The following is a 72089-nucleotide window of genomic DNA, read 5'->3' as shown; positions in this document are numbered from 1 at the left end:
TTTCAAAGTTTAAATGTTTTTAATGTAAATGACTATTGGATGTGAATTATCACTTTTGGAACTAAAATAAGTTTGTTTAGAGTCATTTTAATGCCTGAAATTGGTCCAAATAGAAGCTTCTGAGTAGAAGAAAAAGTCTGTAAAATTGGCAATTTTGGTCACATTGAGGATTTAAAAATTAGTTTTTCAACATGAGGCACAATCCAAATGACATTTTGAATCATTATTTCTACAGTCCTAAAAATCCATTTTCTGATGAAAAACGATGACCCGTGACCTGTCGAACTTTCTCCAGACGGTCAGAAATGGTAATTTTTTAATGTTTAATTTTTTTTACTGTAAATGACTATTGGATGTGAATTATCACTTTTGGAACTAAAATAAGTTTGTTTAGAGTCATTTTAATGACTGAAATTGGTCGAATTAGAAGCTTCTGAGTAGGAGAAAAAGTCTGTAAAAATGGCAATTTTGATTACTTTGAGGGTTTAAAAAGCAGTTTTTCAACATGAGGCACAAACGAAATGACATTTTGAACCAATTTTTCTACAGTCCAAAAAATCCATTTTCTGATGAAAAACGATGACCCGTGACCTATCGAACTTTCTCCAGACGGTCACAAATGGTAATTTTTTAAAGTTTAATTTTTTTTAATGTAAATGACTATTGGCTGTGAATTATCACTTTTGGAACTAAAATAAGTTTGTTTAGAGTCATTTTAATGACTGAAATTGGTCGAAATAGAAGCTTCTGAGTAGAAGAAAAAGTCTGTATAAATGGCAATTTTGGTCACATTGAGGATTTAAAAATTAGTTATTCAACATGAGGCACAATCCAAATGACATTTTGAATCATTATTTCTACAGTCCTAAAAATCCATTTTCTGATGAAAAACGATGACCCGTGACCTGTCGAACTTTCTCCAGACAGTCAGACATGGTAATTTTTTAATGTTTAATTTTTTGACTGTAAATGACTATTGTATGTGAATTATCACTTTTGGAACTAAAATAAGTTTGTTTAGAGTAATTTTAATGACTGATATTGGTCAAAATAGAAGCTTCTGAGTAATGAAAAAAGTCTGTAAAAATGGCAATTTTGGGCACATTGAGGCTTTAAAAAGTAGTTATTCAGCATGAGGCACAATCAAAATGACGTTTTGATTCATTTTTTCTACAGTCCAAAAAATCAATTTTCTGATGAAAAAGGATGACCCGTGACCTGTCGAACTTTCTCCAGACGGTCAAAAATGGTAATTTTTAATGTTTAATGTTTTTGACAGTAAATGACTATTGCATGTGAATTATCACTTTTGGAACTAACATAAGTGTGATTAGAGTCATTTTAATGCCTGAAATTGGTCGAAATAGAAGCTTCTGAGTAGGAGAAAAAGTCTGTAAAAATTGCAATTTTGGTCGCATTAAGGCTTTAAAAAGTCGTTATGAAACATGAGGCACAATCCAAATGACATTTTGAATCAATTTTTCTACAGTCCAAAAAATCCATTTTCTGATGAAAAACGATGACCCGTGACCTGTCGAACTTTTTTCAGACGGTCAGAAATGGTAATTTTTTAATGTTTAATTTTTTTACTATAAATGTCTATTGCATGTGAATTATCACTTTTGGAACTAAAATAGGTGTGTTTAGAGTCATTTTAATGCCTGAAATTGGTCGAATTAGAAGCTTCTGAGTAGGAGAAAAAGTCTGTAAAAATGGCAATTTTGATTACTTTGAGGGTTTAAAAAGTAGTTTTTCAACATGAGGCACAATCCAAATGACATTTTGAATCATTATTTCTACAGTCCTAAAAATCCATTTTCTGATGAAAAACGATGACCCGTGACCTGTCGAACTTTCTCCAGACGGTCAGAAATGGTAATTTTTTAATGTTTAATTTTTTGACTGTAAATGTCTATTGCATGTGAATAATCACTTTTGGAACTAAAATTGGTGTGTTTAGAGTCATTTTAATGCCTGAAATTGGTCGAAATAGAAGCTTCTGAGTAGAAGAAAAAGTCTGTAAAATTGGCAATTTTGGTCACATTGAGGATTTAAAAATTAGTTATTCAACATGAGGCACAATCCAAATGACATTTTGAATCATTATTTCTACAGTCCTAAAAATCCATTTTCTGATGAAAAACGATGACCCGTGACCAGTCGAACTTTCTCCAGACGGTCAGAAATGGTAATTTTTTAATGTTTAATTTTTTTTACTGTAAATGACTATTGGATGTGAATTATCACTTTTGGAACTAAAATAAGTTTGTTTAGAGTCATTTTAATGACTGAAATTGGTCGAATTAGAAGCTTCTGAGTAGGAGAAAAAGTCTGTAAAAATGGCAATTTTGATTACTTTGAGGGTTTAAAAAGCAGTTTTTCAACATGAGGCACAAACGAAATGACATTTTGAACCAATTTTTCTACAGTCCAAAAAATCCATTTTCTGATGAAAAACGATGACCCGTGACCTATCGAACTTTCTCCAGACGGTCACAAATGGTAATTTTTTAAAGTTTAAATTTTTTTAATGTAAATGACTATTGGATGTGAATTATCACTTTTGGAACTAAAATAAGTTTGTTTAGAGTCATTTTAATGCCTGAAATTGGTCGAAATAGAAGCTTCTGAGTAGAAGAAAAAGTCTGTATAAATGGCAATTTTGGTCACATTGAGGATTTAAAAATTAGTTATTCAACATGAGGCACAATCCAAATGACATTTTGAATCATTATTTCTACAGTCCTAAAAATCCATTTTCTGATGAAAAACGATGACCCGTGACCTGTCGAACTTTCTCCAGACAGTCAGACATGGTAATTTTTTAATGTTTAATTTTTTGACTGTAAATGACTATTGTATGTGAATTATCACTTTTGGAACTAAAATAAGTTTGTTTAGAGTAATTTTAATGACTGATATTGGTCGAAATAGAAGCTTCTGAGTAATGAAAAAAGTCTGTAAAAATGGCAATTTTGGGCACATTGAGGCTTTAAAAAGTAGTTATTCAGCATGAGGCACAATCAAAATGACGTTTTGATTCATTTTTTCTACAGTCCAAAAAACTCAATTTTCTGATGAAAAACGATGACCCGTGACCTGTCGAACTTTCTCCAGACGGTCAAAAATGGTAATTTTTAATGTTTAATGTTTTTGACAGTAAATGACTATTGCATGTGAATTATCACTTTTGGAACTAACATAAGTGTGATTAGAGTCATTTTAATGCCTGAAATTGGTCGAAATAGAAGCTTCTGAGAAGGAGAAAAAGTCTGTAAAAATTGCAATTTTGGTCGCATTAAGGCTTTAAAAAGTCGTTATGAAACATGAGGCACAATCCAAATGACATTTTGAATCAATTTTTCTACAGTCCAAAAAATCCATTTTCTGATGAAAAACGATGACCCGTGACCTGTCGAACTTTTTTCAGACGGTCAGAAATGGTAATTTTTTAATGTTTAATTTTTTTACTATAAATGTCTATTGCATGTGAATTATCACTTTTGGAACTAAAATAGGTGTTTAGAGTCATTTTAATGCCTGAAATTGGTCGAATTAGAAGCTTCTGAGTAGGAGAAAAAGTCTGTAAAAATGGCAATTTTGATTACTTTGAGGGTTTAAAAAGTAGTTTTTCAACATGAGGCACAATCCAAATGACATTTTGAATCATTATTTCTACAGTCCTAAAAATCCATTTTCTGATGAAAAACGATGACCCGTGACCTGTCGAACTTTCTTCAGACGGTCAGAAATGGTAATTTTTTAATGTTTAATTTTTTGACTGTAAATGACTATTGTATGTGAATTATCACTTTTGGAACTAAAATACGTTTGTTTAGAGTCATTTTAATGACTGATATTGGTCGAAATAGAAGCTTCTGAGTAATGAAAAAAGTCTGTAAAAATGGCAATTTTGGGCACATTGAGGCTTTAAAAAGTAGTTATTCAGCATGAGGCACAATCAAAATGACGTTTTGATTCATTTTTTCTACAGTCCAAAAAATCAATTTTCTGATGAAAAACGATGACCCGTGACCTGTCGAACTTTCTCCAGACGGTCAAAAATGGTAATTTTTAATGTTTAATGTTTTTGACAGTAAATGACTATTGCATGTGAATTATCACTTTTGGAACTAACATAAGTGTGATTAGAGTCATTTTAATGCCTGAAATTGGTCGAAATAGAAGCTTCTGAGTAGGAGAAAAAGTCTGTAAAAATTGCAATTTTGGTCGCATTAAGGCTTTAAAAAGTCGTTATGAAACATGAGGCACAATCCAAATGACATTTTGAATCAATTTTTCTACAGTCCAAAAAATCCATTTTCTGATGAAAAACGATGACCCGTGACCTGTCGAACTTTTTTCAGACGGTCAGAAATGGTAATTTTTTAATGTTTAATTTTTTTACTATAAATGTCTATTGCATGTGAATTATCACTTTTGGAACTAAAATAGGTGTGTTTAGAGTCATTTTAATGCCTGAAATTGGTCGAATTAGAAGCTTCTGAGTAGGAGAAAAAGTCTGTAAAAATGGCAATTTTGATTACTTTGAGGGTTTAAAAAGTAGTTTTTCAACATGAGGCACAATCCAAATGACATTTTGAATCATTATTTCTACAGTCCTAAAAATCCATTTTCTGATGAAAAACGATGACCCGTGACCTGTCGAACTTTCTCCAGACGGTCAGAAATGGTAATTTTTTAATGTTTAATTTTTTGACTGTAAATGTCTATTGCATGTGAATAATTACTTTTGGAACTAAAATTGGTGTGTTTAGAGTCATTTTAATGCCTGAAATTGGTCGAAATAGAAGCTTCTGAGTAGAAGAAAAAGTCTGTAAAATTGTCAATTTTGGTCACATTGAGGATTTAAAAATTAGTTATTCAACATGAGGAACAATCCAAATGACATTTTGAATCATTATTTCTACAGTCCTAAAAATCCATTTTCTGATGAAAAACGATGACCCGTGACCTGTCGAACTTTCTCCAGACGGTCAGAAATGGTAATTTTTTAATGTTTAATTTTTTTTACTGTAAATGACTATTGGATGTGAATTATCACTTTTGGAACTAAAATAAGTTTGTTTAGAGTCATTTTAATGACTGAAATTGGTCGAATTAGAAGCTTCTGAGTAGGAGAAAAAGTCTGTAAAAATGGCAATTTTGATTACTTTGAGGGTTTAAAAAGCAGTTTTTCAACATGAGGCACAAACGAAATGACATTTTGAACCAATTTTTCTACAGTCCAAAAAATCCATTTTCTGATGAAAAACGATGACCCGTGACCTATCGAACTTTCTCCAGACGGTCACAAATGGTAATTTTTTAAAGTTTAAATTTTTTTAATGTAAATGACTATTGGATGTGAATTATCACTTTTGGAACTAAAATAAGTTTGTTTAGAGTCATTTTAATGCCTGAAATTGGTCGAAATAGAAGCTTCTGAGTAGAAGAAAAAGTCTGTATAAATGGCAATTTTGGTCACATTGAGGATTTAAAAATTAGTTATTCAACATGAGGCACAATCCAAATGACATTTTGAATCATTATTTCTACAGTCCTAAAAATCCATTTTCTGATGAAAAACGATGACCCGTGACCTGTCGAACTTTCTCCAGACAGTCAGACATGGTAATTTTTTAATGTTTAATTTTTTGACTGTAAATGACTATTGTATGTGAATTATCACTTTTGGAACTAAAATAAGTTTGTTTAGAGTAATTTTAATGACTGATATTGGTCGAAATAGAAGCTTCTGAGTAATGAAAAAAGTCTGTAAAAATGGCAATTTTGGGCACATTGAGGCTTTAAAAAGTAGTTATTCAGCATGAGGCACAATCAAAATGACGTTTTGATTCATTTTTTCTACAGTCCAAAAAATCAATTTTCTGATGAAAAACGATGACCCGTGACCTGTCGAACTTTCTCCAGACGGTCAAAAATGGTAATTTTTAATGTTTAATGTTTTTGACAGTAAATGACTATTGCATGTGAATTATCACTTTTGGAACTAACATAAGTGTGATTAGAGTCATTTTAATGCCTGAAATTGGTCGAAATAGAAGCTTCTGAGTAGGAGAAAAAGTCTGTAAAAATTGCAATTTTGGTCGCATTAAGGCTTTAAAAAGTCGTTATGAAACATGAGGCACAATCCAAATGACATTTTGAATCAATTTTTCTACAGTCCAAAAAATCCATTTTCTGATGAAAAACGATGACCCGTGACCTGTCGAACTTTTTTCAGACGGTCAGAAATGGTAATTTTTTAATGTTTAATTTTTTTACTATAAATGTCTATTGCATGTGAATTATCACTTTTGGAACTAAAATAGGTGTGTTTAGAGTCATTTTAATGCCTGAAATTGGTCGAATTAGAAGCTTCTGAGTAGGAGAAAAAGTCTGTAAAAATGGCAATTTTGATTACTTTGAGGGTTTAAAAAGTAGTTTTTCAACATGAGGCACAATCCAAATGACATTTTGAATCATTATTTCTACAGTCCTAAAAATCCATTTTCTGATGAAAAACGATGACCCGTGACCTGTCGAACTTTCTCCAGACGGTCAGAAATGGTAATTTTTTAATGTTTAATTTTTTGACTGTAAATGTCTATTGCATGTGAATTATCACTTTTGGAACTAAAATTGGTGTGTTTAGAGTCATTTTAATGCCTGAAATTGGTCGAAATAGAAGCTTCTGAGTAGAAGAAAAAGTCTGTAAAAATGGCAATTTTGGTCACATTGAGGATTTAAAAATTAGTTATTCAACATGAGGCACAATCCAAATGACATTTTGAATCAATTTTTCTACAGTCCTAAAAATCCATTTTCTGATGAAAAACGATGACCCGTGACCTGTCGAACTTTCTCCAGACGGTCAGAAATGGTAATTTTTTAATGTTTAATTTTTTTTACTGTAAATGACTATTGGATGTGAATTATCACTTTTGGAACTAAAATAAGTTTGTTTAGAGTCATTTTAATGACTGAAATTGGTCGAATTAGAAGCTTCTGAGTAGGAGAAAAAGTCTGTAAAAATGGCAATTTTGATTACTTTGAGGGTTTAAAAAGCAGTTTTTCAACATGAGGCACAAACGAAATGACATTTTGAACCAATTTTTCTACAGTCCAAAAAATCCATTTTCTGATGAAAAACGATGACCCGTGACCTATCGAACTTTCTCCAGACGGTCACAAATGGTAATTTTTTAAAGTTTAAATTTTTTTAATGTAAATGACTATTGGATGTAAATTATCACTTTTGGAACTAAAATAAGTTTGTTTAGAGTCATTTTAATGACTGAAATTGGTCGAAATAGAAGCTTCTGAGTAGAAGAAAAAGTCTGTATAAATGGCAATTTTGGTCACATTGAGGATTTAAAAATTAGTTATTCAACATGAGGCACAATCCAAATGACATTTTGAATCATTATTTCTACAGTCCTAAAAATCCATTTTCTGATGAAAAACGATGACCCGTGACCTTTCGAACTTTCTCCAGACGGTCAGAAATGGTAATTTTTTAATGTTTAATTTTTTGACTGTAAATGACTATTGTATGTGAATTATCACTTTTGGAACTAAAATAAGTTTGTTTAGAGTCATTTTAATGACTGATATTGGTCGAAATAGAAGCTTCTGAGTAATGAAAAAAGTCTGTAAAAATGGCAATTTTGGGCACATTGAGGCTTTAAAAAGTAGTTATTCAGCATGAGGCACAATCGAAATGACGTTTTGAATCATTTTTTCTACAGTCCAAAAAATCAATTTTCTGATGAAAAACGATGACCCGTGACCTGTCGAACTTTCTCCAGACGGTCAAAAATGGTAATGTTTAATTTTTAATGTTTTTGACAGTAAATGACTATTGCATGTGAATTATCACTTTTGGAACTAACATAAGTGTGTTTAGAGTCATTTTAATGCCAGAAATTGGTCGAAATAGAAGCTTCTGAGTAGGAGAAAAAGTCTATAAAAATTGCAATTTTGGTCGCATTAAGGCTTTAAAAAGTCGTTATGAAACATGAGGCACAATCCAAATGACATTTTGAATCAATTTTTCTACAGTCCAAAAAATCCATTTTCTGATGAAAAACGATGACCCGTGACCTGTCGAACTTTTTTCAGACGGTCAGAAATGGTAATTTTTTAATGTTTAATTTTTTGACTGTAAATGTCTATTGCATGTGAATTATCACTTTTGGAACTAAAATAAGTGTGTTTAGAGTCATTTTAATGCCTGAAATTGGTCGAATTAGAAGCTTCTGAGTAGGAGAAAAAGTCTGTAAAAATGGCAATTTTGATTACTTTGAGGGTTTAAAAAGCAGTTTTTCAACATGAGGCACAAACCAAATGACATTTTGAACCAATTTTTCTACAGTCCAAAAAATCCATTTTCTGATGAAAAACGATGACCCGTGACCTATCGAACTTTCTCCAGACGGTCACAAATGGTAATTTTTTAAAGTTTAAATGTTTTTAATGTAAATGACTATTGGATGTGAATTATCACTTTTGGAACTAAAATAAGTTTGTTTAGAGTCATTTTAATGACTGAAATTGGTCGAAATAGAAGCTTCTGAGTAGAAGAAAAAGTCTGTAAAAATGGCAATTTTGGTCACATTGAGGATTTAAAAATTAGTTATTCAACATGAGGCACAATCCAAATGACATTTTGAATCAATTTTTCTACAGTCCAAAAAATAAATTTTCTGATGAAAAACGATGACCCGTGACCTGTCCAACTTTTTTCAGACGGTCAGAAATGGTAATTTTTTAATGTTTAATTTTTTTACTGTAAATTTCAATTGCATGTGAATTATCACTTTTGGAACTAAATTAGGTGTGTTTAGAGTCATTTTAATGCCTGAAATTGGTCGAATTAGAAGCTTCTGAGTAGGAGAAAAAGTCTGTAAAAATGGCAATTTTGATTACTTTGAGACTTTAAAAAGTAGTTTTTCAACATGAGGCACAATCCAAATGACATTTTGAATCAATTTTTCTACAGTCCAAAAAATCAATTTTCTGATGAAAAACGATGACCCGTGACATGTCAAACTTTCTCCAGACGGTCAGAAATGGTAATTTTTTAATGTTTGCATTTTTTTACTGTAAATGACTATTGGATGTGAATTATCACTTTTGGAACTAAAATAAGTTTGTTTAGAGTCATTTTAATGACTGAAATTGGTCGAAATAGAAGCTTCTGAGTAGAAGAAAAAGTCTGTAAAAATGGCAATTTTGGTCACATTGAGGATTTAAAAATTAGTTATTCAACATGAGGCACAACCCAAATGACATTTTGAATCATTATTTCTACAGTCCTAAAAATCCATTTTCTGATGAAAAACGATGACCCGTGACCTGTCGAACTTTCTCCAGACGGTCAGAAATGGTAATTTTTTAATGTTTAATTTTTTGACTGTAAATGACTATTGTATGTGAATTATCACTTTTGGAACTAAAATAAGTTTGTTTAGAGTCATTTTAATGACTGATATTGGTCGAAATAGAAGCTTCTGAGTAATGAAAAAAGTCTGTAAAAATGGCAATTTTGGGCACATTGAGGCTTTAAAAAGTAGTTATTCAGCATGAGGCACAATCGAAATGACGTTTTGAATCATTTTTTCTACAGTCCAAAAAATCAATTTTCTGATGAAAAACGATGACCCGTGACCTGTCGAACTTTCTCCAGACGGTCAAAAATTGTAATTTTTAAATTTTAATGTTTTTGACAGTAAATGACTATTGCATGTGAATTATCACTTTTGGAACTAACATAAGTGTGTTTAGAGTCATTTTAATGCCAGAAATTGGTCGAAATAGAAGCTTCTGAGTAGGAGAAAAAGTCTATAAAAATTGCAATTTTGGTCGCATTAAGGCTTTAAAAAGTCGTTATGAAACCTGAGGCACAATCCAAATGACATTTTGAATCAATTTTTCTACAGTCCAAAAAATCCATTTTCTGATGAAAAACGATGACCCGTGACCTGTCGAACTTTTTTCAGACGGTCAGAAATGGTAATTTTTTAATGTTTAATTTTTTGACTGTAAATGTCTATTGCATGTGAATTATCACTTTTGGAACTAAAATAGGTGTGTTTAGAGTCATTTTAATGCCTGAAATTGGTCGAATTAGAAGCTTCTGAGTAGGAGAAAAAGTCTGTAAAAATGGCAATTTTGATTACTTTGAGGGTTTAAAAAGCAGTTTTTCAACATGAGGCACAAACCAAATGACATTTTGAACCAATTTTTCTACAGTCCAAAAAATCCATTTTCTGATGAAAAACGATGACCCGTGACCTATCGAACTTTCTCCAGACGGTCACAAATGGTAATTTTTTAAAGTTTAAATGTTTTTAATGTAAATGACTATTGGATGTGAATTATCACTTTTGGAACTAAAATAAGTTTGTTTAGAGTCATTTTAATGCCTGAAATTGGTCGAAATAGAAGCTTCTGAGTAGAAGAAAAAGTCTGTAAAATTGGCAATTTTGGTCACATTGAGGATTTAAAAATTAGTTATTCAACATGAGGCACAATCCAAATGACATTTTGAATCATTATTTCTACAGTCCTAAAAACCAATTTTCTGATGAAAAACGATGACCCGTGACCTGTCGAACTTTCTCCAGACGGTCAGAAATGGTAATTTTTTAATGTTTAATTTTTTTTACTGTAAATGACTATTGGATGTGAATTATCACTTTTGGAACTAAAATAAGTTTGTTTAGAGTCATTTTACTGACTGAAATTGGTCGAATTAGAAGCTTCTGAGTAGGAGAAAAAGTCTGTAAAAATGGCAATTTTGATTACTTTGAGGGTTTAAAAAGCAGTTTTTCAACATGAGGCACAAACGAAATGACATTTTGAACCAATTTTTCTACAGTCCAAAAAATCCATTTTCTGATGAAAAACGATGACCCGTGACCTATCGAACTTTCTCCAGACGGTCACAAATGGTAATTTTTTAAAGTTTACATTTTTTTAATGTAAATGACTATTGGATGTGAATTATCACTTTTGGAACTAAAATAAGTTTGTTTAGAGTCATTTTAATGACTGAAATTGGTCGAAATAGAAGCTTCTGAGTAGAAGAAAAAGTCTGTATAAATGGCAATTTTGGTCACATTGAGGATTTAAAAATTAGTTATTCAACATGAGGCACAATCCAAATGACATTTTGAATCATTATTTCTACAGTCCTAAAAATCCATTTTCTGATGAAAAACGATGACCCGTGACCTGTCGAACTTTCTCCAGACAGTCAGACATGGTAATTTTTTAATGTTTAATTTTTTGACTGTAAATGACTATTGTATGTGAATTATCACTTTTGGAACTAAAATAAGTTTGTTTAGAGTAATTTTAATGACTGATATTGGTCGAAATAGAAGCTTCTGAGTAATGAAAAAAGTCTGTAAAAATGGCAATTTTGGGCACATTGAGGCTTTAAAAAGTAGTTATTCAGCATGAGGCACAATCAAAATGACGTTTTGATTCATTTTTTCTACAGTCCAAAAAATCAATTTTCTGATGAAAAACGATGACCCGTGACCTGTCGAACTTTCTCCAGACGGTCAAAAATGGTAATTTTTAATGTTTAATGTTTTTGACAGTAAATGACTATTGCATGTGAATTATCACTTTTGGAACTAACATAAGTGTGATTAGAGTCATTTTAATGCCTGAAATTGGTCGAAATAGAAGCTTCTGAGTAGGAGAAAAAGTCTGTAAAAATTGCAATTTTGGTCGCATTAAGGCTTTAAAAAGTCGTTATGAAACATGAGGCACAATCCAAATGACATTTTGAATCAATTTTTCTACAGTCCAAAAAATCCATTTTCTGATTAAAAACGATGACCCGTGACCTGTCGAACTTTTTTCAGACGGTCAGAAATGGTAATTTTTTAATGTTTAATTTTTTTACTATAAATGTCTATTGCATGTGAATTATCACTTTTGGAACTAAAATAGGTGTGTTTAGAGTCATTTTAATGCCTGAAATTGGTCGAATTAGAAGCTTCTGAGTAGGAGAAAAAGTCTGTAAAAATGGCAATTTTGATTACTTTGAGGGTTTAAAAAGTAGTTTTTCAACATGAGGCACAATCCAAATGACATTTTGAATCATTATTTCTACAGTCCTAAAAATCCATTTTCTGATGAAAAACGATGACCCGTGACCTGTCGAACTTTCTCCAGACGGTCAGAAATGGTAATTTTTTAATGTTTAATTTTTTGACTGTAAATGTCTATTGCATGTGAATTATCACTTTTGGAACTAAAATTGGTGTGTTTAGAGTCATTTTAATGCCTGAAATTGGTCGAAATAGAAGCTTCTGAGTAGAAGAAAAAGTCTGTAAAAATGGCAATTTTGGTCACATTGAGGATTTAAAAATTAGTTATTCAACATGAGGCACAATCCAAATGACATTTTGAATCATTATTTCTACAGTCCTAAAAATCCATTTTCTGATGAAAAACGATGACCCGTGACCTGTCGAACTTTCTCCAGACGGTCAGAAATGGTAATTTTTTAATGTTTAAATTTTTTTACTGTAAATGACTATTGGATGTGAATTATCACTTTTGGAACTAAAATAAGTTTGTTTAGAGTCATTTTAATGACTGAAATTGGTCGAATTAGAAGCTTCTGAGTAGGAGAAAAAGTCTGTAAAAATGGCAATTTTGATTACTTTGAGGGTTTAAAAAGCAGTTTTTCAACATGAGGCACAAACGAAATGACATTTTGAACCAATTTTTCTACAGTCCAAAAAATCCATTTTCTGATGAAAAACGATGACCCGTGACCTATCGAACTTTCTCCAGACGGTCACAAATGGTAATTTTTTAAAGTTTAAATTTTTTTAATGTAAATGACTATTGGATGTGAATTATCACTTTTGGAACTAAAATAAGTTTGTTTAGAGTCATTTTAATGACTGAAATTGGTCGAAATAGAAGCTTCTGAGTAGAAGAAAAAGTCTGTATAAATGGCAATTTTGGTCACATTGAGGATTTAAAAATTAGTTATTCAACATGAGGCACAATCCAAATGACATTTTGAATCATTATTTCTACAGTCCTAAAAATCCATTTTCTGATGAAAAACGATGACCCGTGACCTTTCGAACTTTCTCCAGACGGTCAGAAATGGTAATTTTTTAATGTTTAATTTTTTGACTGTAAATGACTATTGTATGTGAATTATCACTTTTGGAACTAAAATAAGTTTGTTTAGAGTCATTTTAATGACTGATATTGGTCGAAATAGAAGCTTCTGAGTAATGAAAAAAGTCTGTAAAAATGGCAATTTTGGGCACATTGAGGCTTTAAAAAGTAGTTATTCAGCATGAGGCACAATCGAAATGACGTTTTGAATCATTTTTTCTACAGTCCAAAAAATCAATTTTCTGATGAAAAACGATGACCCGTGACCTGTCGAACTTTCTCCAGACGGTCAAAAATGGTAATGTTTAATTTTTAATGTTTTTGACAGTAAATGACTATTGCATGTGAATTATCACTTTTGGAACTAACATAAGTGTGTTTAGAGTCATTTTAATGCCAGAAATTGGTCGAAATAGAAGCTTCTGAGTAGGAGAAAAAGTCTATAAAAATTGCAATTTTGGTCGCATTAAGGCTTTAAAAAGTCGTTATGAAACATGAGGCACAATCCAAATGACATTTTGAATCAATTTTTCTACAGTCCAAAAAATCCATTTTCTGATGAAAAACGATGACCCGTGACCTGTCGAACTTTTTTCAGACGGTCAGAAATGGTAATTTTTTAATGTTTAATTTTTTGACTGTAAATGTCTATTGCATGTGAATTATCACTTTTGGAACTAAAATAAGTGTGTTTAGAGTCATTTTAATGCCTGAAATTGGTCGAATTAGAAGCTTCTGAGTAGGAGAAAAAGTCTGTAAAAATGGCAATTTTGATTACTTTGAGGGTTTAAAAAGCAGTTTTTCAACATGAGGCACAAACCAAATGACATTTTGAACCAATTTTTCTACAGTCCAAAAAATCCATTTTCTGATGAAAAACGATGACCCGTGACCTATCGAACTTTCTCCAGACGGTCACAAATGGTAATTTTTTAAAGTTTAAATGTTTTTAATGTAAATGACTATTGGATGTGAATTATCACTTTTGGAACTAAAATAAGTTTGTTTAGAGTCATTTTAATGACTGAAATTGGTCGAAATAGAAGCTTCTGAGTAGAAGAAAAAGTCTGTAAAAATGGCAATTTTGGTCACATTGAGGATTTAAAAATTAGTTATTCAACATGAGGCACAATCCAAATGACATTTTGAATCAATTTTTCTACAGTCCAAAAAATAAATTTTCTGATGAAAAACGATGACCCGTGACCTGTCCAACTTTTTTCAGACGGTCAGAAATGGTAATTTTTTAATGTTTAATTTTTTTACTGTAAATTTCAATTGCATGTGAATTATCACTTTTGGAACTAAATTAGGTGTGTTTAGAGTCATTTTAATGCCTGAAATTGGTCGAATTAGAAGCTTCTGAGTAGGAGAAAAAGTCTGTAAAAATGGCAATTTTGATTACTTTGAGACTTTAAAAAGTAGTTTTTCAACATGAGGCACAATCCAAATGACATTTTGAATCAATTTTTCTACAGTCCAAAAAATCAATTTTCTGATGAAAAACGATGACCCGTGACATGTCAAACTTTCTCCAGACGGTCAGAAATGGTAATTTTTTAATGTTTGCATTTTTTTACTGTAAATGACTATTGGATGTGAATTATCACTTTTGGAACTAAAATAAGTTTGTTTAGAGTCATTTTAATGACTGAAATTGGTCGAAATAGAAGCTTCTGAGTAGAAGAAAAAGTCTGTAAAAATGGCAATTTTGGTCACATTGAGGATTTAAAAATTAGTTATTCAACATGAGGCACAATCCAAATGACATTTTGAATCATTATTTCTACAGTCCTAAAAATCCATTTTCTGATGAAAAACGATGACCCGTGACCTGTCGAACTTTCTCCAGACGGTCAGAAATGGTAATTTTTTAATGTTTAATTTTTTGACTGTAAATGACTATTGTATGTGAATTATCACTTTTGGAACTAAAATAAGTTTGTTTAGAGTCATTTTAATGACTGATATTGGTCGAAATAGAAGCTTCTGAGTAATGAAAAAAGTCTGTAAAAATGGCAATTTTGGGCACATTGAGGCTTTAAAAAGTAGTTATTCAGCATGAGGCACAATCGAAATGACGTTTTGAATCATTTTTTCTACAGTCCAAAAAATCAATTTTCTGATGAAAAACGATGACCCGTGACCTGTCGAACTTTCTCCAGACGGTCAAAAATTGTAATTTTTAAATTTTAATGTTTTTGACAGTAAATGACTATTGCATGTGAATTATCACTTTTGGAACTAACATAAGTGTGTTTAGAGTCATTTTAATGCCAGAAATTGGTCGAAATAGAAGCTTCTGAGTAGGAGAAAAAGTCTATAAAAATTGCAATTTTGGTCGCATTAAGGCTTTAAAAAGTCGTTATGAAACCTGAGGCACAATCCAAATGACATTTTGAATCAATTTTTCTACAGTCCAAAAAATCCATTTTCTGATGAAAAACGATGACCCGTGACCTGTCGAACTTTTTTCAGACGGTCAGAAATGGTAATTTTTTAATGTTTAATTTTTTGACTGTAAATGTCTATTGCATGTGAATTATCACTTTTGGAACTAAAATAGGTGTGTTTAGAGTCATTTTAATGCCTGAAATTGGTCGAATTAGAAGCTTCTGAGTAGGAGAAAAAGTCTGTAAAAATGGCAATTTTGATTACTTTGAGGGTTTAAAAAGCAGTTTTTCAACATGAGGCACAAACCAAATGACATTTTGAACCAATTTTTCTACAGTCCAAAAAATCCATTTTCTGATGAAAAACGATGACCCGTGACCTATCGAACTTTCTCCAGACGGTCACAAATGGTAATTTTTTAAAGTTTAAATGTTTTTAATGTAAATGACTATTGGATGTGAATTATCACTTTTGGAACTAAAATAAGTTTGTTTAGAGTCATTTTAATGCCTGAAATTGGTCGAAATAGAAGCTTCTGAGTAGAAGAAAAAGTCTGTAAAATTGGCAATTTTGGTCACATTGAGGATTTAAAAATTAGTTATTCAACATGAGGCACAATCCAAATGACATTTTGAATCATTATTTCTACAGTCCTAAAAATCAATTTTCTGATGAAAAACGATGACCCGTGACCTGTCGAACTTTCTCCAGACGGTCAGAAATGGTAATTTTTTAATGTTTAATTTTTTTTACTGTAAATGACTATTGGATGTGAATTATCACTTTTGGAACTAAAATAAGTTTGTTTAGAGTCATTTTACTGACTGAAATTGGTCGAATTAGAAGCTTCTGAGTAGGAGAAAAAGTCTGTAAAAATGGCAATTTTGATTACTTTGAGGGTTTAAAAAGCAGTTTTTCAACATGAGGCACAAACGAAATGACATTTTGAACCAATTTTTCTACAGTCCAAAAAATCCATTTTCTGATGAAAAACGATGACCCGTGACCTATCGAACTTTCTCCAGACGGTCACAAATGGTAATTTTTTAAAGTTTACATTTTTTTAATGTAAATGACTATTGGATGTGAATTATCACTTTTGGAACTAAAATAAGTTTGTTTAGAGTCATTTTAATGACTGAAATTGGTCGAAATAGAAGCTTCTGAGTAGAAGAAAAAGTCTGTATAAATGGCAATTTTGGTCACATTGAGGATTTAAAAATTAGTTATTCAACATGAGGCACAATCCAAATGACATTTTGAATCATTATTTCTACAGTCCTAAAAATCAATTTTCTGATGAAAAACGATGACCCGTGACCTGTCGAACTTTCTCCAGACAGTCAGACATGGTAATTTTTTAATGTTTAATTTTTTGACTGTAAATGACTATTGTATGTGAATTATCACTTTTGGAACTAAAATAAGTTTGTTTAGAGTAATTTTAATGACTGATATTGGTCGAAATAGAAGCTTCTGAGTAATGAAAAAAGTCTGTAAAAATGGCAATTTTGGGCACATTGAGGCTTTAAAAAGTAGTTATTCAGCATGAGGCACAATCAAAATGACGTTTTGATTCATTTTTTCTACAGTCCAAAAAATCAATTTTCTGATGAAAAACGATGACCCGTGACCTGTCGAACTTTCTCCAGACGGTCAAAAATGGTAATTTTTAATGTTTAATGTTTTTGACAGTAAATGACTATTGCATGTGAATTATCACTTTTGGAACTAACATAAGTGTGATTAGAGTCATTTTAATGCCTGAAATTGGTCGAAATAGAAGCTTCTGAGTAGGAGAAAAAGTCTGTAAAAATTGCAATTTTGGTCGCATTAAGGCTTTAAAAAGTCGTTATGAAACATGAGGCACAATCCAAATGACATTTTGAATCAATTTTTCTACAGTCCAAAAAATCCATTTTCTGATTAAAAACGATGACCCGTGACCTGTCGAACTTTTTTCAGACGGTCAGAAATGGTAATTTTTTAATGTTTAATTTTTTTACTATAAATGTCTATTGCATGTGAATTATCACTTTTGGAACTAAAATAGGTGTGTTTAGAGTCATTTTAATGCCTGAAATTGGTCGAATTAGAAGCTTCTGAGTAGGAGAAAAAGTCTGTAAAAATGGCAATTTTGATTACTTTGAGGGTTTAAAAAGTAGTTTTTCAACATGAGGCACAATCCAAATGACATTTTGAATCATTATTTCTACAGTCCTAAAAATCCATTTTCTGATGAAAAACGATGACCCGTGACCTGTCGAACTTTCTCCAGACGGTCAGAAATGGTAATTTTTTAATGTTTAATTTTTTGACTGTAAATGTCTATTGCATGTGAATAATCACTTTTGGAACTAAAATTGGTGTGTTTAGAGTCATTTTAATGCCTGAAATTGGTCGAAATAGAAGCTTCTGAGTAGAAGAAAAAGTCTGTAAAATTGGCAATTTTGGTCACATTGAGGATTTAAAAATTAGTTATTCAACATGAGGCACAATCCAAATGACATTTTGAATCATTATTTCTACAGTCCTAAAAATCCATTTTCTGATGAAAAACGATGACCCGTGACCTGTCGAACTTTCTCCAGACGGTCAGAAATGGTAATTTTTTAATGTTTAATTTTTTTTACTGTAAATGACTATTGGATGTGAATTATCACTTTTGGAACTAAAATAAGTTTGTTTAGAGTCATTTTAATGACTGAAATTGGTCGAATTAGAAGCTTCTGAGTAGGAGAAAAAGTCTGTAAAAATGGCAATTTTGATTACTTTGAGGGTTTAAAAAGCAGTTTTTCAACATGAGGCACAAACGAAATGACATTTTGAACCAATTTTTCTACAGTCCAAAAAATCCATTTTCTGATGAAAAACGATGACCCGTGACCTATCGAACTTTCTCCAGACGGTCACAAATGGTAATTTTTTAAAGTTTAAATTTTTTTAATGTAAATGACTATTGGATGTGAATTATCACTTTTGGAACTAAAATAAGTTTGTTTAGAGTCATTTTAATGACTGAAATTGGTCGAAATAGAAGCTTCTGAGTAGAAGAAAAAGTCTGTATAAATGGCAATTTTGGTCACATTGAGGATTTAAAAATTAGTTATTCAACATGAGGCACAATCCAAATGACATTTTGAATCATTATTTCTACAGTCCTAAAAATCCATTTTCTGATGAAAAACGATGACCCGTGACCTGTCGAACTTTCTCCAGACGGTCAGAAATGGTAATTTTTTAATGTTTAATTTTTTGACTGTAAATGACTATTGTATGTGAATTATCACTTTTGGAACTAAAATAAGTTTGTTTAGAGTCATTTTAATGACTGATATTGGTCGAAATAGAAGATTCTGAGTAATGAAAAAAGTCTGTAAAAATGGCAATTTTGGGCACATTGAGGCTTTAAAAAGTAGTTATTCAGCATGAGGCACAATCGAAATGACGTTTTGAATCATTTTTTCTACAGTCCAAAAAATCAATTTTCTGATGAAAAACGATGACCCGTGACCTGTCGAACTTTCTCCAGACGGTCAAAAATGGTAATGTTTAATTTTTAATGTTTTTGACAGTAAATGACTATTGCATGTGAATTATCACTTTTGGAACTAACATAAGTGTGTTTAGAGTCATTTTAATGCCAGAAATTGGTCGAAATAGAAGCTTCTGAGTAGGAGAAAAAGTCTATAAAAATTGCAATTTTGGTCGCATTAAGGCTTTAAAAAGTCGTTATGAAACATGAGGCACAATCCAAATGACATTTTGAATCAATTTTTCTACAGTCCAAAAAATCCATTTTCTGATGAAAAACGATGACCCGTGACCTGTCGAACTTTTTTCAGACGGTCAGAAATGGTAATTTTTTAATGTTTAATTTTTTGACTGTAAATGTCTATTGCATGTGAATTATCACTTTTGGAACTAAAATAAGTGTGTTTAGAGTCATTTTAATGCCTGAAATTGGTCGAATTAGAAGCTTCTGAGTAGGAGAAAAAGTCTGTAAAAATGGCAATTTTGATTACTTTGAGGGTTTAAAAAGTAGTTTTTCAACATGAGGCACAAACCAAATGACATTTTGAACCAATTTTTCTACAGTCCAAAAAATCCATTTTCTGATGAAAAACGATGACCCGTGACCTATCGAACTTTCTCCAGACGGTCACAAATGGTAATTTTTTAAAGTTTAAATGTTTTTAATGTAAATGACTATTGGATGTGAATTATCACTTTTGGAACTAAAATAAGTTTGTTTAGAGTCATTTTAATGACTGAAATTGGTCGAAATAGAAGCTTCTGAGTAGAAGAAAAAGTCTGTAAAAATGGCAATTTTGGTCACATTGAGGATTTAAAAATTAGTTATTCAACATGAGGCACAATCCAAATGACATTTTGAATCAATTTTTCTACAGTCCAAAAAATAAATTTTCTGATGAAAAACGATGACCCGTGACCTGTCCAACTTTTTTCAGACGGTCAGAAATGGTAATTTTTTAATGTTTAATTTTTTTACTGTAAATTTCAATTGCGTGTGAATTATCACTTTTGGAACTAAATTAGGTGTGTTTAGAGTCATTTTAATGCCTGAAATTGGTCGAATTAGAAGCTTCTGAGTAGGAGAAAAAGTCTGTAAAAATGGCAATTTTGATTACTTTGAGACTTTAAAAAGTAGTTTTTCAACATGAGGCACAATCCAAATGACATTTTGAATCAATTTTTCTACAGTCCAAAAAATCAATTTTCTGATGAAAAACGATGACCCGTGACATGTCAAACTTTCTCCAGACGGTCAGAAATGGTAATTTTTTAATGTTTGCATTTTTTTACTGTAAATGACTATTGGATGTGAATTATCACTTTTGGAACTAAAATAAGTTTGTTTAGAGTCATTTTAATGACTGAAATTGGTCGAAATAGAAGCTTCTGAGTAGAAGAAAAAGTCTGTAAAAATGGCAATTTTGGTCACATTGAGGATTTAAAAATTAGTTATTCAACATGAGGCACAATCCAAATGACATTTTGAATCATTATTTCTACAGTCCTAAAAATCAATTTTCTGATGAAAAACGATGACCCGTGACCTGTCGAACTTTCTCCAGACGGTCAGAAATGGTAATTTTTTAATGTTTAATTTTTTGACTGTAAATGACTATTGTATGTGAATTATCACTTTTGGAACTAAAATAAGTTTGTTTAGAGTCATTTTAATGACTGATATTGGTCGAAATAGAAGCTTCTGAGTAATGAAAAAAGTCTGTAAAAATGGCAATTTTGGGCACATTGAGGCTTTAAAAAGTAGTTATTCAGCATGAGGCACAATCGAAATGACGTTTTGAATCATTTTTTCTACAGTCCAAAAAATCAATTTTCTGATGAAAAACGATGACCCGTGACCTGTCGAACTTTCTCCAGACGGTCAAAAATTGTAATTTTTAAATTTTAATGTTTTTGACAGTAAATGACTATTGCATGTGAATTATCACTTTTGGAACTAACATAAGTGTGTTTAGAGTCATTTTAATGCCAGAAATTGGTCGAAATAGAAGCTTCTGAGTAGGAGAAAAAGTCTATAAAAATTGCAATTTTGGTCGCATTAAGGCTTTAAAAAGTCGTTATGAAACATGAGGCACAATCCAAATGACATTTTGAATCAATTTTTCTACAGTCCAAAAAATCCATTTTCTGATGAAAAACGATGACCCGTGACCTGTCGAACTTTTTTCAGACGGTCAGAAATGGTAATTTTTTAATGTTTAATTTTTTGACTGTAAATGTCTATTGCATGTGAATTATCACTTTTGGAACTAAAATAGGTGTGTTTAGAGTCATTTTAATGCCTGAAATTGGTCGAATTAGAAGCTTCTGAGTAGGAGAAAAAGTCTGTAAAAATGGCAATTTTGATTACTTTGAGGGTTTAAAAAGCAGTTTTTCAACATGAGGCACAAACCAAATGACATTTTGAACCAATTTTTCTACAGTCCAAAAAATCCATTTTCTGATGAAAAACGATGACCCGTGACCTATCGAACTTTCTCCAGACGGTCACAAATGGTAATTTTTTAAAGTTTAAATGTTTTTAATGTAAATGACTATTGGATGTGAATTATCACTTTTGGAACTAAAATAAGTTTGTTTAGAGTCATTTTAATGACTGAAATTGGTCGAAATAGAAGCTTCTGAGTAGAAGAAAAAGTCTGTAAAAATGGCAATTTTGGTCACATTGAGGATTTAAAAATTAGATATTCAACATGAGGCACAATCCAAATGACATTTTGAATCATTATTTCTACAGTCCTAAAAATCCATTTTCTGATGAAAAACGATGACCCCGTGACCTGTCGAACTTTCTCCAGACGGTCAAATGGTAATTTTTTAATGTTTAATTTTTTGACTGTAAATGACTATTGTATGTGAATTATCACTTTTGGAACTAAAATAAGTTTGTTTAGAGTCATTTTAATGACTGATATTGGTCGAAATAGAAGCTTCTGAGTAATGAAAAAAGTCTGTAAAAATGGCAATTTTGGGCACATTGAGGCTTTAAAAAGTAGTTATTCAGCATGAGGCACAATCGAAATGACATTTTGAATCATTATTTCTACAGTCCTAAAAATCCATTTTCTGATGAAAAACGATGACCCGTGACATGTCAAACTTTCTCCAGACGGTCAGAAATGGTAATTTTTTAATGTTTACATTTTTTTACTGTAAATGACTATTGTATGTGAATTATCACTTTTGGAACTAAAATAAGTTTGTTTAGAGTCATTTTAATGACTGATATTGGTCGAAATAGAAGCTTCTGAGTAATGAAAAAAGTCTGTAAAAATGGCAATTTTGGGCACATTGAGGCTTTAAAAAGTAGTTATTCAGCATGAGGCACAATCGAAATGACGTTTTGAATCATTTTTTCTACAGTCCAAAAAATCAATTTTCTGATGAAAAACGATGACCCGTGACCTGTCGAACTTTCTCCAGACGGTCAAAAATGGTAATTTTTAATGTTTAATGTTTTTGACAGTAAATGACTATTGCATGTGAATTATCACTTTTGGAACTAACATAAGTGTGTTTAGAGTCATTTTAATGCCAGAAATTGGTCGAAATAGAAGCTTCTGAGTAGGAGAAAAAGTCTGTAAAAATTGCAATTTTGGTCGCATTAAGGCTTTAAAAAGTCGTTATGAAACATGAGGCACAATCCAAATGAAATTTTGAATCAAATTTTCTACAGTCCAAAAAATCCATTTTCTGATGAAAAACGATGACCCGTGACCTGTCGAACTTTTTTCAGACGGTCAGAAATGGTAATTTTTTAATGTTTAATTTTTTGACTGTAAATGTCTATTGCATGTGAATTATCACTTTTGGAACTAAAATAGGTGTGTTTAGAGTCATTTTAATGCCTGAAATTGGTCGAATTAGAAGCTTCTGAGTAGGAGAAAAAGTCTGTAAAAATGGCAATTTTGATTACTTTGAGGGTTTAAAAAGCAGTTTTTCAACATGAGGCACAAACCAAATGACATATTGAACCAATTTTTCTACAGTCCAAAAAATCCATTTTCTGATGAAAAACGATGACCCGTGACCTATCGAACTTTCTCCAGACGGTCACAAATGGTAATTTTTTAAAGTTTAATTTTTTGACTGTAAATGACTATTGCATGTGAATTATCACTTTTGGAACTAAAATAGGTGTGTTTAGAGTCATTTTAATGCCTGAAATTGTTCGAAATAGAAGCTTCTGAGTAGGAGAAAAAGTCTGTAAAAATGGCAATTTTGGTCACATTGAGGCTTTAAAAAGTAGTTATTCAGCATGAAGCACAATCGAAATGACGATTTGAATCATTTTTTCTACAGTCCCAAAAATCGATTTTCTGATGAAAAACGATGACCCGTGACATGTCAAACTTTCTCCAGACGGTCAGAAATGGTAATATTTTAATGTTTAATTTTTTCACTGTAAATGAATATTGTATGTGAATTATCACTTTTGGAACTAAAATAAGTTTGTTTAGAGTCATTTTAATGACTGAAATTGGTGGAAATAGAAGCTTCTGAGTAATGAAAAAAGTCTGTAAAAATGGCAATTTTGGTCACATTGAGGATTTAAAAATTAGTTATTCAACATGAGGCACAATCCAAATGACATTTTGAATCATTTTTTCTACAGTCCAAAAAATCAATTTTCTGATGAAAAACGATGACTCGTGTGACCTGTCGAACTTTCTCCAGACGGTCAGAAATGATCATTTTTAATGTTTAATTTTTTGACAGTAAATGACTATTGTATGTGAATTATCACTTTTTGAACTAAAATAAGTGTGTTTAGAGTAATTTTAATGCCTGAAATTGGTCGAAATAGAAGCTTCTGAGTAGGAGAAAAAGTCTGCACAAATGGCAATTTTGGTCACATTGAGGCTTTAAAAAGTAGTTATTCAACATGAGGCACAATCCAAATGACATTTTGAATCAATTTTTCTACAGTCCAAAAAATCAATTTTCTGATGAAAAACGATGACCCGTGACCTGTCGAACTTTTTTCAGACGGTCAGAAATGGTAATTTTTTAAAGTTTAATTTTTTGACTGTAAATGACTATTGCATGTGAATTATCACTTTTGGAACTAAAATAAGTGTTTTTAGAGTCATTTTAATGCCTGAAATTGGTCGAAATAGAAGCTTCTGAGTAGAAGAAAAAGTCTGTAAAAATGGCAATTTTGGTCAAATTGAGGATTTAAAAATTAGTTATTCAACATGAGGCACAATCGAAATGACATTTTGAATCATTATTTCTACAGTCCTAAAAATCCATTTTCTGATGAAAAACGATGACCCGTGACCTGTCGAACTTTCTTCAGACGGTCAGAAATGGTAATTTTTTAATGTTTAATTTTTTGACTGTAAATGACTATTGTATGTGAATTATCACTTTTGGAACTAAAATACGTTTGTTTAGAGTCATTTTAATGACTGATATTGGTCGAAATAGAAGCTTCTGAGTAATGAAAAAAGTCTGTAAAAATGGCAATTTTGGGCACATTGAGGCTTTAAAAAGTAGTTATTCAGCATGAGGCACAATCAAAATGACGTATTGATTCATTTTTGCTACAGTCCAAAAAATCAATTTTCTGATGAAAAACGATGACCCGTGACCTGTCGAACTTTCTCCAGACGGTCAAAAATGGTCATTTTTAATGGTTAATGTTTTTGACAGTAAATGACTATTGCATGTGAATTATCACTTTTGGAACTAACATAAGTGTGATTAGAGTCATTTTAATGACTGAAATTGGTCGAAATAGAAGCTTCTGAGTAGGAGAAAAAGTCTGTAAAAATGGCAATTTTGGTCAAATTGAGGATTTAAAAATTAGTTATTCAACATGAGGCACAATCGAAATGACATTTTGAATCATTATTTCTACAGTCCTAAAAATCCATTTTCTGATGAAAAACGATGACCCGTGACCTGTCGAACTTTCTTCAGACGGTCAGAAATGGTAATTTTTTAATGTTTAATTTTTTGACTGTAAATGACTATTGTATGTGAATTATCACTTTTGGAACTAAAATAAGTTTGTTTAGAGTCATTTTAATGACTGATATTGGTCGAAATAGAAGCTTCTGAGTAATGAAAAAAGTCTGTAAAAATGGCAATTTTGGGCACATTGAGGCTTTAAAAAGTAGTTATTCAGCATGAGGCACAATCGAAATGACGTTTTGAATCATTTTTTCTACAGTCCAAAAAATCAATTTTCTGATGAAAAACGATGACCCGTGACCTGTCGAACTTTCTCCAGACGGTCAAAAATTGTAATTTTTAAATTTTAATGTTTTTGACAGTAAATGACTATTGCATGTGAATTATCACTTTTGGAACTAACATAAGTGTGTTTAGAGTCATTTTAATGCCAGAAATTGGTCGAAATAGAAGCTTCTGAGTAGGAGAAAAAGTCTATAAAAATTGCAATTTTGGTCGCATTAAGGCTTTAAAAAGTCGTTATGAAACCTGAGGCACAATCCAAATGACATTTTGAATCAATTTTTCTACAGTCCAAAAAATCCATTTTCTGATGAAAAACGATGACCCGTGACCTGTCGAACTTTTTTCAGACGGTCAGAAATGGTAATTTTTTAATGTTTAATTTTTTGACTGTAAATGTCTATTGCATGTGAATTATCACTTTTGGAACTAAAATAGGTGTGTTTAGAGTCATTTTAATGCCTGAAATTGGTCGAATTAGAAGCTTCTGAGTAGGAGAAAAAGTCTGTAAAAATGGCAATTTTGATTACTTTGAGGGTTTAAAAAGCAGTTTTTCAACATGAGGCACAAACCAAATGACATTTTGAACCAATTTTTCTACAGTCCAAAAAATCCATTTTCTGATGAAAAACGATGACCCGTGACCTATCGAACTTTCTCCAGACGGTCACAAATGGTAATTTTTTAAAGTTTAAATGTTTTTAATGTAAATGACTATTGGATGTGAATTATCACTTTTGGAACTAAAATAAGTTTGTTTAGAGTCATTTTAATGCCTGAAATTGGTCGAAATAGAAGCTTCTGAGTAGAAGAAAAAGTCTGTAAAATTGGCAATTTTGGTCACATTGAGGATTTAAAAATTAGTTATTCAACATGAGGCACAATCCAAATGACATTTTGAATCATTATTTCTACAGTCCTAAAAATCAATTTTCTGATGAAAAACGATGACCCGTGACCTGTCGAACTTTCTCCAGACGGTCAGAAATGGTAATTTTTTAATGTTTAATTTTTTTTACTGTAAATGACTATTGGATGTGAATTATCACTTTTGGAACTAAAATAAGTTTGTTTAGAGTCATTTTACTGACTGAAATTGGTCGAATTAGAAGCTTCTGAGTAGGAGAAAAAGTCTGTAAAAATGGCAATTTTGATTACTTTGAGGGTTTAAAAAGCAGTTTTTCAACATGAGGCACAAACGAAATGACATTTTGAACCAATTTTTCTACAGTCCAAAAAATCCATTTTCTGATGAAAAACGATGACCCGTGACCTATCGAACTTTCTCCAGACGGTCACAAATGGTAATTTTTTAAAGTTTACATTTTTTTAATGTAAATGACTATTGGATGTGAATTATCACTTTTGGAACTAAAATAAGTGTGATTAGAGTCATTTTAATGCCTGAAATTGGTCGAAATAGAAGCTTCTGAGTAGGAGAAAAAGTCTGTAAAAATTGCAATTTTGGTCGCATTAAGGCTTTAAAAAGTCGTTATGAAACATGAGGCACAATCCAAATGACATTTTGAATCAATTTTTCTACAGTCCAAAAAATCCATTTTCTGATTAAAAACGATGACCCGTGACCTGTCGAACTTTTTTCAGACGGTCAGAAATGGTAATTTTTTAATGTTTAATTTTTTTACTATAAATGTCTATTGCATGTGAATTATCACTTTTGGAACTAAAATAGGTGTGTTTAGAGTCATTTTAATGCCTGAAATTGGTCGAATTAGAAGCTTCTGAGTAGGAGAAAAAGTCTGTAAAAATGGCAATTTTGATTACTTTGAGGGTTTAAAAAGTAGTTTTTCAACATGAGGCACAATCCAAATGACATTTTGAATCATTATTTCTACAGTCCTAAAAATCCATTTTCTGATGAAAAACGATGACCCGTGACCTGTCGAACTTTCTCCAGACGGTCAGAAATGGTAATTTTTTAATGTTTAATTTTTTGACTGTAAATGTCTATTGCATGTGAATAATCACTTTTGGAACTAAAATTGGTGTGTTTAGAGTCATTTTAATGCCTGAAATTGGTCGAAATAGAAGCTTCTGAGTAGAAGAAAAAGTCTGTAAAATTGGCAATTTTGGTCACATTGAGGATTTAAAAATTAGTTATTCAACATGAGGCACAATCCAAATGACATTTTGAATCATTATTTCTACAGTCCTAAAAATCCATTTTCTGATGAAAAACGATGACCCGTGACCTGTCGAACTTTCTCCAGACGGTCAGAAATGGTAATTTTTTAATGTTTAATTTTTTTTACTGTAAATGACTATTGGATGTGAATTATCACTTTTGGAACTAAAATAAGTTTGTTTAGAGTCATTTTAATGACTGAAATTGGTCGAATTAGAAGCTTCTGAGTAGGAGAAAAAGTCTGTAAAAATGGCAATTTTGATTACTTTGAGGGTTTAAAAAGCAGTTTTTCAACATGAGGCACAAACGAAATGACATTTTGAACCAATTTTTCTACAGTCCAAAAAATCCATTTTCTGATGAAAAACGATGACCCGTGACCTATCGAACTTTCTCCAGACGGTCACAAATGGTAATTTTTTAAAGTTTAAATTTTTTTAATGTAAATGACTATTGGATGTGAATTATCACTTTTGGAACTAAAATAAGTTTGTTTAGAGTCATTTTAATGACTGAAATTGGTCGAAATAGAAGCTTCTGAGTAGAAGAAAAAGTCTGTATAAATGGCAATTTTGGTCACATTGAGGATTTAAAAATTAGTTATTCAACATGAGGCACAATCCAAATGACATTTTGAATCATTATTTCTACAGTCCTAAAAATCCATTTTCTGATGAAAAACGATGACCCGTGACCTGTCGAACTTTCTCCAGACGGTCAGAAATGGTAATTTTTTAATGTTTAATTTTTTGACTGTAAATGACTATTGTATGTGAATTATCACTTTTGGAACTAAAATAAGTTTGTTTAGAGTCATTTTAATGACTGATATTGGTCGAAATAGAAGCTTCTGAGTAATGAAAAAAGTCTGTAAAAATGGCAATTTTGGGCACATTGAGGCTTTAAAAAGTAGTTATTCAGCATGAGGCACAATCGAAATGACGTTTTGAATCATTTTTTCTACAGTCCAAAAAATCAATTTTCTGATGAAAAACGATGACCCGTGACCTGTCGAACTTTCTCCAGACGGTCAAAAATGGTAATGTTTAATTTTTAATGTTTTTGACAGTAAATGACTATTGCATGTGAATTATCACTTTTGGAACTAACATAAGTGTGTTTAGAGTCATTTTAATGCCAGAAATTGGTCGAAATAGAAGCTTCTGAGTAGGAGAAAAAGTCTATAAAAATTGCAATTTTGGTCGCATTAAGGCTTTAAAAAGTCGTTATGAAACATGAGGCACAATCCAAATGACATTTTGAATCAATTTTTCTACAGTCCAAAAAATCCATTTTCTGATGAAAAACGATGACCCGTGACCTGTCGAACTTTTTTCAGACGGTCAGAAATGGTAATTTTTTAATGTTTAATTTTTTGACTGTAAATGTCTATTGCATGTGAATTATCACTTTTGGAACTAAAATAAGTGTGTTTAGAGTCATTTTAATGCCTGAAATTGGTCGAATTAGAAGCTTCTGAGTAGGAGAAAAAGTCTGTAAAAATGGCAATTTTGATTACTTTGAGGGTTTAAAAAGTAGTTTTTCAACATGAGGCACAAACCAAATGACATTTTGAACCAATTTTTCTACAGTCCAAAAAATCCATTTTCTGATGAAAAACGATGACCCGTGACCTATCGAACTTTCTCCAGACGGTCACAAATGGTAATTTTTTAAAGTTTAAATGTTTTTAATGTAAATGACTATTGGATGTGAATTATCACTTTTGGAACTAAAATAAGTTTGTTTAGAGTCATTTTAATGACTGAAATTGGTCGAAATAGAAGCTTCTGAGTAGAAGAAAAAGTCTGTAAAAATGGCAATTTTGGTCACATTGAGGATTTAAAAATTAGTTATTCAACATGAGGCACAATCCAAATGACATTTTGAATCAATTTTTCTACAGTCCAAAAAATAAATTTTCTGATGAAAAACGATGACCCGTGACCTGTCCAACTTTTTTCAGACGGTCAGAAATGGTAATTTTTTAATGTTTAATTTTTTTACTGTAAATTTCAATTGCGTGTGAATTATCACTTTTGGAACTAAATTAGGTGTGTTTAGAGTCATTTTAATGCCTGAAATTGGTCGAATTAGAAGCTTCTGAGTAGGAGAAAAAGTCTGTAAAAATGGCAATTTTGATTACTTTGAGACTTTAAAAAGTAGTTTTTCAACATGAGGCACAATCCAAATGACATTTTGAATCAATTTTTCTACAGTCCAAAAAATCAATTTTCTGATGAAAAACGATGACCCGTGACATGTCAAACTTTCTCCAGACGGTCAGAAATGGTAATTTTTTAATGTTTGCATTTTTTTACTGTAAATGACTATTGGATGTGAATTATCACTTTTGGAACTAAAATAAGTTTGTTTAGAGTCATTTTAATGACTGAAATTGGTCGAAATAGAAGCTTCTGAGTAGAAGAAAAAGTCTGTAAAAATGGCAATTTTGGTCACATTGAGGATTTAAAAATTAGTTATTCAACATGAGGCACAATCCAAATGACATTTTGAATCATTATTTCTACAGTCCTAAAAATCAATTTTCTGATGAAAAACGATGACCCGTGACCTGTCGAACTTTCTCCAGACGGTCAGAAATGGTAATTTTTTAATGTTTAATTTTTTGACTGTAAATGACTATTGTATGTGAATTATCACTTTTGGAACTAAAATAAGTTTGTTTAGAGTCATTTTAATGACTGATATTGGTCGAAATAGAAGCTTCTGAGTAATGAAAAAAGTCTGTAAAAATGGCAATTTTGGGCACATTGAGGCTTTAAAAAGTAGTTATTCAGCATGAGGCACAATCGAAATGACGTTTTGAATCATTTTTTCTACAGTCCAAAAAATCAATTTTCTGATGAAAAACGATGACCCGTGACCTGTCGAACTTTCTCCAGACGGTCAAAAATTGTAATTTTTAAATTTTAATGTTTTTGACAGTAAATGACTATTGCATGTGAATTATCACTTTTGGAACTAACATAAGTGTGTTTAGAGTCATTTTAATGCCAGAAATTGGTCGAAATAGAAGCTTCTGAGTAGGAGAAAAAGTCTATAAAAATTGCAATTTTGGTCGCATTAAGGCTTTAAAAAGTCGTTATGAAACATGAGGCACAATCCAAATGACATTTTGAATCAATTTTTCTACAGTCCAAAAAATCCATTTTCTGATGAAAAACGATGACCCGTGACCTGTCGAACTTTTTTCAGACGGTCAGAAATGGTAATTTTTTAATGTTTAATTTTTTGACTGTAAATGTCTATTGCATGTGAATTATCACTTTTGGAACTAAAATAGGTGTGTTTAGAGTCATTTTAATGCCTGAAATTGGTCGAATTAGAAGCTTCTGAGTAGGAGAAAAAGTCTGTAAAAATGGCAATTTTGATTACTTTGAGGGTTTAAAAAGCAGTTTTTCAACATGAGGCACAAACCAAATGACATTTTGAACCAATTTTTCTACAGTCCAAAAAATCCATTTTCTGATGAAAAACGATGACCCGTGACCTATCGAACTTTCTCCAGACGGTCACAAATGGTAATTTTTTAAAGTTTAAATGTTTTTAATGTAAATGACTATTGGATGTGAATTATCACTTTTGGAACTAAAATAAGTTTGTTTAGAGTCATTTTAATGACTGAAATTGGTCGAAATAGAAGCTTCTGAGTAGAAGAAAAAGTCTGTAAAAATGGCAATTTTGGTCACATTGAGGATTTAAAAATTAGATATTCAACATGAGGCACAATCCAAATGACATTTTGAATCATTATTTCTACAGTCCTAAAAATCCATTTTCTGATGAAAAACGATGACCCCGTGACCTGTCGAACTTTCTCCAGACGGTCAAATGGTAATTTTTTAATGTTTAATTTTTTGACTGTAAATGACTATTGTATGTGAATTATCACTTTTGGAACTAAAATAAGTTTGTTTAGAGTCATTTTAATGACTGATATTGGTCGAAATAGAAGCTTCTGAGTAATGAAAAAAGTCTGTAAAAATGGCAATTTTGGGCACATTGAGGCTTTAAAAAGTAGTTATTCAGCATGAGGCACAATCGAAATGACATTTTGAATCATTATTTCTACAGTCCTAAAAATCCATTTTCTGATGAAAAACGATGACCCGTGACATGTCAAACTTTCTCCAGACGGTCAGAAATGGTAATTTTTTAATGTTTACATTTTTTTACTGTAAATGACTATTGTATGTGAATTATCACTTTTGGAACTAAAATAAGTTTGTTTAGAGTCATTTTAATGACTGATATTGGTCGAAATAGAAGCTTCTGAGTAATGAAAAAAGTCTGTAAAAATGGCAATTTTGGGCACATTGAGGCTTTAAAAAGTAGTTATTCAGCATGAGGCACAATCGAAATGACGTTTTGAATCATTTTTTCTACAGTCCAAAAAATCAATTTTCTGATGAAAAACGATGACCCGTGACCTGTCGAACTTTCTCCAGACGGTCAAAAATGGTAATTTTTAATGTTTAATGTTTTTGACAGTAAATGACTATTGCATGTGAATTATCACTTTTGGAACTAACATAAGTGTGTTTAGAGTCATTTTAATGCCAGAAATTGGTCGAAATAGAAGCTTCTGAGTAGGAGAAAAAGTCTGTAAAAATTGCAATTTTGGTCGCATTAAGGCTTTAAAAAGTCGTTATGAAACATGAGGCACAATCCAAATGAAATTTTGAATCAAATTTTCTACAGTCCAAAAAATCCATTTTCTGATGAAAAACGATGACCCGTGACCTGTCGAACTTTTTTCAGACGGTCAGAAATGGTAATTTTTTAATGTTTAATTTTTTGACTGTAAATGTCTATTGCATGTGAATTATCACTTTTGGAACTAAAATAGGTGTGTTTAGAGTCATTTTAATGCCTGAAATTGGTCGAATTAGAAGCTTCTGAGTAGGAGAAAAAGTCTGTAAAAATGGCAATTTTGATTACTTTGAGGGTTTAAAAAGCAGTTTTTCAACATGAGGCACAAACCAAATGACATATTGAACCAATTTTTCTACAGTCCAAAAAATCCATTTTCTGATGAAAAACGATGACCCGTGACCTATCGAACTTTCTCCAGACGGTCACAAATGGTAATTTTTTAAAGTTTAATTTTTTGACTGTAAATGACTATTGCATGTGAATTATCACTTTTGGAACTAAAATAGGTGTGTTTAGAGTCATTTTAATGCCTGAAATTGTTCGAAATAGAAGCTTCTGAGTAGGAGAAAAAGTCTGTAAAAATGGCAATTTTGGTCACATTGAGGCTTTAAAAAGTAGTTATTCAGCATGAAGCACAATCGAAATGACGATTTGAATCATTTTTTCTACAGTCCCAAAAATCGATTTTCTGATGAAAAACGATGACCCGTGACCTGTCGAACTTTCTCCAGACGGTCAGAAATGGTAATATTTTAATGTTTAATTTTTTCACTGTAAATGAATATTGTATGTGAATTATCACTTTTGGAACTAAAATAAGTTTGTTTAGAGTCATTTTAATGACTGAAATTGGTGGAAATAGAAGCTTCTGAGTAATGAAAAAAGTCTGTAAAAATGGCAATTTTGGTCACATTGAGGATTTAAAAATTAGTTATTCAACATGAGGCACAATCCAAATGACATTTTGAATCATTTTTTCTACAGTCCAAAAAATCAATTTTCTGATGAAAAACGATGACTCGTGTGACCTGTCGAACTTTCTCCAGACGGTCAGAAATGATCATTTTTAATGTTTAATTTTTTGACAGTAAATGACTATTGTATGTGAATTATCACTTTTTGAACTAAAATAAGTGTGTTTAGAGTAATTTTAATGCCTGAAATTGGTCGAAATAGAAGCTTCTGAGTAGGAGAAAAAGTCTGCACAAATGGCAATTTTGGTCACATTGAGGCTTTAAAAAGTAGTTATTCAACATGAGGCACAATCCAAATGACATTTTGAATCAATTTTTCTACAGTCCAAAAAATCAATTTTCTGATGAAAAACGATGACCCGTGACCTGTCGAACTTTTTTCAGACGGTCAGAAATGGTAATTTTTTAAAGTTTAATTTTTTGACTGTAAATGACTATTGCATGTGAATTATCACTTTTGGAACTAAAATAAGTGTGTTTAGAGTCATTTTAATGCCTGAAATTGGTCGAAATAGAAGCTTCTGAGTAGAAGAAAAAGTCTGTAAAAATGGCAATTTTGGTCAAATTGAGGATTTAAAAATTAGTTATTCAACATGAGGCACAATCGAAATGACATTTTGAATCATTATTTCTACAGTCCTAAAAATCCATTTTCTGATGAAAAACGATGACCCGTGACCTGTCGAACTTTCTTCAGACGGTCAGAAATGGTAATTTTTTAATGTTTAATTTTTTGACTGTAAATGACTATTGTATGTGAATTATCACTTTTGGAACTAAAATACGTTTGTTTAGAGTCATTTTAATGACTGATATTGGTCGAAATAGAAGCTTCTGAGTAATGAAAAAAGTCTGTAAAAATGGCAATTTTGGGCACATTGAGGCTTTAAAAAGTAGTTATTCAGCATGAGGCACAATCAAAATGACGTATTGATTCATTTTTGCTACAGTCCAAAAAATCAATTTTCTGATGAAAAACGATGACCCGTGACCTGTCGAACTTTCTCCAGACGGTCAAAAATGGTCATTTTTAATGGTTAATGTTTTTGACAGTAAATGACTATTGCATGTGAATTATCACTTTTGGAACTAACATAAGTGTGATTAGAGTCATTTTAATGCCTGAAATTGGTCGAAATAGAAGCTTCTGAGTAGGAGAAAAAGTCTGTAAAAATTGCAATTTTGGTCGCATTAAGGCTTTAAAAAGTCGTTATGAAACATGAGGCACAATCCAAATGACATTTTGAATCAATTTTTCTACAGTCCAAAAAATCCATTTTCTGATGAAAAACGATGACCCGTGACCTGTCGAACTTTTTTCAGACGGTCAGAAATGGTAATTTTTTAATGTTTAATTTTTTTACTATAAATGTCTATTGCATGTGAATTATCACTTTTGGAACTAAAATAGGTGTGTTTAGAGTCATTTTAATGCCTGAAATTGGTCGAATTAGAAGCTTCTGAGTAGGAGAAAAAGTCTGTAAAAATGGCAATTTTGATTACTTTGAGGGTTTAAAAAGTAGTTTTTCAACATGAGGCACAATCCAAATGACATTTTGAATCATTATTTCTACAGTCCTAAAAATCCATTTTCTGATGAAAAACGATGACCCGTGACCTGTCGAACTTTCTCCAGACGGTCAGAAATGGTAATTTTTTAATGGTTAATTTTTTGACTGTAAATGTCTATTGCATGTGAATTATCACTTTTGGAACTAAAATTGGTGTGTTTAAAGTCATTTTAATGCCTTAAATTGGTCGAAATAGAAGCTTCTGAGTAGAAGAAAAAGTCTGTAAAAATGGCAATTTTGGTCACATTGAGGATTTAAAAATTAGTTATTCAACATGAGGCACAATCCAAATGACATTTTGAATCATTATTTCTACAGTCCTAAAAATCCATTTTCTGATGAAAAACGATGACCCGTGACCTGTCGAACTTTCTCCAGACGGTCAGAAATGGTAATTTTTTAATGTTTAATTTTTTTTACTGTAAATGACTATTGGATGTGAATTATCACTTTTGGAACTAAAATAAGTTTGTTTAGAGTCATTTTAATGACTGAAATTGGTCGAATTAGAAGCTTCTGAGTAGGAGAAAAAGTCTGTAAAAATGGCAATTTTGATTACTTTGAGGGTTTAAAAAGCAGTTTTTCAACATGAGGCACAAACGAAATGACATTTTGAACCAATTTTTCTACAGTCCAAAAAATCCATTTTCTGATGAAAAACGATGACCCGTGACCTATCGAACTTTCTCCAGACGGTCACAAATGGTAATTTTTTAAAGTTTAAATTTTTTTAATGTAAATGACTATTGGATGTAAATTATCACTTTTGGAACTAAAATAAGTTTGTTTAGAGTCATTTTAATGACTGAAATTGGTCGAAATAGAAGCTTCTGAGTAGAAGAAAAAGTCTGTATAAATGGCAATTTTGGTCACATTGAGGATTTAAAAATTAGTTATTCAACATGAGGCACAATCCAAATGACATTTTGAATCATTATTTCTACAGTCCTAAAAATCCATTTTCTGATGAAAAACGATGACCCGTGACCTGTCGAACTTTCTCCAGACAGTCAGAAATGGTAATTTTTTAATGTTTAATTTTTTGACTGTAAATGACTATTGTATGTGAATTATCACTTTTGGAACTAAAATAAGTTTGTTTAGAGTAATTTTAATGACTGATATTGGTCGAAATAGAAGCTTCTGAGTAATGAAAAAAGTCTGTAAAAATGACAATTTTGGGCACATTGAGGCTTTAAAAAGTAGTTATTCAGCATGAGGCACAATCGAAATGACGTTTTGAATCATTTTTTCTACAGTCCAAAAAATCAATTTTCTGATGAAAAATGATGACCCGTGACCTGTCGAACTTTCTCCAGACGGTCAAAAATGGTAATTTTTAATGTTTAATGTTTTTGACCGTAAATGACTATTGCATGTGAATTATCACTTTTGGAACTAACATAAGTGTGTTTAGAGTCATTTTAATGCCAGAAATTGGTCGAAATAGAAGCTTCTGAGTAGGAGAAAAAGTCTGTAAAAATTGCAATTTTGGTCGCATTAAGGCTTTAAAAAGTCGTTATGAAACATGAGGCACAATCCAAATGACATTTTGAATCAATTTTTCTACAGTCCAAAAAATCCATTTTCTGATGAAAAACGATGACCCGTGACCTGTCGAACTTTTTTCAGACGGTCAGAAATGGTAATTTTTTAATGTTTAATTTTTTGACTGTAAATGTCTATTGCATGTGAATTATCACTTTTGGAACTAAAATAGGTGTGTTTAGAGTCATTTTAATGCCTGAAATTGGTCGAATTAGAAGCTTCTGAGTAGGAGAAAAAGTCTGTAAAAATGGCAATTTTGATTACTTTGAGGGTTTAAAAAGCAGTTTTTCAACATGAGGCACAAACCAAATGACATTTTGAATCAATTTTTCTACAGTCCAAAAAATCCATTTTCTGATGAAAAACGATGACCCGTGACCTGTCGAACTTTTTTCAGACGGTCAGAAATGGTAATTTTTTAATGTTTAATTTTTTGACTGTAAATGACTATTGCATGTGAATTATCACTTTTAGAACTAAAATAAGTGTGTTTAGAGTCATTTTAATGCCTGAAATTGTTCGAAATAGAAGCTTCTGAGTAGGAGAAAAAGTCTGTAAAAATGGCAATTTTGGTCACATTGAGGCTTTAAAAAGTAGTTATTCAGCATGAAGCACAATCGAAATGACGTTTTGAATAATTTTTTCTACAGTCCCAAAAATCGATTTTCTGATGAAAAACGATGACCCGTGACCTGTCGAACTTTCTCCAGACGGTCAGAAATGGTAATATTTTAATGTTTAATTTTTTCACTGTAAATGAATTTTGTATGTGAATTATCACTTTTGGAACTAAAATAAGTTTGTTTAGAGTCATTTTAATGACTGAAATTGGTCGAAATAGAAGCTTCTGAGTAATGAAAAAAGTCTGTAAAAATGGCAATTTTGGTCACATTGAGGATTTAAAAATGAGTTATTCAACATGAGGCACAATCCAAATGACATTTTGAATCATTATTTCTACAGTCCTAAAAATCCATTTTCTGATGAAAAACGATGACCCGTGACCTGTCGAACTTTCTCCAGACAGTCAGAAATGGTAATTTTTTAATGTTTAATTTTTTGACTGTAAATGACTATTGTATGTGAATTATCAGTTTTGGAACTAAAATAAGTTTGTTTAGAGTCATTTTAATGACTGATATTGGTCGAAATAGAAGCTTCTGAGTAATGAAAAAAGTCTGTAAAAATGGCAATTTTGGGCACATTGAGGCTTTAAAAAGTAGTTATTCAGCATGAGGCACAATCGAAATGACGTTTTGAATCATTTTTTCTACAGTCCAAAAAATCAATTTTCTGATGAAAAACGATGACCCGTGACCTGTCGAACTTTCTCCAGACGGTCAAAAATGGTAATTTTTAATGTTTGATGTTTTTGACAGTAAATGACTATTGCATGTGAATTATCACTTTTGGAACTAACATAAGTGTGTTTAGAGTCATTTTAATGCCAGAAATTGGTCGAAATAGAAGCTTCTGAGTAGGAAAAAAAGTCTGTAAAAATTGCAATTTTGGTCGCATTAAGGCTTTAAAAAGTCGTTATGAAACATGAGGCACAATCCAAATGACATTTTGAATCAATTTTTCTACAGTCCAAAAAATCCATTTTCTGATGAAAAACGATGACCCGTGACCTATCGAACTTTCTCCAGACGGTCAGAAATGGTAATTTTTTAAAGTTTAATTTTTTGACTGTAAATAACTATTGCATGTGAATTATCACTTTTGGAACTAAAATAAGTGTGTTTAGAGTCATTTTAATGCCTGAAATTGTTCAAAATAGAAGCTTCTGAGTAGGAGAAAAAGTCTGTAAAAATGGCAATTTTGGTCACATTGAGGCTTTAAAAAGTAGTTATTCAGCATGAGGCACAATCGAAATGACGTTTTGAATAATTTTTTCTACAGTTCCAAAAATCGACTTTCTGATGAAAAACGATGACCCGTGACCTGTCGAACTTTCTCCAGACGGTCAGAAATGGTAATTTTTTAATGTTTAATTTTTTCACTGTAAATGACTATTGTATGTGAATTATCACTTTTGGAACTAAAATAAGTTTGTTTAGAGTCATTTTAATGACTAAAATTGGTCGAAATAGAAGCTTCTGAGTAATGAAAAAAGTCTGTAAAAATGGCAATTTTGGTCACATTGAGGATTTAAAAATGAGTTATTCAACATGAGGCACAATCCAAATGACATTTTGAATCATTATTTCTACAGTCCTAAAAATCCATTTTCTGATGAAAAACGATGACCCGTGACCTGTCGAACTTTCTCCAGACAGTCAGAAATGGTAATTTTTTAATGTTTAATTTTTTGACTGTAAATGACTATTGTATGTGAATTATCAGTTTTGGAACTAAAATAAGTTTGTTTAGAGTCATTTTAATGACTGATATTGGTCGAAATAGAAACTTCTGAGTAATGAAAAAAGTCTGTAAAAATGGCAATTTTGGGCACATTGAGGCTTTAAAAAGTAGTTATTCAGCATGAGGCACAATCGAAATGGCGTTTTGAATCATTTTTTCTACAGTCCAAAAAATCAATTTTCTGATGAAAAACGATGACCCGTGACCTGTCGAACTTTCTCCAGACGGTCAGATATGGTAATTTTTTAATGTTTAATTTTTTCACTGTAAATGACTATTGTATGTGAATTATCACTTTTGGAACTAAAATAAGTTTGTTTAGAGTCATTTTAATGACTGATATTGGTCGAAATAGAAGCTTCTGAGTAATGAAAAAAGTCTGTAAAAATGGCAATTTTGGTCACATTGAGGATTTAAAAATTAGTTATTCAACATGAGGCACAATCCAAATGACATTTTGAATCATTATTTCTACAGTCCTAAAAATCCATTTTCTGATGAAAAACGATGACCCGTGACCTGTCGAACTTTCTCCAGACAGTCAGAAATGGTAATTTTTTAATGTTTAATTTTTTGACTGTAAATGACTATTGTATGTGAATTATCAGTTTTGGAACTAAAATAAGTTTGTTTAGAGTCATTTTAATGACTGATATTGGTCGAAATAGAAACTTCTGAGTAATGAAAAAAGTCTGTAAAAATGGCAATTTTGGGCACATTGAGGCTTTAAAAAGTAGTTATTCAGCATGAGGCACAATCGAAATGACGTTTTGAATAATTTTTTCTACAGTTCCAAAAATCGACTTTCTGATGAAAAACGATGACCCGTGACCTGTCGAACTTTCTCCAGACGGTCAGAAATGGTAATTTTTTAATGTTTAATTTTTTCACTGTAAATGACTATTGTATGTGAATTATCACTTTTGGAACTAAAATAAGTTTGTTTAGAGTCATTTTAATGACTAAAATTGGTCGAAATAGAAGCTTCTGAGTAATGAAAAAAGTCTGTAAAAATGGCAATTTTGGTCACATTGAGGATTTAAAAATGAGTTATTCAACATGAGGCACAATCCAAATGACATTTTGAATCATTATTTCTACAGTCCTAAAAATCCATTTTCTGATGAAAAACGATGACCCGTGACCTGTCGAACTTTCTCCAGACGGTCAGAAATGGTAATTTTTTAATGTTTAATTTTTTGACTGTAAATGACTATTGTATGTGAATTATCACTTTTGGAACTAAAATAAGTTTGTTTAGAGTCATTTTAATGACTGATATTGGTCGAAATAGAAGCTTCTGAGTAATGAAAAAAGTCTGTAAAAATGGCAATTTTGGGCACATTGAGGCTTTAAAAAGTAGTTATTCAGCATGAGGCACAATCGAAATGACGTTTTGAATCATTTTTTCTACAGTCCAAAAAATCAATTTTCTGATGAAAAACGATGACCCGTGACCTGTCGAACTTTCTCCAGACGGTCAAAAATGGTAATTTTTAATTTTTAATGTTTTTGACAGTAAATGACTATTGCATGTGAATTATCACTTTTGGAACTAACATAAGTGTGTTTAGAGTCATTTTAATGCCAGAAATTGGTCGAAATAGAAGCTTCTGAGTAGGAGAAAAAGTCTGTAAAAATTGCAATTTTGGTCGCATTAAGGCTTTAAAAAGTCGTTATGAAACATGAGGCACAATCCAAATGACATTTTGAATCAATTTTTCTACAGTCCAAAAAATCCATTTTCTGATGAAAAACGATGACCCGTGACCTGTCGAACTTTTTTCAGACGGTCAGAAATGGTAATTTTTTAATGTTTAATTTTTTGACTGTAAATGTCTATTGCATGTGAATTATCACTTTTGGAACTAAAATAGGTGTGTTTAGAGTCATTTTAATGCCTGAAATTGGTCGAATTAGAAGCTTCTGAGTAGGAGAAAAAGTCTGTAAAAATGGCAATTTTGATTACTTTGAGGGTTTAAAAAGCAGTTTTTCAACATGAGGCACAAACCAAATGACATTTTGAACCATTATTTCTACAGTCCTAAAAATCCATTTTCTGATGAAAAACGATGACCCGTGACCTGTCGAACTTTCTCCAGACGGTCAAAAATGGTAATTTTTAATGTTTAATGTTTTTGACAGTAAATGACTATTGCATGTGAATTATCACTTTTGGAACTAACATAAGTGTGTTTAGAGTCATTTTAGTGCCTGAAATTGGTCGAAATAGAAGCTTCTGAGTAGAAGAAAAAGTCTGTAAAAATTGCAATTTTGGTCACTTTGAGGCTTTAAAAAGTCGTTATGAAACATGAGGCACAATCCAAATGACATTTTGAATCAATTTTTCTACAGTCCAAAAAATAAATTTTCTGATGAAAAACGATGACCCGTGACCTGTCCAACTTTTTTCAGACGGTCAGAAATGGTAATTTTTTAATGTTTAAGTTTTTTGACTGTAAATGTCTATTGCATGTGAATTATCACTTTTGGAACTAAAGTAGGTGTGTTTAGAGTCATTTTAATGCCTGAAATTGGTCGAATTAGAAGCTTCTGAGTAGGAGAAAAAGTCTGTAAAAATGGCAATTTTGATTACTTTGAGGGTTTAAAAAGCAGTTTTTCAACATGAGGCACAAACCAAATGACATTTTGAACCAATTTTTCTACAGTCCAAAAAATCCATTTTCTGATGAAAAACGATGACCCGTGACCTATCGAACTTTCTCCAGACGGTCACAAATGGTAATTTTTTAAAGTTTAAATTTTTTTAATGTAAATGACTATTGGATGTGAATTATCACTTTTGGAACTAAAGTAGGTGTGTTTAGAGTCATTTTAATGACTGAAATTGGTCGAAATAGAAGCTTCTGAGTAGAAGAAAAAGTCTGTAAAAATGGCAATTTTGGTCACATTGAGGATTTAAAAATTAGTTATTCAACATGAGGCACAATCCAAATGACATTTTGAATCATTATTTCTACAGTCCTAAAAATCCATTTTCTGATGAAAAACGATGACCCGTGACCTGTCGAACTTTCTCCAGACGGTCAGAAATGGTAATTTTTTAATGTTTAATTTTTTGACTGTAAATGACTATTGTATGTGAATTATCACTTTTGGAACTAAAATAAGTTTGTTTAGAGTCATTTTAATGACTGATATTGGTCGAAATAGAAGCTTCTGAGTAATGAAAAAAGTCTGTAAAAATGGCAATTTTGGGCACATTGAGGCTTTAAAAAGTAGTTATTCAGCATGAGGCACAATCGAAATGACGTTTTGAATCATTTTTTCTGCAGTCCAGAAAATCAATTTTCTGATGAAAAACGATGACCCGTGACCTGTCGAACTTTCTCCAGACGGTCAAAAATGGTAATTTTTAATGTTTAATGTTTTTGACAGTAAATGACTATTGCTTGTGAATTATCACTTTTGGAACTAACATAAGTGTGTTTAGAGTCATTTTAATGCCAGAAATTGGTCGAAATAGAAGATTCTGAGTAGGAGAAAAAGTCTGTAAAAATTGCAATTTTGGTCGCATTAAGGCTTTAAAACGTCGTTATGAAACATGACGCACAATCCAAATGACATTTTGAATCAAATTTTCTACAGTCCAAAAAATCCATTTTCTGATGAAAAACGATGACCCGTGACCTGTCGAACTTTTTTCAGACGGTCAGAAATGGTAATTTTTTAATGTTTAATTTTTTGACTGTAAATGTCTATTGCATGTGAATTATCACTTTTGGAACTAAAATAGGTGTGTTTAGAGTCATTTTAATGCCTGAAATTGGTCGAATTAGAAGCTTCTGAGTAGGAGAAAAAGTCTGTAAAAATGGCAATTTTGATTACTTTGAGGGTTTAAAAAGCAGTTTTTCAACATGAGGCACAAACCAAATGACATTTTGAACCAATTTTTCTACAGTCCAAAAAATCCATTTTCTGATGAAAAACAATGACCCGTGACCTATCGAACTTTCTCCAGACGGTCACAAATGGTAATTTTTTAAAGTTTAATTTTTTGACTGTAAATGACTATTGCATGTGAATTATCACTTTTGGAACTAAAATAAGTGTGTTTAGAGTCATTTTAATGCCTGAAATTGTTCGAAATAGAAGCTTCTGAGTAGGAGAAAAAGTCTGTAAAAATGGCAATTTTGGTCACATTGAGGATTTAAAAAGTAGTTATTCAGCATGAAGCACAATCGAAATGACGTTTTGAATCATTTTTTCTACAGTCCCAAAAATCGATTTTCTGATGAAAAACGATGACCCGTGACCTGTCGAACTTTCTCCAGACGGTCAGAAATGGTAATATTTTAATGTTTAATTTTTTCACTGTAAATGAATATTGTATGTGAATTATCACTTTTGGAACTAAAATAAGTTTGTTTAGAGTCATTTTAATGACTGAAATTGGTGGAAATAGAAGCTTCTGAGTAATGAAAAAAGTCTGTAAAAATGGCAATTTTGGTCACATTGAGGATTTAAAAATTAGTTATTCAACATGAGGCACAATCCAAATGACATTTTGAATCATTATTTCTACAGTCCTAAAAATCCATTTTCTGATGAAAAACGATGACCCGTGACCTGTCGAACTTTCTCCAGACGGTCAGAAATGGTAATTTTTTAATGTTTAATTTTTTGACTGTAAATGACTATTGTATGTGAATTATCACTTTTGGAACTAAAATAAGTTTGTTTAGAGTAATTTTAATGACTGATATTGGTCGAAATAGAAGCTTCTGAGTAATGAAAAAAGTCTGTAAAAATGGCAATTTTGGGCACATTGAGGCTTTAAAAAGTAGTTATTCAGCATGAGGCACAATCGAAATGACGTTTTGAATCATTTTTTCTACAGTCCAAAAAATCAATTTTCTGATGAAAAACGATGACCCGTGACCTGTCGAACTTTCTCCAGACGGTCAGAAATCGTAATTTTTAATGTTTAATGTTTTTGACAGTAAATGACTATTGCATGTGAATTATCACTTTTGGAACTAAAGTAGGTGTGTTTAGAGTCATTTTAGTGCCTGAAATTGGTCGAAATAGAAGCTTCTGAGTAGGAGAAAAAGTCTGTAAAAATTGCAATTTTGGTCACTTTGAGGCTTTAAAAAGTCGTTATGAAACATGAGGCACAATCCAAATGACATTTTGAATCAATTTTTCTACAGTCCAAAAAATCAATTTTCTGATGAAAAACGATGACCCGTGACCTGTCCAACTTTTTTCAGACGGTCAGAAAAGGTAATTTTTTAATGTTTAATTTTTTGACTGTAAATTTCAATTGCATGTGAATTATAACTTTTGGAACTAAATTAGGTGTGTTTAGAGTCATTTTAATGCCTGAAATTGGTCGAATTAGAAGCTTCTGAGTAGGAGAAAAAGTCTGTAAAAATGGCAATTTTGATTACTTTGAGACTTTAAAAAGTAGTTTTTCAACATGAGGCACAATCCAAATGACATTTTGAATCAATTTTTCTACAGTCCAAAAAATCCATTTTCTGATGAAAAACGATGACCCGTGACATGTCAAACTTTCTCCAGACGGTCAGAAATGGTAATTTTTTAATGTTTACATTTTTTTACTGTAAATGACTATTGGATGTGAATTATCACTTTTGGAACTAAAATAAGTTTGTTTAGAGTCATTTTAATGACTGAAATTGGTCGAAATAGAAGCTTCTGAGTAGAAGAAAAAGTCTGTAAAAATGGCAATTTTGGTCACATTGAGGATTTAAAAATTAGTTATTCAACATGAGGCACAATCCAAATGACATTTTGAATCATTATTTCTAAAGTCCTAAAAATCCATTTTCTGATGAAAAACGATGACCCGTGACCTGTCGAACTTTCTCCAGACGGTCAGAAATGGTAATTTTTTAATGTTTAATTTTTTGACTGTAAATGACTATTGTATGTGAATTATCACTTTTGGAACTAAAATAAGTTTGTTTAGAGTCATTTTAATGACTGATATTGGTCGAAATAGAAGCTTCTGAGTAATGAAAAAAGTCTGTAAAAATGGCAATTTTGGGCACATTGAGGCTTTAAAAAGTAGTTATTCAGCATGAGGCACAATCGAAATGACGTTTTGAATCATTTTTTCTACAGTCCAAAAAATCAATTTTCTGATGAAAAACGATGACCCGTGACCTGTCGAACTTTCTCCAGATGGTCAAAAATGGTAATTTTTAATTTTTAATGTTTTTGACAGTAAATGACTATTGCATGTGAATTATCACTTTTGGAACTAACATAAGTGTGTTTAGAGTCATTTTAATGCCAGAAATTGGTCGAAATAGAAGCTTCTGAGTAGGAGAAAAAGTCTGTAAAAATTGCAATTTTGGTCGCATTAAGGCTTTAAAAAGTCGTTATGAAACATGAGGCACAATCCAAATGACATTTTGAATCAATTTTTCTACAGTCCAAAAAATCCATTTTCTGATGAAAAACGATGACCCGTGACCTGTCGAACTTTTTTCAGACGGTCAGAAATGGTAATTTTTTAATGTTTAATTTTTTGACTGTAAATGTCTATTGCATGTGAATTATCACTTTTGGAACTAAAATAGGTGTGTTTAGAGTCATTTTAATGCCTGAAATTGGTCGAATTAAAAGCTTCTGAGTAGGAGAAAAAGTCTGTAAAAATGGCAATTTTGATTACTTTGAGGGTTTAAAAAGCAGTTTTTCAACATGAGGCACAAACCAAATGACATTTTGAACCAATTTTTCTACAGTCCAAAAAATCCATTTTCTGATGAAAAACGATGACCCGTGACCTATCGAACTTTCTCCAGACGGTCACAAATGGTAATTTTTTAAAGTTTAAATTTTTTTAATGTAAATGACTATTGGATGTGAATTATCACTTTTGGAACTAAAATAAGTTTGTTTAGAGTCATTTTAATGACTGAAATTGGTCGAAATAGAAGCTTCTGAGTAGAAGAAAAAGTCTGTAAAAATGGCAATTTTGGTCACATTGAGGATTTAAAAATTAGTTATTCAACATGAGGCACAATCCAAATGACATTTTGAACCATTATTTCTACAGTCCTAAAAATCCATTTTCTGATGAAAAATGATGACCCGTGACCTGTCGAACTTTCTCCAGACGGTCAGAAATGGTAATTTTTTAATGTTTAATTTTTTGACTGTAAATGACTATTGTATGTGAATTATCACTTTTGGAACTAAAATAAGTTTGTTTAGAGTCATTTTAATGACTGATATTGGTCGAAATAGAAGCTTCTGAGTAATGAAAAAAGTCTGTAAAAATGGCAATTTTGGGCACATTGAGGCTTTAAAAAGTAGTTATTCAGCATGAGGCACAATCGAAATGACGTTTTGAATCATTTTTTCTACAGTCCAAAAAATCAATTTTCTGATGAAAAACGATGACCCGTGACCTGTCGAACTTTCTCCAGACGGTCAAAAATGGTAATTTTTAATGTTTAATGTTTTTGACAGTAAATGACTATTGCATGTGAATTATCACTTTTGGAACTAACATAAGTGTGTTTAGAGTCATTTTAGTGCCTGAAATTGGTCGAAATAGAAGCTTCTGAGTAGAAGAAAAAGTCTGTAAAAATTGCAATTTTGGTCACTTTGAGGCTTTAAAAAGTCATTATGAAACATGAGGCACAATCCAAATGACATTTTGAATCAATTTTTCTACAGTCCAAAAAATAAATTTTCTGATGAAAAACGATGACCCGTGACCTGTCCAACTTTTTTCAGACGGTCAGAAATGGTAATTTTTTAATGTTTAATTTTTTGACTGTAAATGTCTATTGCATGTGAATTATCACTTTTGGAACTAAAGTAGGTGTGTTTAGAGTCATTTTAATGCCTGAAATTGGTCGAATTAGAAGCTTCTGAGTAGGAGAAAAAGTCTGTAAAAATGGCAATTTTGATTACTTTGAGGGTTTAAAAAGCAGTTTTTCAACATGAGGCACAAACCAAATGACATTTTGAACCAATTTTTCTACAGTCCAAAAAATCCATTTTCTGATGAAAAACGATGACCCGTGACCTATCGAACTTTCTCCAGACGGTCACAAATGGTAATTTTTTAAAGTTTAAATTTTTTTAATGTAAATGACTATTGGATGTGAATTATCACTTTTGGAACTAAAGTAGGTGTGTTTAGAGTCATTTTAATGACTGAAATTGGTCGAAATAGAAGCTTCTGAGTAGAAGAAAAAGTCTGTAAAAATGGCAATTTTGGTCACATTGAGGATTTAAAAATTAGTTATTCAACATGAGGCACAATCCAAATGACATTTTGAATCATTATTTCTACAGTCCTAAAAATCCATTTTCTGATGAAAAACGATGACCCGTGACCTGTCGAACTTTCTCCAGACGGTCAGAAATGGTAATTTTTTAATGTTTAATTTTTTGACTGTAAATGACTATTGTATGTGAATTATCACTTTTGGAACTAAAATAAGTTTGTTTAGAGTCATTTTAATGACTGATATTGGTCGAAATAGAAGCTTCTGAGTAATGAAAAAAGTCTGTAAAAATGGCAATTTTGGGCACATTGAGGCTTTAAAAAGTAGTTATTCAGCATGAGGCACAATCGAAATGACGTTTTGAATCATTTTTTCTACAGTCCAGAAAATCAATTTTCTGATGAAAAACGATGACCCGTGACCTGTCGAACTTTCTCCAGACGGTCAAAAATGGTAATTTTTAATGTTTAATGTTTTTGACAGTAAATGACTATTGCTTGTGAATTATCACTTTTGGAACTAACATAAGTGTGTTTAGAGTCATTTTAATGCCAGAAATTGGTCGAAATAGAAGCTTCTGAGTAGGAGAAAAAGTCTGTAAAAATTGCAATTTTGGTCGCATTAAGGCTTTAAAACGTGGTTATGAAACATGACGCACAATCCAAATGACATTTTGAATCAAATTTTCTACAGTCCAAAAAATCCATTTTCTGATGAAAAACGATGACCCGTGACCTGTCGAACTTTTTTCAGACGGTCAGAAATGGTAATTTTTTAATGTTTAATTTTTTGACTGTAAATGTCTATTGCATGTGAATTATCACTTTTGGAACTAAAATAGGTGTGTTTAGAGTCATTTAATGCCTGAAATTGGTCGAATTAGAAGCTTCTGAGTAGGAGAAAAAGTCTGTAAAAATGGCAATTTTGATTACTTTGAGGGTTTAAAAAGCAGTTTTTCAACATGAGGCACAAACCAAATGACATTTTGAACCAATTTTTCTACAGTCCAAAAAATCCATTTTCTGATGAAAAACAATGACCCGTGACCTATCGAACTTTCTCCAGACGGTCACAAATGGTAATTTTTTAAAGTTTAATTTTTTGACTGTAAATGACTATTGCATGTGAATTATCACTTTTGGAACTAAAATAAGTGTGTTTAGAGTCATTTTAATGCCTGAAATTGTTCGAAATAGAAGCTTCTGAGTAGGAGAAAAAGTCTGTAAAAATGGCAATTTTGGTCACATTGAGGATTTAAAAAGTAGTTATTCAGCATGAAGCACAATCGAAATGACGTTTTGAATCATTTTTTCTACAGTCCCAAAAATCGATTTTCTGATGAAAAACGATGACCCGTGACCTGTCGAACTTTCTCCAGACGGTCAGAAATGGTAATATTTTAATGTTTAATTTTTTCACTGTAAATGAATATTGTATGTGAATTATCACTTTTGGAACTAAAATAAGTTTGTTTAGAGTCATTTTAATGACTGAAATTGGTGGAAATAGAAGCTTCTGAGTAATGAAAAAAGTCTGTAAAAATGGCAATTTTGGTCACATTGAGGATTTAAAAATTAGTTATTCAACATGAGGCACAATCCAAATGACATTTTGAATCATTATTTCTACAGTCCTAAAAATCCATTTTCTGATGAAAAACGATGACCCGTGACCGGTCGAACTTTCTCCAGACAGTCAGAAATGGTAATTTTTTAATGTTTAATTTTTTGACTGTAAATGACTATTGTATGTGAATTATCACTTTTGGAACTAAAATAAGTTTGTTTAGAGTAATTTTAATGACTGATATTGGTCGAAATAGAAGCTTCTGAGTAATGAAAAAAGTCTGTAAAAATGGCAATTTTGGGCACATTGAGGCTTTAAAAAGTAGTTATTCAGCATGAGGCACAATCGAAATGACGTTTTGAATCATTTTTTCTACAGTCCAAAAAATCAATTTTCTGATGAAAAACGATGACCCGTGACCTGTCGAACTTTCTCCAGACGGTCAAAAATGGTAATGTTTAATGTTTAATGTTTTTGACAGTAAATGACTATTGCATGTGAATTATCACTTTTGGAACTAACATAAGTGTGTTTAGAGTCATTTTAATGCCAGAAATTGGTCGAAATAGAAGCTTCTGAGTAGGAGAAAAAGTCTGTAAAAATTGCAATTTTGGTCGCATTAAGGTTTTAAAAAGTCGTTATGAAACATGAGGCACAATCCAAATGACATTTTGAATCAATTTTTCTACAGTCCAAAAAATCCATTTTCTGATGAAAAACGATGACCCGTGACCTGTCGAACTTTTTTCAGACGGTCAGAAATGGTAATTTTTTAATGTTTAATTTTTTGACTGTAAATGTCTATTGCATGTGAATTATCACTTTTGGAACTAAAATAGGTGTGTTTAGAGTCATTTTAATGCCTGAAATTGGTCGAATTAGAAGCTTCTGAGTAGGAGAAAAAGTCTGTAAAAATGGCAACTTTGATTACTTTGAGGGTTTAAAAAGCAGTTTTTCAACATGAGGCACAAACCAAATGACATTTTGAACCAATTTTACTACAGTCCAAAAAATCCATTTTCTGATGAAAAACGATGACCCGTGACCTATCGAACTTTCTCCAGACGGTCAGAAATGGTAATTTTTTAAAGTTTAATTTTTTGACTGTAAATAACTATTGCATGTGAATTATCACTTTTGGAACTAAAATAAGTGTGTTTAGAGTCATTTTAATGCCTGAAATTGTTCAAAATAGAAGCTTCTGAGTAGGAGAAAAAGTCTGTAAAAATGGCAATTTTGGTCACATTGAGGCTTTAAAAAGTAGTTATTCAGCATGAGGCACAATCGAAATGACGTTTTGAATCATTTTTTCTACAGTCCCAAAAATCGACTTTCTGATGAAAAACGATGACCCGTGACCTGTCGAACTTTCTCCAGACGGTCAGAAATGGTAATTTTTTAATGTTTATTTTTTTCACTGTAAATGACTATTGTATGTGAATTATCACTTTTGGAACTAAAATAAGTTTGTTTAGAGTCATTTTAATGACTGAAATTGGTCGAAATAGAAGCTTCTGAGTAATGAAAAAAGTCTGTAAAAATGGCAATTTTGGTCACATTGAGGATTTAAAAATTAGTTATTCAACATGAGGCACAATCCAAATGACATTTTGAATCATTATTTCTACAGTCCTAAAAATCCATTTTCTGATGAAAAACGATGACCCGTGACCTGTCGAACTTTCTCCAGACGGTCAGAAATGGTAATTTTTTAATGTTTAATTTTTTGACTGTAAATGACTATTGTATGTGAATTATCAGTTTTGGAACTAAAATAAGTTTGTTTAGAGTCATTTTAATGACTGATATTGGTCGAAATAGAAGCTTCTGAGTAATGAAAAAAGTCTGTAAAAATGGCAATTTTGGTCACATTGAGGCTTTAAAAAGTAGTTATTCAGCATGAGGCACAATCGAAATGACGTTTTAAATGATTTTTTCTACAGTCCAAAAAATCAATTTTCTGATGAAAAACGATGACCCGTGACCTGTTGAACTTTCTCCAGACGGTCAGAAATGGTAATTTTTAATGTTTAATGTTTTTGACAGTAAATGACTATTGCATGTGAATTATCACTTTTGGAACTAAAGTAGGTGTGTTTAGAGTCATTTTAGTGCCTGAAATTGGTCGAAATAGAAGCTTCTGAGTAGGAGAAAAAGTCTATAAAAATTGCAATTTTGGTCACTTTGAGGCTTTAAAAAGTCGTTATGAAACATGAGGCACAATCCAAATGACATTTTGAATCAATTTTTCTACAGTCCAAAAAATAAATTTTCTGATGAAAAACGATGACCCGTGACCTGTCCAACTTTTTTCAGACGGTCAGAAATGGTAATTTTTTAATGTTTAATTTTTTGACTGTAAATTTCAATTGCATGTGAATTATCACTTTTGGAACTAAATTAGGTGTGTTTAGAGTCATTTTAATGCCTGAAATTGGTCGAATTAGAAGCTTCTGAGTAGGAGAAAAAGTCTGTAAAAATGGCAATTTTGATTACTTTGAGACTTTAAAAAGTAGTTTTTCAACATGAGGCACAATCCAAATGACATTTTGAATCAATTTTTCTACAGTCCAAAAAATCCATTTTCTGATGAAAAACGATGACCCGTGACATGTCAAACTTTCTCCAGACGGTCAGAAATGGTAATTTTTTAATGTTTACATTTTTTTACTGTAAATGACTATTGGATGTGAATTATCACTTTTGGACTAAAATAAGTTTGTTTAGAGTCATTTTAATGACTGAAATTGGTCGAAATAGAAGCTTCTGAGTAGAAGAAAAAGTCTGTAAAAATGGCAATTTTGGTCACATTGAGGATTTAAAAATTAGTTATTCAACATGAGGCACAATCCAAATGACATTTTGAATCATTATTTCTACAGTCCTAAAAATCCATTTTCTGATGAAAAACGATGACCCGTGACCTGTCGAACTTTCTCCAGACGGTCAGAAATGGTAATTTTTTAATGTTTAATTTTTTGACTGTAAATGACTATTGTATGTGAATTATCAGTTTTGGAACTAAAATAAGTTTGTTTAGAGTCATTTTAATGACTGATATTGGTCGAAATAAAAGCTTCTGAGTAGAAGAAAAAGTCTGTAAAAATGGCAATTTTGGGCACATTGAGGCTTTAAAAAGTAGTTATTCAGCATGAGGCACAATCGAAATGACGTTTTGAATCATTTTTTCTACAGTCCAAAAAATCAATTTTCTGATGAAAAACGATGACCCGTGACCTGTCGAACTTTCTCCAGACGGTCAGAAATGGTAATTTTTTAATGTTTAATTTTTTGACAGTAAATGACTATTGTATGTGAATTATCACTTTTGGAACTAAAATAAGTTTGTTTAGAGTCATTTTAATGACTGATATTGGTCGAAATAGAAGCTTCTGAGTAATGAAAAAAGTCTGTAAAAATGGCAATTTTGGGCACATTGAGGCTTTAAAAAGTAGTTTTTCAGCATGAGGCACAATCGAAATGACGTTTTGAATCATTTTTTCTACAGTCCAAAAAATCAATTTTCTGATGAAAAACGATGACCCGTGACCTGTCGAACTTTCTCCAGACGGTCAAAAATGGTAATTTTTAATGTTTAATGTTTTTGACAGTAAATGACTATTGCATGTGAATTATCACTTTTGGAACTAACATAAGTGTGTTTAGAGTCATTTTAGTGCCTGAAATTGGTCGAAATAGAAGCTTCTGAGTAGAAGAAAAAGTCTGTAAAAATTGCAATTTTGGTCACTTTGAGGCTTTAAAAAGTCGTTATGAAACATGAGGCACAATCCAAATGACATTTTGAATCAATTTTTCTACAGTCCAAAAAATAAATTTTCTGATGAAAAACGATGACCCGTGACCTGTCCAACTTTTTTCAGACGGTCAGAAATGGTAATTTTTTAATGTTTAATTTTTTGACTGTAAATGTCTATTGCATGTGAATTATCACTTTTGGAACTAAAGTAGGTGTGTTTAGAGTCATTTTAATGCCTGAAATTGGTCGAATTAGAAGCTTCTGAGTAGGAGAAAAAGTCTGTAAAAATGGCAATTTTGATCACTTTGAGGGTTTAAAAAGCAGTTTTTCAACATGAGGCACAAACCAAATGACATTTTAAACCAATTTTTCTACAGTCCAAAAAATCCATTTTCTGATGAAAAACGATGACCCGTGACCTATCGAACTTTCTCCAGACGGTCACAAATGGTAATTTTTTAAAGTTTAAATTTTTTTCATGTAAATGACTATTGGATGTGAATTATCACTTTTGGAACTAAAATAAGTTTGTTTAGAGTCATTTTAATGACTGAAATTGGTCGAAATAGAAGCTTCTGAGTAGAAGAAAAAGTCTGTAAAAATGGCAATTTTGGTCACATTGAGGATTTAAAAATTAGTTATTCAACATGAGGCACAATCCAAATGACATTTTGAATCATTATTTCTACAGTCCTAAAAATCCATTTTCTGATGAAAAACGATGACCCGTGACCTGTCGAACTTTCTCCAGACGGTCAGAAATGGTAATTTTTTAATGTTTAATTTTTTGACTGTAAATGACTATTGTATGTGAATTATCACTTTTGGAACTAAAATAAGTTTGTCTAGAGTCATTTTAATGACTGATATTGGTCGAAATAGAAGCTTCTGAGTAATGAAAAAAGTCTGTAAAAATGGCAATTTTGGGCACATTGAGGCTTTAAAAAGTAGTTATTCAGCATGAGGCACAATCGAAATGACGTTTTGAATCATTTTTTCTACAGTCCAAAAAATCAATTTTCTGATGAAAAACGATGACCCGTGACCTGTCGAACTTTCTCCAGACGGTCAAAAATGGTAATTTTTAATGTTTAATGTTTTTGACAGTAAATGACTATTGCATGTGAATTATCACTTTTGGAACTAACATAAGTGTGTTTAGAGTCATTTTAATGCCAGAAATTGGTCGAAATAGAAGCTTCTGAGTAGGAGAAAAAGTCTGTAAAAATGGCAATTTTGGTCACATTGAGGCTTTAAAAAGTAGTTATTCAACATGAGGCACAATCCAAATGACATTTTGAATCAAATTTTCTACAGTCCAAAAAATCAATTTTCTGATGAAAAACGATGACCCGTGACCTGTCGAACTTTTTTCAGACGGTCAGAAATGGTAATTTTTTAATGTTTAATTTTTTGACTGTAAATGTCTATTGCATGTGAATTATCACTTTTGGAACTAAAATAGGTGTGTTTAGAGTCATTTTAATGCCTGAAATTGGTCGAATTAGAAGCTTCTGAGTAGGAGAAAAAGTCTGTAAAAATGGCAATTTTGATTACTTTGAGGGTTTAAAAAGCAGTTTTTCAACATGAGGCACAAACCAAATGACATTTTGAACCAATTTTTCTACAGTCCAAAAAATCCATTTTCTGATGAAAAACGATGACCCGTGACCTATCGAACTTTCTCCAGACGGTCACAAATGGTAATTTTTTAAAGTTTAATTTTTTGACTGTAAATGACTATTGCATGTGAATTATCACTTTTGGAACTAATATAAGTGTGTTTAGAGTCATTTTAATGCCTGAAATTGTTCGAAATAGAAGCTTCTGAGTAGGAGAAAAAGTCTGTAAAAATGGCAATTTTGGTCACATTGAGGATTTAAAAAGTAGTTATTCAGCATGAAGCACAATCGAAATGACGTTTTGAATCATTTTTTCTAAAGTCCCAAAAATCGATTTTCTGATGAAAAACGATGACCCGTGACCTGTCGAACTTTCTCCAGACGGTCAGAAATGGTAATATTTTAATGTTTAATTTTTTCACTGTAAATGAATATTGTATGTGAATTATCACTTTTGGAACTAAAATAAGTTTGTTTAGAGTCATTTTAATGACTGAAATTGGTGGAAATAGAAGCTTCTGAGTAATGAAAAAAGTCTGTAAAAATGGCAATTTTGGTCACATTGAGGATTTAAAAATTAGTTATTCAACATGAGGCACAATCCAAATGACATTTTGAATCATTATTTCTACAGTCCTAAAAATCCATTTTCTGATGAAAAACGATGACCCGTGACCTGTCGAACTTTCTCCAGACGGTCAAAAATGGTTATTTTTAATGTTTAATGTTTTTGACAGTAAATGACTATTGCATGTGAATTATCACTTTTGGAACTAACATAAGTGTGTTTTGAGTCATTTTAATGCCAGAAATTGGTCCAAATAGAAGCTTCTGAGTAGGAGAAAAAGTCTGTAAAAATTGCAATTTTGGTCGCATTAAGGCTTTAAAACGTCGTTATGAAACATGAGGCACAATCCAAATGACATTTTGAATCAAATTTTCTACAGTCCAAAAAATCCATTTTCTGATGAAAAACGATGACCCGTGACCTGTCGAACTTTTTTCAGACGGTCAGAAATGGTAATTTTTTAATATTTAATTTTTTGACTGTAAATGTCTATTGCATGTGAATTATCACTTTTGGAACTAAAATAGGTGTGTTTAGAGTCATTTTAATGCCTGAAATTGGTCGAATTAGAAGCTTCTGAGTAGGAGAAAAAGTCTGTAAAAATGGCTATTTTGATTACTTTGAGGGTTTAAAAAGCAGTTTTTCAACATGAGGCACAAACCAAATGACATTTTGAATCAATTTTTCTACAGTCCAAAAAATCCATTTTCTGATGAAAAACGATGACCCGTGACCTATCGAACTTTCTCCAGACGGTCACAAATGGTAATTTTTTAAAGTTTAATTTTTTGACTGTAAATGACTATTGCATGTGAATTATCACTTTTGGAACTAAAATAAGTGTGTTTAGAGTCATTTTAATGCCTGAAATTGTTCGAAATAGAAGCTTCTGAGTAGGAGAAAAAGTCTGTAAAAATGGCAATTTTGGTCACATTGAGGATTTAAAAAGTAGTTATTCAGCATGAAGCACAATCGAAATGACGTTTTGAATCATTTTTTCTACAGTCCCAAAAATCGATTTTCTGATGAAAAACGATGACCCGTGACCTGTCGAACTTTCTCCAGACGGTCAGAAATGGTAATATTTTAATGTTTAATTTTTTCACTGTAAATGAATATTGTATGTGAATTATCACTTTTGGAACTAAAATAAGTTTGTTTAGAGTCATTTTAATGACTGAAATTGGTGGAAATAGAAGCTTCTGAGTAATGAAAAAAGTCTGTAAAAATGGCAATTTTGGTCACATTGAGGATTTCAAAATTAGTTATTCAACATGAGGCACAATCCAAATGACATTTTGAATCATTATTTCTACAGTCCTAAAAATCCATTTTCTGATGAAAAACGATGACCCGTGACCTGTCGAACTTTCTCCAGACGGTCAGAAATGGTAATTTTTTAATGTTTAATTTTTTGACTGTAAATGACTATTGTATGTGAATTATCAATTTTGGAACTAAAATAAGTTTGTTTAGAGTCATTTTAATGACTGATATTGGTCGAAATAGAAGCTTCTGAGTAGGAGAAAAAGTCTGTAAAAATTGCAATTTTGGTCGCATTAAGGCTTTAAAACGTCGTTATGAAACATGAGGCACAATCCAAATGACATTTTGAATCAAATTTTCTACAGTCCAAAAAATCCATTTTCTGATGAAAAACGATGACCCGTGACCTGTCGAACTTTTTTCAGACGGTCAGAAATGGTAATTTTTTAATATTTAATTTTTTGACTGTAAATGTCTATTGCATGTGAATTATCACTTTTGGAACTAAAATAGGTGTGTTTAGAGTCATTTTAATGCCTGAAATTGGTCGAATTAGAAGCTTCTGAGTAGGAGAAAAAGTCTGTAAAAATGGCTATTTTGATTACTTTGAGGGTTTAAAAAGCAGTTTTTCAACATGAGGCACAAACCAAATGACATTTTGAATCAATTTTTCTACAGTCCAAAAAATCCATTTTCTGATGAAAAACGATGACCCGTGACCTATCGAACTTTCTCCAGACGGTCACAAATGGTAATTTTTTAAAGTTTAATTTTTTGACTGTAAATGACTATTGCATGTGAATTATCACTTTTGGAACTAAAATAAGTGTGTTTAGAGTCATTTTAATGCCTGAAATTGTTCGAAATAGAAGCTTCTGAGTAGGAGAAAAAGTCTGTAAAAATGGCAATTTTGGTCACATTGAGGATTTAAAAAGTAGTTATTCAGCATGAAGCACAATCGAAATGACGTTTTGAATCATTTTTTCTACAGTCCCAAAAATCGATTTTCTGATGAAAAACGATGACCCGTGACCTGTCGAACTTTCTCCAGACGGTCAGAAATGGTAATATTTTAATGTTTAATTTTTTCACTGTAAATGAATATTGTATGTGAATTATCACTTTTGGAACTAAAATAAGTTTGTTTAGAGTCATTTTAATGACTGAAATTGGTGGAAATAGAAGCTTCTGAGTAATGAAAAAAGTCTGTAAAAATGGCAATTTTGGTCACATTGAGGATTTCAAAATTAGTTATTCAACATGAGGCACAATCCAAATGACATTTTGAATCATTATTTCTACAGTCCTAAAAATCCATTTTCTGATGAAAAACGATGACCCGTGACCTGTCGAACTTTCTCCAGACGGTCAGAAATGGTAATTTTTTAATGTTTAATTTTTTGACTGTAAATGACTATTGTATGTGAATTATCAATTTTGGAACTAAAATAAGTTTGTTTAGAGTCATTTTAATGACTGATATTGGTCGAAATAGAAGCTTCTGAGTAATGAAAAAAGTCTGTAAAAATGGCAATTTTGGTCACATTGAGGCTTTAAAAAGTAGTTATTCAGCATGAGGCACAATCGAAATGACGTTTTGAATAATTTTTTCTACAGTCCAAAAAATCAATTTTCTGATGAAAAACGATGACCCGTGACCTGTCGAACTTTCTCCAGACGGTCAGAAATGGTAATTTTTAATGTTTAATGTTTTTGACAGTAAATGACTATTGCATGTGAATTATCACTTTTGGAACTAAAGTAGGTGTGTTTAGAGTCATTTTAGTGCCTGAAATTGGTCGAAATAGAAGCTTCTGAGTAGGAGAAAAAGTCTGTAAAAATTGCAATTTTGGTCACATTGAGGCTTTAAAAAGTCGTTATGAAACATGAGGCACAATCCAAATGACATTTTTAATCAATTTTTCTACAGTCCAAAAAATAAATTTTCTGATGAAAAACGATGACCCGTGACCTGTCAAACTTTCTCCAGACGGTCAGAAATGGTAATTTTTTTAATGTTTAATTTCTTGACTGTAAATGTCTATTGCATGTGAATTATCACTTTTGGAACTAAAATATGTGTGTTTATAATCATTTTAATGACTGAAATTGGTAGAAATAGAAGCTTCTGAGTAATGAAAAAAGTCTGTAAAAATGGCAATTTTGGTCACATTGAGGCTTTAAAAAGTAGTTATTCAGCATGAGGCACAATCGAAATGACATTTCGAATCATTTTTTCTACAGTCCAAAAAATCGTTTTTCCGATGAAAAACGATGACCCGTGACCTGTCGAACTTTCTCCAGACGGTCAGAAATGATAATTTTTAATGTTTAATTTTTTGACAGTAAATGACTATTGTATGTGAATTATTAGTTTTTGAACTAAAATAAGTGTGTTTAGAGTAATTTTAATGCCTGAAATTGGTCGAAATAGAAGCTTCTGAGTAGGAGAAAAAGTCTGCACAAATGGCAATTTTGGTCACATTGAGGCTTTAAAAAGTAGTTATTCAACATGAGGCACAATCCAAATGACATTTTGAATCAATTTTTCTACAGTCCAAAAAATCAATTTTCTGATGAAAAACGATGACCCGTGACCTGTCGAACTTTTTTCAGACGGTCAGAAATGGTAATTTTTTAAAGTTTAATTTTTTGACTGTAAATGACTATTGCATGTGAATTATCACTTTTGGAACTAAAATAAGTGTGTTTAGAGTCATTTTAATGCCTGAAATTGGTCGAAATAGAAGCTTCTGAGTAGAAGAAAAAGTCTGTAAAAATGGCAATTTTGGTCACATTGAGGATTTAAAAATTAGTTATTCAACATGAGGCACAATCGAAATGACATTTTGAATCATTATTTCTACAGTCCTAAAAATCCATTTTCTGATGAAAAACGATGACCCGTGACCTGTCGAACTTTCTTCAGACGGTCAGAAATGGTAATTTTTTAATGTTTAATTTTTTGACTGTAAATGACTATTGTATGTGAATTATCACTTTTGGAACTAAAATACGTTTGTTTAGAGTCATTTTAATGACTGATATTGGTCGAAATAGAAGCTTCTGAGTAATGAAAAAAGTCTGTAAAAATGGCAATTTTGGGCACATTGAGGCTTTAAAAAGTAGTTATGAAACATGAGGCACAATCCAAATGACATTTTGAATCAATTTTTCTACAGTCCAAAAAATCCATTTTCTGATGAAAAACGATGACCCGTGACCTGTCGAACTTTTTTCAGACGGTCAGAAATGGTAATTTTTTAATGTTTAATTTTTTTACTGTAAATGTCTATTGCATGTGAATTATCACTTTTGGAACTAAAACAGGTGTGTTTAGAGTCATTTTAATGCCTGAAATTGGTCGAATTAGAAGCTTCTGAGTAGGAGAAAAAGTCTGTAAAAATGGCAATTTTGATTACTTTGAGGGTTTAAAAAGTAGTTTTTCAACATGAGGCACAATCCAAATGACATTTTGAATCATTATTTCTACAGTCCTAAAAATCCATTTTCTGATGAAAAACGATGACCCGTGACCTGTCGAACTTTCTCCAGACGGTCAGAAATGGTAATTTTTTAATGTTTAATTTTTTGACTGTAAATGTCTATTGCATGTGAATTATCACTTTTGGAACTAAAATTGGTGTGTTTAGAGTCATTTTAATGCCTGAAATTGGTCGAAATAGAAGCTTCTGAGTAGAAGAAAAAGTCTGTAAAAATGGCAATTTTGGTCACATTGAGGATTTAAAAATTAGTTATTCAACATGAGGCACAATCCAATTGACATTTTGAATCATTATTTCTACAGTCCTAAAAATCCATTTTCTGATAAAAACGATGACCCGTGACCTGTCGAACTTTCTCCAGACGGTCAGAAATGGTAATTTTTTAATGTTTAATTTTTTGACTGTAAATGACTATTGTATGTGAATTATCACTTTTGGAACTAAAATAAGTTTGTTTAGAGTCATTTTAATGACTGAAATTGGTCGAAATAGAAGCTTCTGAGTAATGAAAAAAGTCTGTAAAAATGGCAATTTTGGTGACATTGAGGATTTAAAAATTAGTTATTCAACATGAGGCACAATCCAAATGACATTTTGAATCATTATTTCTACAGTCCTAAAAATCCATTTTCTGATGAAAAACGATGACCCGTGACCTGTCGAACTTTCTCCAGACGGTCAGAAATGGTAATTTTTTAATGTTGAATTTTTTGACTGTAAATGACTATTGTATGTGAATTATCACTTTTGGAACTAAAATAAGTTTGTTTAGAGTCATTTTAATGCCTGATATTGTCGAAATAGAAGCTTCTGAGTAATGAAAAAAGTCTGTAAAAATGGCAATTTTGGGCACATTGAGGCTTTAAAAAGTAGGTTTTCAGCATGAGGCACAATCGAAATGACGTTTTGAATCATTTTTTCTACAGTCCAAAAAATCAATTTTCTGATGAAAAACGATGACCCGTGACCTGTCGAACTTTCTCCAGACGGTCAAAAATGGTAATTTTTAATTTTTAATGTTTTTGACAGTAAATGACTATTGCATGTGAATTATCACTTTTGGAACTAACATAAGTGTGTTTAGAGTCATTTTAATGCCAGAAATTGGTCGAAATAGAAGCTTCTGAGTAGGAGAAAAAGTCTGTAAAAATTGCAATTTTGGTCGCATTAAGGCTTTAAAAAGTTGTTATGAAACATGAGGCACAATCCAAATGACATTTTGAATCAATTTTTCTACAGTCCAAAAAATCCATTTTCTGATGAAAAACGATGACCCGTGACCTATCGATCTTTCTCCAGACGGTCAGAAATGGTAATTTTTTAAAGTTTAATTTTTTGACTGTAAATAACTATTGCATGTGAATTATCACTTTTGGAACTAAAATAAGTGTGTTTAGAGTCATTTTAATGCCTGAAATTGTTCAAAATAGAAGCTTCTGAGTAGGAGAAAAAGTCTGTAAAAATGGCAATTTTGGTCACATTGAGGCTTTAAAAAGTAGTTATTCAGCATGAGGCACAATCGAAATGACGTTTTGAATCATTTTTTCTACAGTCCCAAAAATCGACTTTCTGATGAAAAACGATGACCCGTGACCTGTCGAACTTTCTCCAGACGGTCAGAAATGGTAATTTTTTAATGTTTAATTTTTTCACTGTAAATGACTATTGTATGTGAATTATCACTTTTGGAACTAAAATAAGTTTGTTTAGAGTCATTTTAATGACTGAAGTTGGTCGAAATAGAAGCTTCTGAGTAATGAAAAAAGTCTGTAAAAATGGCAATTTTGGTCACATTGAGGATTTAAAAATTAGTTATTCAACATGAGGCACAATCCAAATGACATTTTGAATCATTATTTCTACAGTCCTAAAAATCCATTTTCTGATGAAAAACGATGACCCGTGACCTGTCGAACTTTCTCCAGACGGTCAGAAATGGTAATTTTTTAATGTTTAATTTTTTGACTGTAAATGACTATTGTATGTGAATTATCACTTTTGGAACTAAAATACGTTTGTTTAGAGTCATTTTAATGACTGATATTGGTCGAAATAGAAGCTTCTGAGTAATGAAAAAAGTCTGTAAAAATGGCAATTTTGGGCACATTGAGGCTTTAAAAAGTAGTTATTCAGCATGAGGCACAATCGAAATGACGTTTTGAATCATTTTTTCTACAGTCCAAAAAATCAATTTTCTGATGAAAAACGATGACCCGTGACCTGTCGAACTTTCTCCAGACGGTCAAAAATGGTAATTTTTAATTTTTAATGTTTTTGACAGTAAATGACTATTGTATGTGAATTATCACTTTTGGAACTAAAATAAGTTTGTTTAGAGTCATTTTAATGACTGATATTGGTCGAAATAGAAGCTTCTGAGTAGGAGAAAAAGTCTGTAAAAATGGCAATTTTGATTACTTTGAGGGTTTAAAAAGCAGTTTTTCAACATGAGGCACAAACCAAATGACATTTTGAACCAATTTTTCTACAGTCCAAAAAATCCATTTTCTGATGAAAAACGATGACCCGTGACCTATCGAACTTTCTCCAGACGGTCACAAATGGTAATTTTTTAAAGTTAAATTTTTTTTAATGTAAATGACTATTGGATGTGAATTATCACTTTTGGAACTAAAATAAGTTTGTTTAGAGTCATTTTAATGACTGAAATTGGTCGAAATAGAAGCTTCTGAGTAGAAGAAAAAGTCTGTAAAAATGGCAATTTTGGTCACATTGAGGATTTAAAAATTAGTTATTCAACATGAGGCACAATCCAACTGACATTTTGAATCATTATTTCTACAGTCCTAAAAATCCATTTTCTGATGAAAAACGATGACCCGTGACCTGTCGAACTTTCTCCAGACGGTCAGAAATGGTAATTTTTTAATGTTGAATTTTTTGACTGTAAATGACTATTGTATGTGAATTATCACTTTTGGAACTAAAATAAGTTTGTTTAGAGTCATTTTAATGCCTGATATTGGTCGAAATAGAAGCTTCTGAGTAATGAAAAAAGTCTGTAAAAATGGCAATTTTGGGCACATTGAGGCTTTAAAAAGTAGGTTTTCAGCATGAGGCACAATCGAAATGACGTTTTGAATCATTTTTTCTACAGTCCAAAAAATCAATTTTCTGATGAAAAACGATGACCCGTGACCTGTCGAACTTTCTCCAGACGGTCAAAAATGGTAATTTTTAATTTTTAATTTTTTTGACAGTAAATGACTATTGCATGTGAATTATCACTTTTGGAACTAACATAAGTGTGTTTAGAGTCATTTTAATGCCAGAAATTGGTCGAAATAGAAGCTTCTGAGTAGGAGAAAAAGTCTGTAAAAATTGCAATTTTGGTCACATTGAGGCTTTAAAAAGTAGTTATTCAGCATGAGGCACAATCGAAATGACGTTTTGAATCATTTTTTCTACAGTCCCAAAAATCGACTTTCTGATGAAAAACGATGACCCGTGACCTGTCGAACTTTCTCCAGACGGTCAGAAATGGTAATTTTTTAATGTTTAATTTTTTCACTGTAAATGACTATTGTATGTGAATTATCACTTTTGGAACTAAAATAAGTTTGTTTAGAGTCATTTTAATGACTGAAATTGGTCGAAATAGAAGCTTCTGAGTAATGAAAAAAGTCTGTAAAAATGGCAATTTTGGTCACATTGAGGATTTAAAAATTAGTTATTCAACATGAGGCACAATCCAAATGACATTTTGAATCATTATTTCTACAGTCCTAAAAATCCATTTTCTGATGAAAAACGATGACCCGTGACCTGTCGAACTTTCTCCAGACGGTCAGAAATGGTAATTTTTTAATGTTTAATTTTTTGACTGTAAATGACTATTGTATGTGAATTATCACTTTTGGAACTAAAATACGTTTGTTTAGAGTCATTTTAATGACTGATATTGGTCGAAATAGAAGCTTCTGAGTAATGAAAAAAGTCTGTAAAAATGGCAATTTTGGGCACATTGAGGCTTTAAAAAGTAGTTATTCAGCATGAGGCACAATCGAAATGACGTTTTGAATCATTTTTTCTACAGTCCAAAAAATCAATTTTCTGATGAAAAACGATGACCCGTGACCTGTCGAACTTTCTCCAGACGGTCAAAAATGGTAATTTTTAATTTTTAATGTTTTTGACAGTAAATGACTATTGTATGTGAATTATCACTTTTGGAACTAAAATAAGTTTGTTTAGAGTCATTTTAATGACTGATATTGGTCGAAATAGAAGCTTCTGAGTAGGAGAAAAAGTCTGTAAAAATGGCAATTTTGATTACTTTGAGGGTTTAAAAAGCAGTTTTTCAACATGAGGCACAAACCAAATGACATTTTGAACCAATTTTTCTACAGTCCAAAAAATCCATTTTCTGATGAAAAACGATGACCCGTGACCTATCGAACTTTCTCCAGACGGTCACAAATGGTAATTTTTTAAAGTTTAAATTTTTTTAATGTAAATGACTATTGGATGTGAATTATCACTTTTGGAACTAAAATAAGTTTGTTTAGAGTCATTTTAATGACTGAAATTGGTCGAAATAGAAGCTTCTGAGTAGAAGAAAAAGTCTGTAAAAATGGCGATTTTGGTCACATTGAGGATTTAAAAATTAGTTATTCAACATGAGGCACAATCCAAATGACATTTTGAATCATTATTTCTACAGTCCTAAAAATCCATTTTCTGATGAAAAACGATGACCCGTGACCTGTCGAACTTTCTCCAGACGGTCAGAAATGGTAATTTTTTAATGTTTAATTTTTTGACTGTAAATGACTATTGTATGTGAATTATCACTTTTGGAACTAAAATAAGTTTGTTTAGAGTCATTTTAATGACTGATATTGGTCGAAATAGAAGCTTCTGAGTAATGAAAAAAGTCTGTAAAAATGGCAATTTTGGGCACATTGAGGCTTTAAAAAGTAGTTATTCAGCATGAGGCACAATCGAAATGACGTTTTGAATCATTTTTTCTACAGTCCAAAAAATCAATTTTCTGATGAAAAACGATGACCCGTGACCTGTCGAACTTTCTCCAGACGGTCAAAAATGGTAATTTTTAATGTTTAATGTTTTTGACAGTAAATGACTATTGCATGTGAATTATCACTTTTGGATCTAACATAAGTGTGTTTAGAGTCATTTTAGTGCCTGAAATTGGTCGAAATAGAAGCTTCTGAGTAGGAGAAAAAGTCTGTAAAAATTGCAATTTTGGTCACTTTGAGGCTTTAAAAAGTCGTTATGAAACATGAGGCACAATCCAAATGACATTTTGAATCAATTTTTCTACAGTCCAAAAAATAAATTTTCTGATGAAAAACGATGACCCGTGACCTGTCCAACTTTTTTCAGACGGTCAGAAATGGTAATTTTTTAATGTTTAATTTTTTTACTGTAAATTTCAATTGCATGTGAATTATCACTTTTGGAACTAAAGTAGGTGTGTTTAGAGTCATTTTAATGCCTGAAATTGGTCGAATTAGAAGCTTCTGAGTAGGAGAAAAAGTCTGTAAAAATGGCAATTTTGATTACTTTGAGACTTTAAAAAGTAGTTTTTCAACATGAGGCACAATCCAAATGACATTTTGAATCAATTTTTCTACAGTCCAAAAAATCCATTTTCTGATGAAAAACAATGACCCGTGACATGTCAAACTTTCTCCAGACGGTCAGAAATGGTAATTTTTTAATGTTTACATTTTTTTACTGTAAATGACTATTGGATGTGAATTATCACTTTTGGAACTAAAATAAGTTTGTTTAGAGTCATTTTAATGACTGAAATTGGTAGAAATAGAAGCTTCTGAGTAGAAGAAAAAGTCTGTAAAAATGGCAATTTTGGTCACATTGAGGCTTTAAAAAGTAGTTATTCAGCGTGAAGCACAATCGAAATGACGTTTTGAATAATTTTTTCTACAGTCCAAAAAATCAATTTTCTGATGAAAAACGATGACCCGTGACCTGTCGAACTTTCTCCAGACGGTCACAAATGGTAATTTTTTAAACTTAAAATTTTTTAAATGTAAATGACTATTGGATGTGAATTATCACTTTTGGAACTAAAGTAGGTGTGTTTAGAGTCATTTTAGTGCCTGAAATTGGTCGAAATAGAAGCTTCTGAGTAGGAGAAAAAGTCTGTAAAAATTGCAATTTTGGTCACATTGAGGCTTTAAAAAGTCGTTATGAAACATGAGGCACAATCCAAATGACGTTTCGAATCATTTTTTCTACAGTCCAAAAAATCGTTTTTCCGATGAAAAACGATGACCCGTGACCTGTCGAACTTTCTCCAGACGGTCAGAAATGATAATTTTTAATGTTTAATTTTTTGACAGTAAATGACTATTGTATGTGAATTATCACTTTTTGAACTAAAATAAGTGTGTTTAGAGTAATTTTAATGCCTGAAATTGGTCGAAATAGTAGCTTCTGAGTAGGAGAAAAAGTCTGCACAAATGGCAATTTTGGTCACATTGAGGCTTTAAAAAGTAGTTATTCAACATGAGGCACAATCCAAATGACATTTTGAATCAATTTTTCTACAGTCCAAAAAATCCATTTTCTGATGAAAAACGATGACCCGTGACCTGTCGAACTTTCCCCAGACGGTCAGAAATGGTAATTTTTTAATGTTTAAGTTTTTGACTGTAAATGACTATTGTATGTGAATTATCAGTTTTGGAACTAAAATAAGTTTGTTTAGAGTCATTTTAATGACTGATATTGGTCGAAATAGAAGCTTCTGAGTAATGAAAAAAGTCTGTAAAAATGGCAATTTTGGTCACATTGAGGCTTTAAAAAGTAGTTATTTAGCATGAGGCACAATCGAAATGACGTTTTGAATAATTTTTTCTACAGTCCAAAAAATCAATTTTCTGATGAAAAACGATGACCCGTGACCTGTCGAACTTTCTCAGACGGTCAGAAATGGTAATTTTTAATGTTTAATGTTTTTGACAGTAAATGACTATTGCATGTGAATTATCACTTTTGGAACTAAAGTAGGTGTGTTTAGAGTCATTTTAGTGCCTGAAATTGGTCGAAATAGAAGCTTCTGAGTAGGAGAAAAAGTCTGTAAAAATTGCAATTTTGGTCACATTGAGGCTTTAAAAAGTCGTTATGAAACATGAGGCACAATCCAAATGACATTTTGAATCAATTTTTCTACAGGCCAAAAAACAAATTTTCTGATGAAAAACGATGACCCGTGACCTGTCCAACTTTTTTCAGACGGTCAGAAATGGTAATTTTTTAATGTTTAATTTTTTGACTGTAAATTTCAATTGCATGTGAATTATCACTTTTGGAACTAAAGTAGGTGTGTTTAGAGTCATTTTAATGCCTGAAATTGGTCGAATTAGAAGCTTCTGAGTAGGAGAAAAAGTCTGTAAAAATGGCAATTTTGATTACTTTGAGACTTTAAAAAGTAGTTTTTCAACATGAGGCACAATCCAAATGACATTTTGAATCAATTTTTCTACAGTCCAAAAAATCCATTTTCTGATGAAAAACGATGACCCGTGACATGTCAAACTTTCTCCAGACGGTCAGAAATGGTAATTTTTTTAATGTTTAATTTCTTGACTGTAAATGTCTATTGCATGTGAATTATCACTTTTGGAACTAAAATATGTGTGTTTATAATCATTTTAATGACTGAAATTGGTAGAAATAGAAGCTTCTGAGTAATGAAAAAAGTCTGTAAAAATGGCAATTTTGGTCACATTGAGGCTTTAAAAAGTAGTTATTCAGCATGAGGCACAATCGAAATGACGTTTTGAATCATTTTTTCTACAGTCCAAAAAATCAATTTTCTGATGAAAAACGATGACCCATGACCTGTCGAACTTTTTTCAGATGGTCAGAAATGGTAATTTTTTAAAGTTAAATTTTTTGACTGTAAATGACTATTGCATGTGAATTATCACTTTTGGAACTAAAATAAGTGTGTTTAGAGTCATTTTAATGCCTGAAATTGGTCGAAATAGAAGCTTCTGAGTAGGAGAAAAAGTCTGCACAAATGGCAATTTTGGTCACATTGAGGCTTTAAAAAGTAGTTATTCAACATGAGGCACAATCCAAATGACATTTTGAATCAATTTTTCTACAGTCCAAAAAATCAATTTTCTGATGAAAAACGATGACCCATGACCTGTCGAACTTTTTTCAGACGGTCAGAAATGGTAATTTTTTAAAGTTAAATTTTTTGACTGTAAATGACTATTGCATGTGAATTATCACTTTTGGAACTAAAATAAGTGTGTTTAGAGTCATTTTAATGCCTGAAATTGGTCGAAATAGAAGCTTCTGAGTAGAAGAAAAAGTCTGTAAAAATGGCAATTTTGGTCACATTGAGGATTTAAAAATTAGTTATTCAACATGAGGCACAATCGAAATGACATTTTGAATCATTATTTCTACAGTCCTAAAAATCCATTTTCTGATGAAAAACGATTACCCGTGACCTGTCGAACTTTCTTCAGACGGTCAGAAATGGTAATTTTTTAATGTTTAATTTTTTGACTGTAAATGACTATTGTATGTGAATTATCACTTTTGGAACTAAAATACGTTTGTTTAGAGTCATTTTAATGACTGATATCGGTCGAAATAGAAGCTTCTGAGTAATGAAAAAAGTCTGTAAAAATGGCAATTTTGGGCACATTGAGGCTTTAAAAAGTAGTTATTCAGCATGAGGCACAATCGAAATGACGTTTTGATTCATTTTTTCTACAGTCCAAAAAATCAATTTTCTGATGAAAAACGATGACCCGTGACCTGTCGAACTTTCTCCAGACGGTCAAAAATGGTAATTTTTAATGTTTAATGTTTTTGACAGTAAATGACTATTGCATGTGAATTATCACTTTTGGAACTAACATAAGTGTGATTAGAGTCATTTTAATGCCTGAAATTGGTCGAAATAGAAGCTTCTGAGTAGGAGAAAAAGTCTGTAAAAATTGCAATTTTGGTCGCATTAAGGCTTTAAAAAGTCGTTATGAAACATGAGGCACAATCCAAATGACATTTTTAATCAATTTTTCTACAGTCCAAAAAATCCATTTTCTGATGAAAAACGATGACCCATGACCTGTTTAACTTTTTTCAGACGGTCAGAAATGGTAATTTTTTAATGTTTAATTTTTTTACTGTAAATGTCTATTGCATGTGAATTATCACTTTTGGAACTAAAATAGGTGTGTTTAGAGTCATTTTAATGCCTGAAATTGGTCGAATTAGAAGCTTCTGAGTAGGAGAAAAAGTCTGTAAAAATGGCAATTTTGATTACTTTGAGGGTTTAAAAAGTAGTTTTTCAACATGAGGCACAATCCAAATGACATTTTGAATCATTATTTCTACAGTCCTAAAAATCCATTTTCTGATGAAAAACGATGACCCGTGACCTGTCGAACTTTCTCCAGACGGTCAGAAATGGTAATTTTTTAATGTTTAATTTTTTGACTGTAAATGTCTATTGCATGTGAATTATCACTTTTGGAACTAAAATATGTGTGTTTATAATCATTTTAATGACAGAAATTGGTCGAAATAGAAGCTTCTGAGTAATGAAAAAAGTCTGTAAAAATGGCAATTTTGGTCACATTGAGGCTTTAAAAAGTAGTTATTCAGCATGAGGCACAATCGAAATGACGTTTTGAATCATTTTTTCTACAGTCCAAAAAATCGTTTTTCCGATGAAAAACGATGACCCGTGACCTGTCGACCTTTCTCCAGACGGTCAGAAATGGTAATTTTTAATGTTTAATTTTTTGACAGTAAATGACTATTGTATGTGAATTATCACTTTTTGAACTAAAATAAGTGTGTTTAGAGTAATTTTAATGCCTGAAATTGGTCGAAATAGAAGCTTCTGAGTAGGAGAAAAAGTCTGCACAAATGGCAATTTTGGTCACATTGAGGCTTTAAAAAGTAGTTATTCAACATGAGGCACAATCCAAATGACATTTTGAATCAATTTTTCTACAGTCCAAAAAATCAATTTTCTGATGAAAAACGATGACCCGTGACCTGTCGAACTTTTTTCAGACGGTCAGAAATGGTAATTTTTTAAAGTTTAATTTTTTGACTGTAAATGACTATTGCATGTGAATTATCACTTTTGGAACTAAAATAAGTGTGTTTAGAGTCATTTTAATGCCTGAAATTGGTCGAAATAGAAGCTTCTGAGTAGAAGAAAAAGTCTGTAAAAATGGCAATTTTGGTCACATTGAGGATTTAAAAATTAGTTATTCAACATGAGGCACAATCGAAATGACATTTTGAATCATTATTTCTACAGTCCTAAAAATCCATTTTCTGATGAAAAACGATGACCCGTGACCTGTCGAACTTTCTTCAGACGGTCAGAAATGGTAATTTTTTAATGTTTAATTTTTTGACTGTAAATGACTATTGTATGTGAATTATCACTTTTGGAACTAAAATACGTTTGTTTAGAGTCATTTTAATGACTGATATTGGTCGAAATAGAAGCTTCTGAGTAATGAAAAAAGTCTGTAAAATTGGCAATTTTGGGCACATTGAGGCTTTAAAAAGTAGTTATTCAGCATGAGGCACAATCGAAATGACGTTTTGATTCATTTTTTCTACAGTCCAAAAAATCAATTTTCTGATGAAAAACGATGACCCGTGACCTGTCGAACTTTCTCCAGACGGTCAAAAATGGTAATTTTTAATGTTTAATGTTTTTGACAGTAAATGACTATTGCATGTGAATTATCACTTTTGGAACTAACATAAGTGTGATTAGAGTCATTTTAATGCCTGAAATTGGTCGAAATAGAAGCTTCTGAGTAGGAGAAAAAGTCTGTAAAAATTGCAATTTTGGTCGCATTAAGGCTTTAAAAAGTCGTTATGAAACATGAGGCACAATCCAAATGACATTTTGAATCAATTTTTCTACAGTCCAAAAAATCCATTTTCTGATGAAAAACGATGACCCGTGACCTGTTTAACTTTTTTCAGATGGTCAGAAATGGTAATCTTTTAATGTTTAATTTTTTGACTGTAAATGACTATTGTATGTGAATTATCACTTTTGGAACTAAAATAAGTTTGTTTAGAGTCATTTTAATGCCTGAAATTGGTCGAATTAGAAGCTTCTGAGTAGGAGAAAAAGTCTGTAAAAATGGAAATTTTGGTCACATTGAGGCTTTAAAAAGTTGTTATGAAACATGAGGCACAATCCAAATGACATTTTGAATCAATTTTTCTACAGTCCAAAAAACAAATTTTCTGATGAAAAACGATGACCCGTGACCTGTCCAACTTTTTTCAGACGGTCAGAAATGGTAATTTTTTAATGTTTAATTTTTTGACTGTAAATTTCAATTGCATGTGAATTATCACTTTTGGAACTAAAGTAGGTGTGTTTAGAGTCATTTTAATGCCTGAAATTGGTCGAATTAGAAGCTTCTGAGTAGGAGAAAAAGTCTGTAAAAATGGCAATTTTGATTACTTTGAGACTTTAAAAAGTAGTTTTTCAACATGAGGCACAATCCAAATGACATTTTGAATCAATTTTTCTACAGTCCAAAAAATCCATTTTCTGATGAAAAACGATGACCCGTGACCTGTCGAACTTTTTTCAGACGGTCAGAAATGGTAATTTTTTAAAGTTTAAGTTTTTGACTGTAAATGACTATTGCATGTGAATTATCACTTTTGGAACTAAAATAAGTGTGTTTAGAGTCATTTTAATGCCTGAAATTGGTCGAAATAGAAGCTTCTGAGTAGAAGAAAAAGTCTGTAAAAATGGCAATTTTGGTCACATTGAGGATTTAAAAATTAGTTATTCAACATGAGGCACAATCGAAATGACATTTTGAATCATTATTTCTACAGTCCTAAAAATCCATTTTCTGATGAAAAACGATGACCCGTGACCTGTCGAACTTTCTTCAGACGGTCAGAAATGGTAATTTTTTAATGTTTAATTTTTTGACTGTAAATGACTATTGTATGTGAATTATCACTTTTGGAACTAAAATACGTTTGTTTAGAGTCATTTTAATGACTGATATTGGTCGAAATAGAAGCTTCTGAGTAATGAAAAAAGTCTGTAAAAATGGCAATTTTGGGCACATTGAGGCTTTAAAAAGTAGTTATTCAGCATGAGGCACAATCGAAATGACGTTTTGATTCATTTTTTCTACAGTCCAAAAAATCAATTTTCTGATGAAAAACGATGACCCGTGACCTGTCGAACTTTCTCCAGACGGTCAAAAATGGTAATTTTTAATGTTTAATGTTTTTGACAGTAAATGACTATTGCATGTGAATTATTACTTTTGGAACTAACATAAGTTTGATTAGAGTCATTTTAATGCCTGAAATTGGTCGAAATAGAAGCTTCTGAGTAGGAGAAAAAGTCTGTAAAAATTGCAATTTTGGTCGCATTAAGGCTTTAAAAAGTCGTTATGAAACATGAGGCACAATCCAAATGACATTTTGAATCAATTTTTCTACAGTCCAAAAAATCAATTTTCTGATGAAAAACGATGACCCGTGACCTGTCGAACTTTTTTCAGACGGTCAGAAATGGTAATTTTTTAATGTTTAATTTTTTTACTGTAAATGTCTATTGCATGTGAATTATCACTTTTGGAACTAAAATAGGTGTGTTTAGAGTCATTTTAATGCCTGAAATTGGTCGAATTAGAAGCTTCTGAGTAGGAGAAAAAGTCTGTAAAAATGGCAATTTTGATTACTTTGAGGGTTTAAAAAGTAGTTTTTCAACATGAGGCACAATCCAAATGACATTTTGAATCATTATTTCTACAGTCCTAAAAATCCATTTTCTGATGAAAAACGATGACCCGTGACCTGTCGAACTTTCTCCAGACGGTCAGAAATGGTAATTTTTTAATGTTTAATTTTTTGACTGTAAATGTCTATTGCATGTGAATTATCACTTTTG

Source organism: Triturus cristatus, chromosome 3_1 (genome assembly GCF_964204655.1).
Source record: "Triturus cristatus chromosome 3_1, aTriCri1.1, whole genome shotgun sequence".
Taxonomy (NCBI): domain Eukaryota; kingdom Metazoa; phylum Chordata; class Amphibia; order Caudata; family Salamandridae; genus Triturus; species Triturus cristatus.
The sequence above is the reverse complement of the archived record's forward strand: the minus strand, read 5'-3'. Positions refer to the sequence as shown.